This window comes from Phascolarctos cinereus, unplaced genomic scaffold, assembly GCF_003287225.1.
Source record: "Phascolarctos cinereus isolate Bilbo 61053 unplaced genomic scaffold, phaCin_HiC Scaffold_5;HRSCAF=322, whole genome shotgun sequence".
Lineage (NCBI taxonomy): Eukaryota > Metazoa > Chordata > Mammalia > Diprotodontia > Phascolarctidae > Phascolarctos > Phascolarctos cinereus.
In genome coordinates, this window is record NW_027555958.1 from 102,988,078 (window position 1) to 103,060,166 (window position 72,089).

Consider the following 72,089-nt stretch of genomic DNA (forward strand, 5'->3'; position numbering starts at 1 on the left):
CTGGAAGGGATTTTAGAGACCATCTAGTCTAATTTCTTTAATTCATAGATGAGGAAACTGAGACTCAGAAAGAGAAAATGACTTGCCCATCATCCCTAATCTAAATAGTGATCAAACTGAGATCGGAAACCAGGTTCCCCATGCATGCTGCTTCCAAACTATAAACAGGCCTATTTCCTAACCTTGGATGCTTCTGAGCTCAATTCAAGCCTGTCTAAACCCAATGAATTTGGTCATTGGCCCCTTCAGCTCCCAGGCACCAGTACTAAACTTCAGTGAAGCGTTGCCAGTCAACATTATTACATCACTGGAAGTAAGCAGAACCAAGAGAACATGGTATACAGTACAGCAATATTGTTTTGAGAACAACTTTGAGAGACGAAGTCATTTTGATTATTATAAATACACAAATTAAAAATAAGGGACCTATAAAGAGAGATGCTATCTGTATCCAGAGAAAGAACTGAAATAGAAGTTTGAATAGAGTAATTTTACATATACATAACTGTTTGTGTCTAATGGTTGTTATCTCTAGGACAGGGTGGGAGGAGGGAAGGAAAAAAAAGGAAAAAAGACATTTACATGAAAACTTTGTTATAAATTTGGAGGAAATAGCAAGTTGTACATGGTAGATTTGCAGTTTCATGTGCAATCATCTTTTTTATTGTACTGTGTTATGGAAATGCTTGTTTTGTTCCATGATTTGAAAATAAAATAAATTTAAAAAAAATTACTCCATCACTGGAAGAAATATTTTTTTGTCCATGGAATGAGGGACTAACCAAGGCCAGGCCTTGTGAGCATGCATAGCATTCTTGGCTTATGCAGTCCACATGTGGAAGAGGCTGGGGATCTTTCTTCAAGAAAGGCTTGATGAGATGGAACAGATGAGCTGTGTGACATGATTCAACCTATGCAAAGACATTCTGTAATGATGAAGAGATGGACTTTTGGCTGAGTGCTGAGCTGAAAATGGGTTGCATTCAAAAGACACTATCCAGCCAAAGGGAGTCTCTGGCTACTATTTGTGTGAGAGAGACAAGCAGTAAGCCTCTGGATGGGGAGAGACTTCAGGCCTTCCACACCTGGAGACAACAGGTAGATCATGAATGTGGGTTTGTGTTCTCAGTCTCTTTAAATTGGTTCTTTCCAGTTTATAAGGAAAGGAATATTGGAGACCAATACAATCTTATGAGCTTCAAAAAGTAAGAATAATAAATGTCAGAAGTATGGGATTTATGACCAAATACAATGGTTTAGAACAACATTGTGAGCAACTTGTTTGACCCAGCATAGATGTGGGATTCAGGGTATTTCACAACAGCAATTCATCCACTGTGTAATGACTTTAAACCAAATTTAGAAGTTGGCAAATGCTATAAAAACACCTTTAAGTGTGAGCCTACCGTCCCCAAAGACTGAGTTGTTATAGGGGAGAGAGTGCCCTAAGTGATAGAAGGAAACATTTGTACATAACTTCAAAGCAAATATACTTTTGTAAAAGCTAGTTTATGTCACTGTTAAATTAAATTAGGATGCTACTAACTGGTACCTGACATTTAGGATAACACACCAGAATGGAGCGGCTCAAACCAATAGCATTAGGGGGTCACCCAAACCCTTCAGGATTACACCTAAAACCCTGCAGTGTAAATAGCAATTGAGGGTCTTCCCCTCCCAGATTGATATCTTTGTGATAGTAAATTGAACCATCTTTTGTCTCAATCCTTACCCAGTCCTTAGTCATTGAATGGGTGTGGTCTCAGACAAACTGAGAACTGGGAAAGACCTTAATTTAGAAAAGCCAGGGTCAACCAGTGCATCCTGGGCCATCTCCAGTCACCTTGATCTTTGCTTTGCCACTGGACTTCAATGACTATGGAGGACAGAATGAGGCCTATGACTTTGCAGCAGCTCTGCCCCACTCCTATACAATTCATGTACAAGTCAAGACATCACCCTGTTGATCTCATTGGTCCTCTCACAGAAGGAAGGAGCCACAACAGCAGCAGCAGCAGCAATCTTGGTGCCTTCCCTCAGAGATCATCTCCAGTTTATCCTGTGTTTATGTACATAATTGTCGGAATGTCATTTCCACATTGGAATGTAAACTCCTTAAGGGCAGAGACTATGTTGTCTTTCTTTGCAGCCTAGCACTCAGTAGATTCTTAATAAATACTAGTTGACTTGATGAAGAAAGCATGACCCTCACCCTTTTCCCCAAATGAATTTGGGTACCTGCTTCTTGAGGGGACTGATGATGAGATTAGCTGAAGGGTTTCAGGAGATGATGAGATTAACATTTGCCCTCTGCGCTGGGCAAATGGTCCTGACAATGGAATCAAAACTCTGAGCTACCTCCCTTTTCCTGCGTCCCTGATCACCTCATCTCCCTGCCCATAGGGCACCTTTCCTTGGTCTCCCTTAAACAGGGGCTGATGGGGCATGTTACCCCATGTTACCCTTGATTTGGAGACAGCCTGAGCGAATTCTTTCGAGACAGCACCCAAGATACACACACCCTTTCACCTCAACAGATTGACTGCTACTTACTACCTGTATAACCTTTGAGAAGTCATTTCACTTATGGAGCTGGGCAGGCCTTCAGAGGCTATCTAGTTAAACCCCCTCATTTAACAGATGAGAAAACCTATGCCAGGAAAGGAAGTTAACTGACTTGCCCAGAGGCAGGAAACATATTTAAATGCAAGATCTCTGACTTAAGAGACAACACTTGTTTCTACTGTACCTGACTGGCACTTTAAGACTAGATGATCTCCAAGGTCCTGGTTAACTCAGTGGTGCCATGGATAAAGTGTAGGGCATAGAATTAGGAAGACCTGAGTTCAAATCTTGCTTTTCACACTAGCTGTTAGAACCTAGGCTACTCACTTAACCTCCGTCTGCTTCACTTTCCTCAGTTGTAAAATGAGGATAATAATAGCACCTATCTCTCATGGTTGCTGTGAGGATCAAATGAGATAATATTTTTAAAAGTGGACACTTAATAAATGATTGTTCCCTCCCTCTCCCCGCTGTCGAACTCCACATCTATGATCCCAACCACCCCCACCCCGATGCTAGCCAATGATAACGCATTTTGAAGTGGGGAACAAGCTGGGACAGTGTCCCTAATTGTGGCCCACAGAAGTGGCCCTGGAATAAGGGCACCCAGCAGGCAGGGTGGGAAGGGGGATTGCTGGATATTTCACTATATTTTGTTTGTGTGTACCCATGTCAGATCTAGAGGTTCCTATAAGCTGCTATAAAAGTCCCAGAAACACTATAAGCAGCCAGATCCCTCCACTCACCAATTCTGTTCCAAACCTTTTAACTTAACAGATGACTCACTTTGAGAACATGGAAAGCAATGGAGAAGCAGGAAAGATTTTTTCATGTTTTCCTACCATTTATATGATGTTCCAACTAGTAAAATATCTTATGCCAAAAATCTGAAAGTCAATTGTTTGGAATTCAAGGCGCATTTTCTATTCCATTTTATTCAAGAGGCAGTATAGAATAGTGGAAAGATCATAAGGGTCAGTTAAAAACCTGGGATTGAATCACATGGTATTTACTGTGTGATTTTTGAGCCAATCACTTAACCACCTAGGTCTCAGGTTTTTTTTTTTTATTTGTACAATGAGGCGACTGGGTTCCAAGATCTCCAAGAATTTTCTGGCTCTAAATCCTGTGATAATTCAACTTAAGAATTATTGAGTACCTAATTGTATTTAAGTGTTTTATATGAAGGTTAAGTTCCTATTAAAATGAGTAAAGCAAGATAGAATCTCATCTTGTATGTTTCTGTAATAAAAGACTACCAGTACAATACTGTTAATATCAATCAATCTGTGAGCTGCCTGAGGTGTGTGTTCCCTCCAAAGATGCAAATCACATCCCACCCACACCTTCTTACCATGTGCACTGCTTGTATCTTCCTATATATATTCCTCAAAGTGTCCAAAATGTTAGAGGAGCTGGAGGCTTTCTAGGGTTATTACCATTTCTTGGGTACCCACACAGCACTTGGACTAGCTATCTGTCATCCCTAGCTCTCAGTACATGCCAGGTCAATCTCCTTTTTCCAATCATACATTTCCTAGGTGACATCTTTATGTTACTTCTTGTACACAAATCATCACTGAGAATATGATCCAGCCTGCTTATGCCCACCATACCTCTTTCTATTGTCCTTTGGGTGACCCGCAATTTTGATTCATCGCAGATAGTGATGTTTCATGATTTGCAGCCAAGAGAATACTGGTATTAAAAATGTGGGCTTTTGTTTCATGAAGCAGCTTGGGATCCATGAAAGCACCATGCAGTTTCTCAAATACAATCCAACCTTCTCTCTTCTTTTTATTCATGTATGGATCAAGCTCCTTGCTCACTTACAATTCTTGTATAGAGTATGCATGGGGCAGCTAGGTGGTGCAGTGGATAGAGTGTCAGGCCTGGAGTCAGGAAGACTCATCTTCCTGAGTTCAAATACGATCTCAAACACTTGCTAGCTGTGTGACCTGGGTAAGTCACTTAACCTTGTTTGACTCAGTTTCCTCATCTGTAAAATGAGCTGGAGAATGAAATGGCAAACCACCCCAGTATCTTTGCCTTGAAAACCCCAAATGGGGTCACAAAGAGTCAGACGTGATTGAAAAATGACTGACAACATAAAATATGCATACTGATGGATAACTTGATGGTTGTCCATTTACCTTGAAATAGTCTTCACAGTAAGTATTCTTCATTGCCTTGGATTTTACCTGTGAGAATTGTTAGGCTAAAATTTTCTGAGTTGTTATAGAATTCATTAATGAGGCTTGAGGAACTGTAGAATTTTACATGCAAACAGTCACATCCTGAGGCCTTCCCCACCTATGGAGAATATCTCTTATATGTGGACTTCGAAGTGGACCTTCTCCATGATAGTAGTAAGTATTTTTTGTGGAAGACTGGATTTGGAGTCCATGTTTTATGCCTCACTCATTAGGGCGTCTTGGGGGCAGAGACTATTTCTGTTTTGTATCTCTAGCACTAAACAAAGTACCCGGCATGTGATAGGCCCTCAATAAAGGCTTGTTGATTATTGACAGTCTGATAATCATCCAACAAAATTTGTTTCTATTGTTGTCTCTACTAAGGAATCTTATATGATTGTAACACAAGCACGAGACATTTTGCTGAAGGAGAGCTTTTAAGCTTGCCTTTTACTCTATTATATCAAATACTTTTTTATAATCTGCAAGTACATAAACACAGAGGATGGAAGCTAGAAGGTTTGCAAAGCCCTAGATACATCTTCACATCTGATCCTCACAACCACCCTGTGAGGTAAATACTACAGGTATCCTCATTTTACAGATGAGGAAACTAAGGTTCAGAGAAGTGTCTCTGATCTCAGAGAGGTCAAGTAACTTGCCCATAGTCACCCAGCCAACAAATATCAAAGGTGGAATGCCAGCCCAGTTTTCCTAACTCAAAGTCCAGCATCTATTTCACTGTGACTAATGGGATGCCTAATGATGGTGGCACAGATGATTCTGAGCAACATGACTTGGGCAAACTATTCTGCCAGTATCTTATCTTTATTCTAGTTCCATTTCCTCATCTCCCAGCCCACACTCTGTGGGAGAGCAACAAGGATCTGCACTTAATGATGATGGTGATGGTAAATTGCTTATTATTAATAAGGGGATGTGTGTTGGTCATTGTCCTAATGGCTGACTGCTGTCTTACCTCATGGCTGAGGCCAGGAAGCTACTGATCATTAAGGGAAGGCTAAGGACGACAGAATCATGTGAGACTTGTTTCTACAAAGAAGGTTCCGTCATGAGGTGTCAACCAGTTTAAAGAAGAAAAGAGATGAGGGGAGAAGGTCTAAAGACAGAAAAATAGCTATTTTACTGGTCATAGAGAGTGGGCTGAAGATGACTGAGGGCTGGTGAAGGTTGACACTGTGGGACATGATTTGCTGGACAAGAGACACCAGTGTTGCAGCTTATACTCAACAAACCAGGCTTCTAGAGTAAGGAGAATTCCAGAAGATCAATACTACCTGGAGGTAGCTGCCAGAACCAGAGCAAATCCCTGTACTAAAAGGGCTCTGAAGAGGTGGTGTGTGCCAAATAATAGCTTTTGGCCTGGTAACCATTTCTAGATGGTCAAATACAGTGTCAGCAGGAACCTTTCCTCAAATTCTCCCAATGCCTTCCTAAATGCAATGAGATCATCCTAATATGCCAACACTTCCAAATGCTTCCCATGAGATGCTTAAAAGTGGCAAAGGCCATAAAAATCCCTTGGGTAGGGCTGAATTTGGTAGAATTCCACGAGATAGATGAAGCCCATCTTTTCCTTACCTTCCTCTGAGTTGGAGAGCTCATAGTACCCTCTATGCAAGTCCAACAACGAAAACCAATGGCTGTCCAGAACGTCTTGTATTTTTTGGGGGTGGGGTGGGGTGAGGCAATCAGGGTTAAGTGACTTGCCCGAGGTCACACAACTACTAAGTGTCAAGTGTCTGAGGCCAGATTGAACTCAGGTCCTCCTGACTCCAAGGCCAGAGCTTTATCCACTGCGCCACCTAGCTGCCCCTAGAACATCTCATACTTTTGCTTTGGAGAACTGATTTATTTCGATTTTCTTACTCAGAGTTCAATTGTCCCTACATATTAGGATCTGCCCAGTTTTCTCCTATTCTACCATAAAGTATAAGTCATAGAGACTATGAGACTCCACAATAACACCATTCATTTCCTTTGATTCCTAAGATCCTCCATTTCTGCAAGGGCAATTTTATGAGACCATCCTCAAAAATGACAGGCATTGCTTAAATGGATTTTGTGCATTTCTCCTTCTGTACATCCCACATCCCACCCATGCTGTGAGATCACTTGGCTCTTATGCTGAATTTCTTCCTCAGACAATCCTCCCACTCTTCAGTCTCTAGAAAGCCTCCAAAGCCAAACTTCTCATCATCCACTCTAGAGGTGGAGGGTTGGGTGTGTCTTTAATTCTTGCCAACACTCTCCTTCTTCTTCCCTAAACTTCTATGTGGAAGGCTTGGACTGTTAGGGTGTTCAGACATTGGGCTCTGACTCATTGCCTGCAATTCTCTTACCAGTGATTTGAACAGGCTAGAATTAGTCCCAATCAGAAATAAGACTTTGGAGATGTTTGCGGGGCTATGTTAAGGGTAGGTTATCTTGTCATACCTCTTCCCTGAGGCTGCCTTATTGATCCTGTGCCTGCTAATGAAATCTCTACATCCAGGAACAAGTTACGCTGAATTCTGAAATCCTGGGGTTTCCCTTATGAAAGGTAGACCCTTTGCTTCAGCCATTATGGACAACTGATATAGCACGTGGAAGGCATTTTTCTATTGTAAATCTGTACTGGACGGGTCTCCTTGGGGAAGTGATCATAAGCTACAAAGAATCTAAAGCTAGGAGAGATCTCAGAATCCATATAGTCCAACCCCTTCTTCTTATATTTGAGGAAACTGAGGCCAACTTGCCCAAGGTCACAGAGGAAGTGTCAGAAGAGAGATGTCCTCTGACTCCATGGTGAGTATTTGCTGTCTTGCACCACACAGATTCCCAAGAACATGGGCAAATACTCATGCCCAAGATCACAGATTTAGAGGTAGAAAAGACCGTAGAGGTCATCTAGCCCAACCCCTTTATTTTACAAATAAGGAAACTGAGGCCCAAGAAAGTTAAGTGACTTGCCCAAAGACATATAGGGAGTGTCAGAAGTGAGATTGCAACCAAAGTTCTCTGACTTCATGGTCACCGTTTGCTTGATTGTACCATATGGATTGGGCAGCTAAGTTGCACAGTAGATTGAGTGCCTGGCCTGGAGTCAGGAAGATGAGTCTTACTGAGTTCAAAGATGGCCTCAGACACTTATAGCTGTGTGACCCTGGGCAAGTCATTTAACCCTGATTGCCTCAGTGTCCTCATCTGTCAAAGGAACTGGAAAGGGAAATGGCAAACCACTCCAGCATCAGTGCCAAGAAAACCCCAAAAGGGGTCACAAAGAGTCAGACACAATCCAACAATAACAACAACAACAACAACAAGAGTTCCTTTCCAGCTCTAACTCCTGTGATCTCATTCTATCAAAGTACAAACTCCTTGGGAGCAAAGACTGTGTATTATTGTCTTTATAACACTCTAAGTACCTGCAACTATTTTTTTTTCACATAGTAGACAATTAAGAAATGTTAATGAACTGACCTGGACGTCATACAAGTGCAGTGTCCAGCCAGGTATCACAGTGAATATAGCACTGGGCCTGGAGTCAGGAAGACTTGAGATCCCATCTGGCCTTAGACACTTACTAGCTGTATGACCCTGGGCAAGTCATTTAATCCCCGTTTGCCTCCAATTCTTCGTGTATAAAACAGGAATAACAATAACACCTACTTTCCCCGCTGTTGTGAGGATTAAATGAGAAAATAGTCGTAAATCATTTAGCACAGTGCCTGGCACATACTAAGTGCTATATAAATGTTAGCTGTTCGCTATCATTGCTCGTTAAATAGATATTTCTACCTCACTGAATACCTGTGTGCAATCATCAAGAAAAGAATGGATGAAAAATGCTACCAGCTCCATAGAGCACGTTAAAAACTGTGCATCCCAGAGGTACCATTTCCTAATAGCAAAGCTCTGAATGGCACGTAGCAAGAAAAGAAAAGAAAAACGTCCACATAAATAAAAGCTATGGGAGTCTGAGGGGAAAGGCTGCGTGACTAGTCTGAATTTATTTCAGTTTGAAAGCTAAATTTCCTAGAAACTCATTGAATTATCTGATAATTCTTTGCTTCCTCTCTAGCCAACAAAACTGCTGATGATTTCATAAAATAAACAGGGGAACTTAAGGCATACTTGAATTCCATTCTGGAACAGGGATGGGAAATGTGACAGCCAACGAAAGGCTGTTTAAATGGAATGTTGTCTGTTCACCTCATCAGACTGCTCATTGCCTTAGGAGTCATCAGATCCAAAGTGCTGGGGAGATTAGGACCATTTATTAACCCTTGGGGCTGTCACCCCTGAGAAATGGAGTGCTAAAAGGCCTAACAGCATCTGTAGTGAGTGGCTGCTGAGTGTAGGGGAAAGGGAAGAAGGGAAGAACAAGAAAGATAGAGAGGCAAGGGAGAAACTCCCAGTCTACACAAGCACCATGATCTCCTCCAGGGGTTTTCTCTTCAAGTTGGGAACTGTGGCATCCTTCCTGGGATACCCAACAGGGAGGAGCACCAGCAACTTTTCATTGGCAGGGCGGTCCAGCAATGTCCTCAGGCGAGGCCCGCAGTTGAGAGGGGTAGTTGTGACAGTCACAAGGCCTGCATTCTAAAAGAAGAGAAGCCACATGCTCAAGTCAGCAGGGAAAGCCTCTCTTCTGGGGTCCTTTCAAATCTTGACTTTGGGGGGCAGTTAGGTGGTGCAGCGGACAAAGCACTGGCTCTGGATTCAGGGGACCTGAGTTCAAATCCGGCCTCAGACACATAACACTTACTAGCTGTGTGACCCTGGGCAAGTCACTTAACCCCCATTTCCCAACAACAACCAAAAAAAAAAATCTTGACTTGGGATCTTCAAGTCTTGGATTTTTTAATCTAGTGTCTATCATTCCCCAGAAGTTACAGGGCAAAAAAAAAAAAAGACTGAAGGTTGCCAGCTGTAGATAATTAGTTCCTTCTCTATCCCCAGACCCCAGCTACACACTTCCTACACATGACAGGCTCAAAAATGTAGAACTTTAGAGATGGAAGGGACCTTGGAAGACAATGAGTCTAATCCCTCATTTTACAGATAGGGAAACTGAGGTACAAAGAGGTTAAGTGACTTGCCCCTAGGATTACATGGTTAATAACTATCTGAGGTGGTATTTGAACCCAGCTGTTACCACTTTATATTTTGTAGGAATGGAAAAGCTAGTTTTATTTGATAATTTTACCTAAGAAAAAGAAAGGTATAATTTTCCAGAGATGGATGTTTGGTAAGTCCAGCTCAGATGAAAGAAATGATGACATTGCCATATGGCTAAAATCATATGTTTGTCTAAAATTATCTGGTCTTAACTATATATCCAACAGGATCAGACCGACCTCGTGGCCACCTGAAAATGCTGAAGTTCAATGACAGATGGAGTCACTGAGATGCTGTTATCCCATGCAGCTCCAAAGCCTATAGGCAGTTAATACACAGTTTGTCCAGGTGAGGGCTGTCTGGAACCATTTTTTCCTCTTTCGTTCCCTCATAAATCCTGGTTGCCATGTGTAGGAAAGGGTGAGAGTAGGACCATTCATAACTGGACTTGTTGAAAGCTAGAGGGCAGCAAATTCAACAGCAAAATGAAATGTGGAGAGGAAGAAAGTAGCTGTGGTCGCTGGATTCTAATGCAACTCTAGGTCAACAGAAGATATATTAAGGCTTGAGCCACCATGACCTTCAGGGGTCTGTGAAGGACTGATGATTGAAGGTCTACCTGTAGACCAAGGAAGCAGAATAACTCTTATATTGCTCTATTAGAGTCAGGCGTGGGGTGCAAAGCTGTGTTAGAAAACATGGAAATGGCTAATTTGGAACTTTTTTGAAAAGAATAAAATACACGAGTCTCTCTTATATTATCATGGCATGGTGGGAAGGGTCCTAGATTACAGTCTGAATCCCAGCTCGGAGATTCATTACCTGGATGACATTAAGAAAGGCACTTAATTCTCTGGGCCTCAGTTTTCTCATTTTTAAAATAAAGGGATTGGATTTGATGACCTTCATCCAAGGTCCATTATAGCTTGAAATGTTATGATGAAAAATTTTATGAACATATTTTTATTTCTAAATCATCTACATTTCACAATATATGTCCTCCCTGCCCTCCCAGAGAGCCAACTTAAGCTTATAACAAAGAATAAAAAAGAGGTTTCAAAAGCAGTTCAGCAAAACTAACCAGCATGTCAACCAAGTTTGGCATTAATACAATGTCAATGCAATAGTCCTCCTCCTCAAAGAACAGAGGAAGGTCCATTCTTATGTGTCTTCTTTGAGGCCATCCAGTTTGAAAGCTTTGATGATGATATTAGAGGAAATACTGGGGGCAGGATGAAGACAGAAATGGTAGATGGGCTCCTTGGGTTGGCTGGTATGACAAAGTACCATAGTGAGAAAATCCCAGCTAGATTTCTGATTCATTCTGTTCCAAGAATCACCAAGTTCGATTGTGCATATGATTTAAAAAACATCCTTCTAACTGCAATATAACTCCCACTAATCTCTCCAGCTATGATCTCTTACAGAACCCCTTTACTGTGATCACTTGAAAAGATCCATCCAATCATTTAGTCTGATCCAATGACAATAATGAATCCAGGTATGAGGGGAAGGAAGAACTTCAATTAAACTCCAGAGTTCTTCAGGCATGTCTACCAGAGAGGCTGAAGGATTTGTTTGGGTCTCCCTTGATGCTAGTGTGCCTCCTTCCTGAGATGACCACCAATTTACCCTGAATATACTTTGCATGTACACAGTCATTTGAATGTCATTTCCCCATCAAAACGTCCGCCCTGAGAACTGGAACCATATTGTTATCTTTCTTTGCATTCCCAGCTCAGGATAGTGGCCGGTATATACTAAGTACCTAATAGACATTTATTGACTGACACAAACTGCTATAATTTCTCTGATGTAGTAACTAATCTGGAAATGACTTGTTACCAAAAATTCCCAGCTATGTTTTTGGGTCATGACAATCACCAAAGCAATTTTTCTGAATATATTTTCTACTTGAGCTACCTTGCTTAGAAATGCAGAGACAGGATTTCTTTTTTTAATGAATAAAACACTGGCAAATCTCTATAGAGTCTGAAGTTCAGTAGGAATTTTTAAGTAAAGCCTTCAATTGTATCCCCAGAAGACCTCTTCTTTTCCACCACCAAATACTGTATCTCCCCTTTATTGGCCCACTGGGTTAATAACATACCTGCAGGGCAGCAAGGAGAATGCCACATGCAATGGAAACACTGATCTCATTGTAGTAATGAGTCTTTTTTCTGCCACTTGAAGTTATGCCATAGATTTTTTTGAAAATGAGAATCAGAAAAGGTGCTGTGTCCAGGTATTCTTTGATCCAGTTGGTTCTAAAAGGAAAAAGTGTTTTTTTTATTCTTTTATTATCCTCAAAAGATCATTCAATTAAAATTTTAGAAATAGATTTACTAGGGGCAGCAAGGTGGTACAGCAGATAGAGCACTGGCCTTGGAGTCAGGAGGACCTGAGTTCAGATTTGACCTCAGACACTTGACACTTACTAGCTGTGTAACCCTGGGCAAGTCACTTAGCCCCACTGCCTAGCCAAAAAAGCAAAAAAAAAAATTACTTTTTGTTTTGTCTGTTCAGGTACAAAAGGATAAAAGAAACAAAGGCCCTAGATGATTGTTTTTCTATTTCTCATATTATAATAATATAAAAACTCTACTTCTCAGATATTCCCTTCTTTGGTTACTGCCACCACTCTTTATGTTCTTTTACCTCTGCCCAATATTGATAATATAGCAGATTGTTCAAAGGAAAATTGTCCAGTGTAATCTTAGTGCCTTTGAGGATTTTCTGTTACAGCATATCTTATAGTCTCTGCCTGTTAAAACCTTATCCATCCTTCACGATCTAGCCCCCAAACCACCTCCTCCATAGAGCCTTAACTGATAATCTCAGCCAGAAACATTCCTTCCTAATCCCATTTTGCTAAGTCAGTTTCAATAGCAAGCAAGAGGCAAGCAAGCCTTATTTAGGACCAAACTCTAGTTTGGTCAGTCATTTTTCAGTGATGTCTGATTCTTTGTGACCCTATGTGGGGTATTTTCTTAGCAAAGTGCTTTGCCATTTCCTCCTCTGGCTCATTCTACAGATGAGGAAACTGAGGCAAACAGGGTTAAGTGACTTGCCCAGGGTCACACAGCTAGGAAATGTCTAAGACCAGATCTGAACTCAGGAATTGAGTCTTCCTGACTTCAAGACTGGCACTCTACCCATTTTGCCACCTAACTGCCCACTGTGCTAAATGCTTTACAAATAGTATCTTTTGATCCTTACAACAACCCTGAGAAGCAGGTGCTGTTATTATACCCATTTTATAGTTAAGGAAACCGATGCCAAAGAGGTTAAGTGACTTGGCCAGGATCATACAGTTAGTAAGTTGCTGCAGCTAGATTTTGTAGGTGCTGTTATCATACCCATTTATTATATTATTATGCACCCGTTATTATACTCAACAGGCTTCCTGACTCCAGGTCCAATAGTCTAAACACTGCACCACCTAGCTGCCAAGGTACAATTTTGTGTTCCTTGCATGGTTGCTTTGTAGACCAAGAAGGCAGCGGTGAGAGATAATGTGCTAGAAATGGAGAAGAGTCCAGTTGAATGCTCAGAGGTAAGAGAATTAGGAGACTAGCTAGTAGCCCAGATTGGCTAGAAGGTAGAGTGCATGAAAGGGAGAAATGGGAGGAAGTAAGGCTATTAAAGAGTCTGGATGTGGGATCTCTGCCTTTAGGAAGTTTATGGGTATCAGCAACTTATGTTAAAAACCACACTACTTCATTCAACTACGTCACTCAAAAGGTAGAAAACATGGGAAAAAATATGAGGTTTTTCTTTTGTGCCTATGCTAAACTTGGCCAGGATATCAGATCTCTTCAGTGGGACTGGAAAAAAAAAATATTACACTTGATTTTCAGCATGTTTTTCACAAATAGGCCAATAATGATGCACACTATTAGCAAGATCATTGACTCATTTCAGAATCTCATAACACAATACAATTTTGTAAGTCTTCTGTTTTTAGAGAGTGTTTTGATGTCTTTAGAGAATAAAGCAAAAGTAGACCCAATTGAGTCAACATGGGCCTCTGGCTTCTGCAGTCCTCTGAGAGCTGAGGGAGGAAAGGCCAGAAGTACTTTGTTTCTAAGCATGGAGAAAGTGAGAAGGTCCCAGTACTTCAAATACTTGTTTCTTGTTCTTATTTCTACTTTCCATTTGGGGAGAAGTAGTTCATTTAAGTCTGTGGTTAGGAATGTATATGGGCTCATTACTGGAGGAAACATACTTGTAAATGGGTAGGAATCGTAGTAACTTCTGGTATGAGGTCAATGTTTAAGGACCTCTGTGCAGAAGAACAAAGCAATTAATTCCCCTGCCAGACACTGTAGAGTGCTTCACATACTTCTGCTCTAGATCCAAAGAAAAGAGAAGTTTAATTGCCCTGAATCACATATGACCAGTTCAAAGGTAGGAAGGAAAATTCCCTAATTCCCTTCCTGACCTACAGGGAGGGAGCACACACTAATTACCACGAATGAAAAGGAAAAGTGAATAAGAATGGATCAACCAAAGAATTCTGAGGGGGACCTAAAGGAAGTGACTGAAAAATGATAATACTTTATGCATTGAAATTAATTTAAATGTAAACATTACTAAATAAGTTTAATTCTTTATATTGATATTTAATGTTAAGTTTTCCCCAAACTTTTAATTTTTAATTTTTATCATCTTTATTTTGATATCTCTCCCTTCTCCCACATCCAATGAATTATCTTCTGTTGCAATAAAAGAAGAAAGGTAGAAAAGAAGGAAGGAAGGAGGAGAGGGACAGAGGTAAGAAGTGAGGGAGAGAGGAGAGGAAGGGAGGGAATAAGGAAGGGAGGTAAGGAGGTGAAGGATGGATGGAAGGAAGGAAAGAAGGAAGGAAAGGAGGGGGAAGGAAGGAAGGGAAAAAGTTTGGAGAGGGAGAGAGGAGAGAAGAAAGAAAGGAAAGAAGGGAAGAAGGAAGGGAAGGAGGAAGGAAAAGGAGGGAGGGAAAGGGGAAAGGAAGCGAAGATAGAGGGAAGGAGAGAGAGAAAGAAAGAGAAAAGAAAGATAATTTAGTAAAACTAACCAACACACCAGTCAAACATACAGTATATAAAATGTCCCATATCCATTGACACCGACCACTAGAAAAAAGGGAAGGAGTTGCATTTTCTCACTTTACCTTCCATAACAGTCAATGTTAAGCTCGATCTATGTTAAATTTTCAGTAATACATTTGAAAGACAGACAGAGAGGGGCAGCTAGGTGGCACAGTGGATAGAGCAATGGCCCTGGATTCAGGAGGACCTGAGCTCAAATCCGGCCTCCGACACATAACACTTATTAGCTGTGTGACTCTGGGCAAGTCACTTAACCCCATTGCCTAGCCAAATAAAAAAAAAAAAAGACAGACAGACGAGAGAAATAAAGACAGAGAGACAGACAGAGACATAGAGACAGAGATGCACAGAAATGGACAGAAAGACCAAGGCAGAGAGACAGAGACCAATAGAGAGTTCCCTGACCTTATTCTCACAATTCTTTCCAAAATCAGACTCAAACTATTTTTATAAAGTAAATTGACTTTTACAAACTCACTCAGCATCCTCAGAAATCCTATGGTTACCATCATCTTAAGTTTTAAAAACCTAATGTTGATTCTACTGGATTTCTTACCTTAGTTTCTTTAGGTCATTAACCCATCTGTCTCCCATTCTTTTCTTGTAATTTACTTCCTCCTCATCCTCAATGATCACTCGAATCTTGTGTTTCACTTCTGCGTCTTGCACAACCACGAAGGACCAAGGCTCTGTGTGCGCCCCACTTGGTGCTGTTCCTTTGAACCAGCAAATTAAAATAAATTAATTAAAACCCAGAAGAGGAATGTGAAGGAAGATTAGAGAGGAATTTTGTTGTTCAGTCATTGCTGTTGTGTCCAACTCTTCATGACCCCGTTTGGGGTTTTCTTGGCAAAGATACTGGAGTGGTTTGCCATTTCCTTCTCCAGCTCATTTTATAGAAAAGGAAACTGAAGCAAACTTGCCCAAGGTTACACAGCCAGCAAGTGTCTGAGGCCAGATTTGAACTCAGGAAGATGAGTCTTCCTCACTTCAGGCCCAGTACTCTATCCATTTTACCACCTAGCTGCTCCAAATATACTTCCCTGACTAGGAATCAAACCTGGGCAGATGGAGTGAAAGTGCCAGATCCTAACCATTAGATCACCAGAGAGGAAAGGAGGTAATAAAATCATGTTCTGAACATCCAAACCAAGCATTATGATCTGAAATACAGAGTGACAGGACAAATTTATGCCTTTCCTTGCTTCTTCAGTCCATTTTACTCAGCACCATTTTCTTTCATTTAACTTCATGTTTAAAGTTTTATTGATGCTTTTTAAAATTTGATGCTTTATTTTTTTTATTGATGCATTTGCATCATGGTCATTTTTAGTTTTCTTCCTCCTCACTTCCACACCCACGTGAACGTGCCATTGGAACAAAGAAAGCACATTAAGCAGCACCCAACCGTTTGACAGCATATATTGACATTCCATACTCCCAGTTTCTCATCTTTCAAATGAATGGAGAGAGATGCAAATCCTCATCTCTTCTCTGGAGCTGATTTATCATTTTAATTACCCGAGTTTGTCTTCTTTTGGGGGTTCTTTTCACTTAACATTATCGAAGTCATTGTGTATATTGTTTTCCTGGTTCTGCTTACTTTACTCCTTATCAGTTCATAAGAGGCTTCCCATGTGTTCTGAATTTCTAAAATCAGCCTCATTTTAAGTGACTCTATGATAACCAGCTGGAAACAATACCACTGCTTCTGGAGATTGCAATGATTCACCACCACCTTTCTAATTATTTAGGGCAAGGTTGCCTGATTTGCTGACATTATCACAGCTCCAAAAGTTCCTTCATTTTGACAGCCAATAAAAAAATAATAAAGTTATAAAGTTCACTGGAGAGGTATAAATTCAATTCAAAGGCAAAGTCAAAAAAAGTGTGCCTCTAAGACTTTGAAGCACATGAAAATCAGATCAATAGCTCAGTAAATCTGTATAGATTTCCTCCTATGTGCAAAGCACTGTGCTATGTGCTGTATGGTATATGACCCCTTCCTTTAGGGAGATTATAATCTAGTTAGGGAGATGACATCAACACAGGAAAGATTAAATAACTGTTACTGCTTTGTACTGGTGCATGAGATACAGTAGGTTAGCTGTATGCAGTGCCTTAGTATCCAGCATTGATGGGCTTCAGTAGGTCACCGGCTCATGACTTTAACCAGCTTGGGAGTTCCCACAGTCACTCTGAAGACTGAAGGTCAGGCCAGAAGACTGCAGGGATGTCCCCATCTCCTCCTATTCCAAGAGTTAATAAGTAGTTGCAGAATGAATAAATACTAAAGAACAGCTAGGGACTAATGTTAAGAACCTGTCTCATAGATGTTCAGAATACCATGCTCAAATAGGAGGTAGGTAATTTTATTCTTGGCAAGACAGCTTAGTTTGAGCAAGAGTTTGCTTTGGAAATGCATATTAGTATAAATGCCATGAATTTCATGGTGTTTTGAATTCCCTTTGTTTCTAAAGTTCTTCACTTTTTTTGTATTCCCAAATATAAAAAGAAAACTATTTTTCTTTTTATTTCAGTAAGGCCCAGTTTCCCTCAAATTTGAAAGACAACTGCATCTGTAGCAAAGAGAAATTCAAGATGTGTCATTTCAAATAGATATATTTTATACTGTGGAGAAAAGCACACTTGGAGTCAAAAAATTAAGGTTTCAGCTCCTGGATCTGCTACTTCCTATGTGGCCACAGACAAGTTTCTGGGCCTTAGTTTCCTTAGCTATAAAATGGGCATAACAAGCCTGATACTACCTGCCTCAGAAGAATACCATGAAAATCAATAAGATAATGTAAGATAAAGTATTTTGAAAGTATAACAACCTCTGTGAATGTGTTTTATAACTTTTAGATCGAAAGATCATCAAGGGTAGGGATTATATTATTTCATCTTTTGCCTTGCACATAGTAGGTACTTAATACTCCTTTTTGAATTGAATTTAATTCAACCCAAGCGCATTTGGCTGGCAGGCCCAGCAGCCTGCAGTATAGCTAGGGTAAGGCATCTGTGTACCCTCAGTAAGGTTTGAAAATTACACCAGGTATCTATGGCCATCCAGAAAACACCTTGAGCCACTACACAATTTTTTTTTTTTGGTGAGGCAATTGGGGGTAAGTGATTTGCCCATAGTCACACAGTTAGTAAGCGTTATGTGTCTGAGGCCGGATTTGATCTCAGATCCTCCTGATTGCAGGGCTGAGGCTCTATCTACTGTGCCACCTAGCTGTCCCTACCACACAATTATATTGAAGGACTCTGACTCCATGCAAAATAAGAACCTATGTGAAAGATCCATCCATTTTAAACTGAAACTAAATTTATGCTTTCTTGTTTGTTTTTTCTTAGAGAGACAATGAATCCAGATATGTGCTAAATTAATCTCTCTAAATGAGAGGTTATATAGTATATATAATTATATCTATATCATTTATATAGGAACAAAACACCATCAGATGAAAAAATAAAAGAAGGACTTTATTAGTAATCTTCCTCTTTCTGTAACTCTCAAATCATTTTCTTTTTTGGACAGACTCTTACACAAAAAAATTAATTTTCTATTTTTAAAAATTATTATTTGTTCATTCATATATGCATATTAACTAATCAGTGTTTTTAATAGAGAATCATGGCATATAGCTGGATAACATTAGTTCCAGGAAGAGAAAAGAAGAAAAAATGACTTCCTGTGTCTCTGGGTCTTTTGGCATTTTTTTTTTAATGAGCACTTGTTGGCTAGGATACTTTGGATTTATCAGAAATCTATGAGTTGTTGCTCCGTCTACACCCAAGGCATGTGAAAGATGTGTGTCGCTTCTTTAGAGATAGTCAAATGGTTGACAATAGAAAGCACAGAATTCCAGAAACAGTGCTTCAGTGGCAGATAAGGATGTGTGCAGCCTTAAAGATGGAGCACTACACTTCATGAGCCAAGTTTGAAAATCACAAATTCTTCAATAAGTCGCATCAGTCATGCAGCCGACGGCCTCGAGAGACCCAGCTGCATAGTCTCATACCTGCCGTTTTGATGATATTGTCAATAACCTGCCTCGGGATGGGCTCATCACTTATGAACCTGACAGACCGCCTCTGATTGAGAAGTTCATAAAATTCCTGGGACCTCTTAATCATTTCATGCTCAGGAAAGCGTGGACTGGAGAATGGGATGTGTTCAAGGTTTTCTTCTGATTCACGGAACTCATCCACATCTGCAAATAAAGGTAGTGACAATAGTAATGAGAATTACATTTATATAATGTCTTACAGCTTACGGAGCTGGTTCGCTTATAGGATCTTATTTTATCCTCACAAAGGGAGAAAGGCAAGCATTATTTTTTCCCATATCACAGATGAGAAAACTGAAGCTGGGAAAAGTTAAATGACTTGTCCTAGGTCATATTGCTAGTGTTGGCCTAGGTGCTATTATCTGAACTTGGCATTCCATTTCCTGATTCTGGTTTTTAATTTTTTTAAATTTTGTTTTTGTTTTTGTTTATTTATTTATTCATTCATCCATTTATTTATTTGTTTGTTTGTTTGTCTGTCTGTTTATTTGCTTGAACTCATGTCTAGAATGTATTCTCTCAGTTCTTTTTCTTAGAGGCTTCCTTCAAGGCTCAACTCAAATGTTACCTCCTACAGGAAGCCTTCACTGAGGCTCCCTAGTTGCTAGTGCTTTTCTCCTCAAATTATGCAGTGCAAAGGATATTGGATTTGATGTCAAAAGACCTGCTATCCTGACAACCCTAACTCTCTTAGCAAGGCTAAAATTTGGAGTTCTTTCAACCAACCATACAATACGGACTTGTCTCTTCACCATCCTAGTGGTCTTCTCCCTCCACCCCATTTCTTTCTTTCTTTCTGTCTCTCTGACTCTGTGTCTCTGTCTCTCTCTTTCTGTCTCTCTTTCTCTGTCTGTCTCTCTGTCTGTCTCTCTCTTTGTTTCTCTCTTTCTCTCTCTCTCTCTCTCTCATCTTTCATTTTAAACTATTTTTATTACTCTTGCTGTCCCCCACAACTGGAATGGTCTCCCTCCTCATCTCGGCCTGCTGGCTTCCTTCAAGTTTCAGCTAAAAGCCCACCTTCTACAGAAAGCCTTTCCCAACCCCTCTTTAATTCTGATGCCTTCCCTCTGTTGTCCATTTCCAATTTATCCTGTCTACGGCTTGTTTGTACGTAACTGCCTGCATGTTGTCTCTTCCGTTACACTGTGGGCTCCTTGAGGGCAGGTACTGTCTTCTGTCCTTTCTTACATTCCCAGCACTTAACACAGCGCTTGGCACATAGTAGGTACTTAAATAATATTTATTAACTGAGTTATTGACTTAAACTGTGGTGTTCACAACTGAACACAACACTCCAGATATGGTCTGACCAGAGGAGAGTACAGAGAAACTAGTGCCTTATCACACCTAGAAGTTATGATTTCTAGGAATAATAATATTAGTAATATTAATACTAATACTAACATTATTTCTGCCTTCGCCATTCCTTGTCTAGGTTATCTCTGGAAGTTGAGACTTGGACCCCAAGTGTAAGACTCTATTTATCTCTATTGAAATTCCTTTTCTTGGATTTAGCTCAAAGTTATAGCCTGCCAAAGATTGCTTAGTTCCTGACTCTAATTTTTTTTAAAATTGTTTTTATTAATTTATTTTGATTTATCAATAATCACTTCCATATGCTTTTAAGTTTAAAATTTTTCTTCCCCTTCCTCCCCCCCAACCCTCCCCAAGACGGCGCACAATCTGATATATGCTATACATTTACATTCCTATTAAACATATTTTCCCATTAGTGAAGTTGTAAGTACAAATTGTCATTAGTATTTTGCTTTTGACCACCACCTCCCTCAGTCTCTCCCTCCCTTTCCCTTTTCTTCCCCTTTAGCCTTACTGCTTCTTCCCTCCCTTTTATTCCTGCCTCCCTTTTCTTTCCTCTTTTCCCTCCTACTGCCTATAGGGCAAGTTAGATTTCTATACCTGATTATGTTATTCCCTTCTTTTTTTTTTAAATATAAATTTATTTATTTTTAATTTTCAACATTTACTTCCACAACATTTTGAGTTCCAAATTTTCACCGGATCTCACCCCTCCCCCCACACCAAGATGGCATACATTCTGAATACCCTTTCCCCTAGTCTGCCTTCTCTTCTATCTCTCCCCCCTTCTCTTATCCCCTTCCCCTTCTATTTTCCTGTGGAGCAGGGTAGACTTCTGTACCCCATTTCCTCTATTTCTTATTTCCCAGTTGGACATGAAAACATTTTTTTTAAACATGTGTTTTTAAAACTTTGGGTTCCAAATTTTCTCTTCCTCCCTCCCCACCCACGCTCATTGAAAAGGCAAGCAACTCAGTATAGGTTATACATGTGCAGTTATGCAAAACACTTCCATAGTAGACATGTTGTGAAAAACTGACTCTATTTCCCTTAATCCTATCCTGACACCACCATTTATTCTATTCTTTCTTTTGACCCTGTCCCTCCTCAGAAGTATTTGCTTCTGATTACCCCTTTCCCAATCTGCCCTCCTCTCTATCATTCCCCTGCTCTCTTCCCCTTCCCCCCTCCCATTTTCCTGTAGGGTAAGACAGATTTCCATACCCAATTCAATGTGTATGTTATTCCTCCTTAAGCCAAATCCTATGAGAATAAGATTCACTCATTCCCTCTCACCTTCCCCTGTTTCCCTCCACTGTAAGAGATTTCTTTTCTTTTTTTTGTGAGTAATTTACCCCATTCTACCTCTCCTTTCTTCTTCTCCTAGTATAATCCTCTCTCATCCCTTAATTTTATTCTCCAGATATGCCCCTTAATCTTCAACTCACCCTGTGCCCTCTATCTATCTATCTATATCTACATATAATTTTTTCCTCCAACTACCCTAATACTGACAAAGGTCTCATGAGTTATAAATATCATCTTTCCATGCAGGAATGTAAACAGTTCAACCTTAATAAGTCTCTTATGATTTCTCTTTCCTGTTTACCTCTTCATGTTCCACTTGAGTCTGTATTTGAAAGTCAAATTTTCTATTCAGCTCTGGTCTTTTCATCAAGAATGCTTGAAAGTCCTCTATTTCACTGAATGATCATTTTTTCCCCTGAAGGATTATACTCAGTTTTGCTGGGTAGGTGATTCTTGGTTGTAATCCTATCTCCTTTGCCCTCTGGAATATTATATTCCATGCCCTGCGGTCCTTTAATGTAGAAGCTGCTAAATCTCATGTTATCCTGATTGTGTTTCCACAATACTTGAATTGTTTCTTTCTGGCAGCTTGTAATATTTTCTCCTTGACCTGGGAACTCTGGAATTTGGCTACAATATTCCTAGGAGTTTTCCTTTGGGATCTCTTTCAGGAGGAGATTGTGGATTCTTTCAATTTCTATTTTGCCCTCTGGTTCTAAAATATCAGGGCAGTTTTCCTTGATAATTTCTTGAAAGATGATGTCTAGGCTCTTTTTTTGATCATGGCTTTCAGATAGTCCAATAATTTTTAAATTCTCTCTCCTGGATCTATTTTCCAATGAGATATTTCACATTGTCTTCTATTTTCTCATTCTTTTGGATTTGTTTTACAGTGTCTTGATTTCTCATGAAGTCAGTAGCTTCCAATTGCTCTATTCTAATTTTTAAGGAAGTATTTTCTTCAGTAATCTTTTGGACTTCCTTTTCCATTTGGCCAATTTTTCTTTTTAGGGCATTCTTCTCCTCATTGGCTTTTTGGACCTCTTTTGCCATTTGGGTTAGGCTATTTTTTAAGGTGTTATTTTCTTCAGTATTTTTTTGGGTCTCCTTTAGCAAGCTGTTGACTTGTTTTTCATGATTTTCTTGCATCACTCTCATTTCTCTTCCCAGTTTTTCCTCTACTTCTCTTACTTGCTTCTCAAAATCCCTTTTGAGCTCTTCCAAGGCCCGGGACTGATTCATATTATTCTTGGAGGCTTTGGATGTAGGAGCTTTGACTGTGTTGTCTCCTTCTGATTGTATGTTTTGATCTTCTTTGTCACCAAAGTAAGATAATGTAGTGTGACTCTTTTTGTGCTGCTTGCTCATGATCCCAGCCAATTACTTGAGTTTTAAACTCTTTGTTAAGGTAAGAGTCTGCTTCCAATGTGGAGAATGTACTGTCCCAAGCTGTTTATACAGCTGTTTTCAGAGATACTTGTAGGGACCTGTAAATTTTTAGTTCTTGCAAGGTGGTATGATAAGGGGTGAGGTGTTTTCTCCTTTCCTGGCCTGTGCTCTGGTCTGTTAGTGACCACAAGTACTCCTTTCTGTCCTGGACCTGTGAGGAAGGTTTTTTCTCCACACCCACTAGAAGCTCCACCATGCCAGCACTCCTTCTTGTCCTAGGACCGCCATCCAGAACTGTGACCCAGATCCAAGCACGGGCAAAGCAAAAGATTCCTGCCTTAGCACTGGCAAAGAGATCCCTGCAATCCCCCTCTGATCAGCCACTCGATTCCCCCTCAGTCTGTGGGCCGGAAGCTTAGGACGCACCTACCACCGCAGGGCAGCTCTGCGCTCTGGAACTGGCTCTGAGACATAGCTCCTCTCTCACTGCAGAAATAGACTTTTCCCACTGACCTTCTAAGTTGTCTTTGGCGTTCATGGATTAAGAAGTCTGGAAACCACCACAGCTGCCCACAATTCAGTTCTCTGAGGCCTGCTCTAGGTTTGCTGTGGCTTGCGCCCCCATACCTCACTGCGCTCTACTCCCTTACTGGCGCAGTATACCTTTCCAATCAGTCATCCAGATTGTCTTGGGCTGGAAATTTGCTTCACTCTGTCTTTTTGTGGGTTCTGCTGCTTTAGAATTTGTTTAGAGCCATTTTTATAGGTATTTGGAGGGGTTTGGGGGAGAGCTCAAGCAAGTCACTGCTTTCACTCTGCCATCTGGGCTCCACCCCCTGACTCTAATTTAGAGCCAGTATATTAACCATCCCTCCCAGCTTTGTGTCATCTGCAAATTTGATAAACATGCCATCTCTGCCTTATGCCAACCCTTTGCCACCAAGCCAAAGGAGGTGATTTTTAACTATAAGACATTCAAATCTGTAGTACTAGGGGAAAAAAAAAACTCCTGAAAGAGTTGATGAGACCCTTAGTTTTGATAAGACAAGCAAACAAAAGAAAGCAAAAATACAAACAAAATCAGTCATATTATAACATTTCCAAGAAGCAATTAACTGACTTCTGTGATAAAATGGAAGCCAAGCCAGTCAAATACAGGCAGTCTGGCAATTGTAAGTATTTTTAAAATATAATAAAGTTTCTAATAAGCAAAGTCCAAATGGAATGGGACTTTAATCCCTTAGAGATCAGTGACTACCTTGTTTTCCATCTCTCTCAATTTTGATTGCAAAATCAATTAAAAAACAGTACTGTTTCTTCCTAATCAGTAATCCATACAGTGGTAAGCATAATAATTCAAAATACCTGTGGATAAAATGAGATTGAATTAGTTGGACTCACATGGACACCTAATAATTTCAGGAAAGAGATTTACTATTGGAAAAAAAAGAGACAAATTACTTGTTTCATGCATTACATATTAACCAGGGAAAAAATAAGGAAAAAGTCTTAAATTATCTCTTATTTTGGAGAGACATTGTACAATAGCTACAAACACTCCATTTTAAAGATTCCTCTATGGGATAAACAACACGTATAGGTTTCCCTTTCTTAGGCTTCTACTCTCTAGTAAAGGAACCTAAAATGTTATCAGGGCAGCATACTCTGCTAACTTATATGAAAAAGAAAGCACTTATTTTATATCTGGATGCCAACAGAAGCCTTGACATGGACCCTTCCCATTCAATTTGAAGACAGAGTTACTAAGTTACAAGGGTATATAGGTGTGATAGGGGAATGCTAATGAGAACCTATCCCCTTTCCAGCTACTAATTTTGAGTCAACCTTGGGTCAATAACAGGCTTGGAAACAGAAAAACCCTGACCCTCATCAGCTGTGTAAACAGATTTTCAGTAGAGAAAGCAACACCAGAGATCTTCCTTATTTTTTCAGGGTTAAAGGACTGTCTGAAAATCAAATGTATGTAACAAGAGATACATTAACAAACCCACCAAATATTTTCTTAAGTGAGATATGTATAGAGTGCTGGACCTGGAATCAAGCAGATCTGAGTTCAAATCCGGCCTCAGACACTTACTAGCTGTAAGACCTTGGGCAAGTCACTTAACTTTTGTTTGCCTTAATCCTCTGGAGAAGGAAATGGCAAACGACTCCAGTATCTTTGCCAAGAAAACCCCACAGATATTATGGTCCAAGGGTCACAAAGAGTCAGACACAACTGAACAACAACATACAAGCAGCAAGAAGCAGTCAGAATTTGAACCCAGGTCCTCTGACTCCAAATCTAACACTGTCCCTTTTCTTTTTTTGCATGACTAGGACAAGGTAGTGCCAAAAGCTTGCAGTTTTAGGAGTCATACATTACTAAGATATTCCCAAAGGGGAGTGTAAAGACAGCGAGTAGATTTATAGACATTTTTGATTGACAAATTTGAGCCTTTGTCTGAAGTGATAGCTCAAGTTTATATAATGTTTTAGAGTTCATAAACTTGACATCAACCTGAGTTCATTTCCTTGACAAGAGGCAGCCTGATGTAGTGGCTACAGTGCTGGGCTAGAAGTAAAGAGACCTAGATGCAAATCACAATGGGACGCTTATGAGCTGTGATTAAAGGCAAGTGGCTTAATCAGTCAAGAAGCATTGATGAAGTTGTTGCTATGTGCCAGTCACCTCACCGTGCTAAGCACTAGAAATACAAAGAAAGTCAAAATAAAACAAAATAAGGACATGGTCCCTGACCTCAAAGAGCTCACATTCTCATGGTGAAGACAACATGCTAACAATGATGTACATACAAGATATATACTGTGTAAATGTGATGAAATCTCAGAGGTAGGACTGGGGGGGGGGGAAACCTAGAAAGTCCACCAGCAGAAAGCGGGATTTTAGGTGAGGTAGAGTTGAAGAGAAAGAGCATTTCAGGAGGCAAAGGGGAGAACAACCATTCCCAGAGCCTGTTTCCTTATTGTAAAACAAAGATCAATAATATTTGTATGACTGCCTTGAAGGTTTGCTGTGACAAAAATGCTTTGCAAGTCTTAAAATTCAATGTCAATGTAAAACATTATCCCTATTTTACAGTTGAAGGAAGAAGGCTCACAGGGGTTAAGGTACTTGCCGATGGCCACATGGTAAGTTTCCAAGGAAGGGAGTGAACCACGGTCTCTGGTTTCAAGACCAATCCTCTTTCTACTTACTGCTCCTTGCTGCAAAAATCCTTTGGGTAGAGGTTGCCCTCTTAGAGTCTGCCTACCCAGCGCGTTGCCTGGGGACTCATCATTGCTGCCTGAAGAATGGCATTCGGGTTTCAAATAGCAATGCAACTGGAGCAAAGAAGGCAGCTCCCAGACAAGAACTGCAGGGCAGGGGGAACTAATATAAAAGATGTCAGGCTCTTGGGCTCCTGAGAGCAGCAAAGCACAGCTATTTTTGGAGGAAAGAAAGGTAATCCCCAAAAGCTCGGGAATTTTATTGTTTCCCAGTCTTCAAGTCCCATTGGTTATGCCACTGGGATGGGGGGGTGGGGTAGAGGTGGGGGAAATCATTAAGGCAGCAAAGACTATTCATTCCAACCTAGTTGTGTGTACTCATGCCTCTTTTTCCCTAAGTGTGATACCACTACTGTACATGCCAAACATGGCAGCTTGCTTTTAATATAAAGAGCAAATCTCTTTTCATCAAGTTTTTAATTCCAAGGGATCCTAAATTCTCTGTTTCCAGGGGTGGTTGGTGTTCAGCCACACCTACTCAAATGCTTCTACTTCAGTAATTCAAGGATCCGTGATTCCATTGATGTGGAACGTCCCATCCTGATCATCAGCCAGAATTAAGTTATTCTGATTAAGGTAGTTTTCTCATTTTTTGGCTTTCGCCCATCCCCCACTTCTACTCCAAGGATTCCACACATAGACTGATACTACTGTAAATGTCTAAAGGAAGGCCTCATTGTGCTCTTGGAGTAATAAAGTACTTCTCCCCACTCCCATCTCCTTTATAGCAGCAACTTTTGACTAAGACAGAGGGACGATCTTCCTCCCTTCAAAGCTAGCAGCACAGATCTGGAACCAGAAAAGACTTCAGAAACAAACTAATACAATTCCCTTCAATTTACAGATGAGAAAGCTGAGGTGAAGGGAAATTAAGTGACTTTCCCAAAGTCACACATATAACAAGCATCAAAGGCAGGTATGAACCTAGGTCCTCTGGCAATAAAGAGAAGGCTATTTCAACTGCATCAAATTACTTCACCCAAAGCCTATTTGTTGTTATTCAGTCATTTTAGTCATGTCCATTTGGGGTTTTCTTGGCAAAGATACTGGAGTGGTTTGTCATTTCCTTCTCCAGCTCATTTTACAGATGAGGAAAAACTGAGGCAATAGCACCTGGTATTCCCTAGCATTCTCCTGCTTAGATCAGATGAGTTCAGTCATATTCAGGGTGGTATTGCTTAAACATGAACAAAACCCAGCCCCTTCTAGTGCCCCATGAACATATATACAAACATACATACATACACATATACATATACACATGCATACACACACCACTCATATAATACTCACTGACCACACACAATGCATGCATAATACATATAGCAATACACTTGAGATTCATACTCATTCCTTTGCCTCATTCTGCAGTCAAGTCCTAAGATAAGTTGCTGACTCCCTTTTCTCCCTCCTCATTTCTCTTTAATCCCTGTGACTCCTGCACCAGAGGCTCAAAAAGTACTTTATTTCACATTGTTAGATTGCACCTTGAGCTCCCCTCCCCCCCTCCCATATTTGCACAGATATTGAGAACTTTTTTGACTCAGCCAGAGCCTCTTAGTTAGTCTACAAGAGAAACAGCTCAGATCCTTGATACTTTGCCTCAGAGGCTACTTTTCTGATTGCTGTAGACCTTGACTTCATTATTCTGAAGCCTCAGTGCTTCCCCCCCACCACTTCCCGATGATCTGTCAAGGCCAGACTCCTCAATCTGGTATTCAAAGACTGCTACATTCTAGGTTCAGTCCAGGTTTTCTAACCTTATCTCACCTAACATTGCTTCATCTACTCTTTTGTATCAAAGTTATTTACTTATCTATCATATCTAATTCAAGCCTTCAATGCATCAATTCAACAAACATTAAGTACCTACTTTTTATAAATTACTGTGCCTAGTTGCAGGGTTACAACTCTAAAAGTGAATCTTCCTTCACTCAAGGAGGTTACATTCTATGGGGAGATACAACAGGAACACAGAAAAGTAAACTGAGGCAACTTCAAGAAGGAGGAAGCACTCACTGGTGGGAAACAGGAAAGACTTCACATAGAAGATGGCACCCTGCCTCCTTTAGAGCAGAGTGCCAAATCTATCTCTCTCAGTACCTAGTAGATTGCAGTGCCTATAGTAAGCATTGAATAGCTGTTGGCTGAATACATTGCAACCAAACTAAATTATTCACTCACTTTGGAATATGCCCTCCACTTTGTCCTCCATACCTTCATTCACATATTTCACTGTACCTGGAATGTCCTCTCCTGCCAGGTCTACCTGTTGAAATCCCATCTAGACTTGGAGGTAGTATACAATACCAACTTGAACAGCTTCTCCTTCAGAGATTGTAGATAGCATTGTTGCATCTTAAAGAGCCAGTGAAATCTTGGGGTACACCCATCCTTCTTTGAAGAGTCTGTGAGGAGACTAAGTTTAATCGTTGTGTACGAGAAGCTGTCAACTATGATTGCGGAAGAGAGGACAGAGAAAAAAGAAAAAAGTAATTTCCTAAGAGAACTAGGTTTGAATCTTATCTTGCAAAGCAACGTGAAACAAATTCTCGAGGAAAGATTTTAATTAGTACCCTGAGAAAAGTGAAACTGTGCTTCCAGAATGGAGAAATCAATGGTTATATTAAAATTTAATGATTTAGGCTATACTCTAAATCATCCCATCTGGCTTATTGTAAATGGCTTTCTTTTATTACTGATTGCACTGTCAATAGATAGTATACCTATAGCTTTGATATTTATTTACACCTAGAAGATTAGAGAGGTTGACAGAGAGATAGAGAGATGAAAAAAAGCTTATGGGAAAAGAGGCTTCACCAGTTTGTTAAATAAGTAGTATTTAATAGAATGGGCTGGGAGTTGAGTGCTAATTAAAAGAGAGATGTTGAAATTTTAGTAACTTATAAGGAAATAGTAAAATATATCCCTTGAATGCCTTGGATCTGGGATGAGACTAAAGGAAAATGAGCTAGCAGCAGGTGGAAAAAGAGGTGATCACTTCTTCCCCTGCCCCCCATCATGCACACAAAAACAGAGGCTACAAACCAGGACGATTGGCTTCAAAATATTCTTTAGCTGAAAGATCTTGGGACTTGTAGCTAAGCGACCTAAGTTCAAATCACAGCCATGACACTTTCCTCCTGTATAACTAATGGTAATTGCTTGTTATTTCCTCATCTATGAAATAGAGATAATAACACTTACACTGCTACCCCACAGGTTTTTTATGAGAAAAATGCTTTGTAAGCTTAAAGCACCATAAAGACATGAGTTATAATTAACTTCTCTGAGCCTCAATTTACTCATAACATCTCAGGAGCTCAGTTTTCTCATCTGGATAAGATAAAGTCTCTACCAGTTTTAAGTTCTAAGATCCTCTGATTATCCCCTTTCCTCAACCCTCATCTTTTTCAGGACTGGTGCTAATCACCAAGAGTGATGCTTATGTGTAGCATCTTGCATTAGACAGCAAATTTTACGGGCCAACAGAGCTTCAAAGTCCCCACATAGCTGAGGATCTGGCTTAATAACTCACTCATTTTCCAGTGATGTCCCACAATGCTATGCCTCAAATTCTTGTCAGGGTCTGTTTCCAGCTCTCCCTAGGGTGACCTCCCCTTGTCACACTAATTGTGCCATTTTAAGCAAATGAAAACAGAAGGGAAGAGGACAATCCTGTTTGAGAAAGGGACCTTCCCATCCACTTTTAGCACACTCTTTCTTGGCCATGTTGTCCCTAGCTTTCTCAAGCCATCTTCTGGTCTGAGAAAACCAATGGACTTAACACTAATTTAATTGATAAACTGTGCGAAAAGATTAACTTAACGAAAAACATAGGATCATAGAAATAGAGATATGTGGGACCTTAGAAACTATCTATAACTACCCCCTCATTTTATAGATGAGGAATCTTAGTACCAAGATCACATAGGTAGTAAAGGCCCTCTACTGTGGCACCCTACCCATGCCTTTTATACCTAGGTAGTATTCCATATTTTATGCTTCATCAAGTTTGGACTAAATGATGCCTAATGTCTCTTTAAACTCTTCAATTCTATTGTGACTCCGCTGAACTTCTTACCTTCTTTATAAATTTACTTTTCCATTGTCCTGTACCTAGGGAACCAGCTAGCTAATCTGATAAAACTCATTGGGCTATTTGCTCTATAGAGCAAATGGATGGCAATAGCTTAAATGTTACTCCTACCAGGTAGCATAGGTGACATTTAGCAAGAACTCTCATTGGCATAGGTTGTGTAACTGTCCATGGAACAGGGACTTCAAGGCTGTGGTTACTTCCTGGAATAGAACACAACCTCTCCATGCCTTTCATCCTTCCATGCCTTTCTGTAAATACACCACAAGGGATCCATCCAACATCCTGGAAGCCTTACTCTATACCTCTTGAAATGTCATAGATACCAGTGGAATCCTCAGTCTATCCAATGGTTATCCCTCATTCTCCCCACAAGACTGACCCACTTCCATTTTCATTTGATTGTCTCTCTGATGACATCCTTTACACCATTTCTCCTGCAAAATTTCTTCTTGGCAATGAGTTTCAGAATACATGCATTCAGAGTGCACTTCTCCATTGACCTTTGAGTGACCTGCAATTTTAATTCTTTGGAGATTGTAGTATCCTATGACTCATAACCATACATCATCACGGGAAGAATATTGATGCTAGAAAAATGATCCTTTGTTTCAAGAAGATTGGGATCATTAAAAGCCTGGCACAGTTTCCAAAAAGTAAGTCAACCCTATCCAACTCTAAGCCCAGCTCATTGTCCATTCACAGTATTTATCCAACATATATGTAGTGATGGACTATTTCTATGGGTTGACCACCCAACTGTATATTATAGTCTGGGCAATAGGCATTCTTCATTGTCTTTATTTTTTCCTGAATGTATAGTTAGAGCAACCTCTTTGGGGTGATTTTGGATCTCAACTAGGAGGCTCTGCAATGTTCTGAGTCTTATTGCAATCAGCACAGTGCCACAAAGAGGAGAATCTAGGGGACATCAAATATTGAGAACTCCATCATCCATAGGAAATTCCTTCTTCCGTTTGGACTCGGAGATGAACATCTTTGGTGATAATGAATAATATCTTTGGCAAAATTATCTCTCACTGTTTTATGGCTTCTTTTATATTAATAAACCATCATCTAACAAAATTATTCCTGTTGCTACAACTTTCAAGGAATTATATGATTTTCATATACAGGAAACACTGGATGAGATTAAGGAAATCTTTGCTATAATGGATCAAATTTTTTATCCTCGTCAACAAATTAGCACAGTGGGATTTTGTATTCACAGAAACATAAATACAGTCAATCGTATAACTATAAATGTGTTATCTGCTGCAGAGTATCATTTGCAAAAGCCTATCTGTTCCCTTCTTCAATACCTCACCATCAAATATTCCATTAATACATATTTAGATTATTCTAAAAAAGATTTTATAGTGATGAGAAAATAGTTACATGGAATATCATTTAGTCAACAAGTATTTATTAAGCATTTTGCTACATGCCAGGTATTGTGCAGGGTTCTGGTGACACAAGGAAAAACAAAACTGCTCCTGCCCTCAAGGAGTTTACATTCTATAGGGCAATATACAATATATAAATATAAAAAGAATTTTATGCAAATTAATACAAAGTAATTTGGAGACCAAGGCACTAGTAACTAAGGGAATCAGGAAAGACTCATTTAGGGGTGACATTTGACCTGAGCTTTGGAAAAAACTAAGGCGTCTAAGAGATGAGGGAGTATATCCAAGTATGGGAGACAGCTTGCACAAGGGTGAGAGATTATGAAATGGTATGTGTGAAGAGCTGCAAAAAAGTCCAGTTTGGTTGGATTCAAGAGTATGTGAAGAAGAATAACACATTGTAAGGCTGGAAATCAAGCTATAAAGGACTTTAAATGCCAAAGACAGGAGATGGCATTTGACCTGTGGTCAATAGGGAGCCACTGGAGTTTATTGAGCAGAGAGATTACCTGGTCAGACATTGACTTCAGGTATATCACTTTGGCATCTTGTTTGGAGGATGGTTTAGAGAGGGGAGGCTGGAACCAGATTTTATGAAGGCCTTTAAATTGGAAACTGAAGAATTTGTATTTGATCCTAGAAGCAAATGGAAATTCACTGGAGCTTTTAGGACAAGGTGTAAAATCGTTAGGCCTGTGCTTTAAGAATATCAGTTTGTCAGCTCTATGGAAGATGGATTGGAGGGGAGAATCAGGGACACCAATTAGAATTCTATTACAATAGTCCAGGTGAGAGTTAATGAGAACATTAAATAGGGATAATGACGATTGTGACTGGAGAGAAGGTCCAGGGAACATTGGGGAGGTAGAATCAATAAGACTTAGCAACTGACTGGATATGTGGGTTGAGAGAAAGTAAAGAGTTAAAAATCCCTCTGAGGAAAAGAATCTGCATTAATAGACTGAAAGTGGTTCCTTCTATAGGAATAGGGAATTTTGGAGGAAAAGTGAGTTTTGAGGGAAAAGATAATGAGTTTTGTTTGAGACATGTTATGTTTGAGATGCCTGTGAGACATCATAGGAAACATCCAATAGGCAATTGGAGATAGATAACCGGAGCTTAGGAGAGAGACTAGGGTTAAATATATGGATCTGGGAGTCGTCCAAATAGAGACGACAACAGAACCCACCAGAGCTGTATCTAAAGAGAGATAACACAGAGAGAGAATAAAAAGGGGCCCAGGACTGGGCTTTGGAATAAACTCACCTTTAGAATGCAGGAATGAAAGCAAAGAAGCCAGTAGGAGGGAAGTGACAGAGAGCATTCCAGGTATGGAGCATAGCCATGGTCCAGACTCAGGAGTGTTGGTAGGTGTTGCCTGGATCATAAAGCCCATGGAAGTAAAGTGTAAGAAAACTGGAAAGACAGGAATGGGACATATTGTGAAGGACTTTAAAGACCAAAAATACCATCTTATATTTGATCCTGGAGGTGATAGGAAGCTGGTGGAATTTGAGTGGTGGGTGGTGTGACACGTTCAGATCTTGCTTTAGGAAGTTAATTTTGGCAGCTGAGTAGAGGATATACTGCAGTGGAGAAGCACTAGAGGCAAGGAGACCATCCAGAAAGCTACTGTAATAGTCCAGACAAGAGGTAATGAGAGCCTGAATCAGGGTGATGACTGTGTAAGTGGAAAGAAAGGGATGCATATGAGAAAGGCTGTAAAAATCCAAACGATTCTGGGAAAAAAGAACCACCATGCCACACCCAACAGATCCAAACTTCGTTCCATATGTCCAATAAAGGGAATCCCAAGGCAGTCCATTCTACTTTAAGAGAGCTCTGGTAGACAAGTTTCCCTGATGTCAAGCCTAAATCGTCCTTCTTGCAAACTCCATCCATTGCTTCTGGTTCTACCCACTAGGGCCAGATAGAACAAATCAAGTATCACCGACAGTCCTTCAAATATTTTAACATAGCCTTCATGTCCTCCCATGAGGCTTTTCTTCTCTAGGCTAGAGCACCCTCAATTCTTTCTACCTATGCTCATATGGCAAGGACTCATGGATCTTCATCCTCCTGTTTGCCTGTGAAAAAATCTCTATTTTGTCAATGTTCTTCCCCAATTCTGGCACTCAGAACCAGGAATGATCAGAGCTGGAGTCTATGAAAATATCTTATCTTTTATCCAATTCCTATTATTCAAGACTATTGTTTAAATAGGTCAAGTAGGAGTTGGCTCATTTGTTTTCCATATTTTTTTAAAACTTTTCTTTCTTCCACTTTGCTCCTGATTTTGACCTTTCTTCAAGCTAATCACCACTCTGACTTTTCACAGACAGCTGAATTGGAAATAGTTCCCACATCAGTAAACAATCATTCCTGTTGATTAATTTCACTTTCATAAAGGTATTTAATGCTCACCATATCAGCACCTCTGTCTGACTTTCTTCTTAAGGAAGATATGTGTGATGTATAATCACGAATCTTATCCATATTCTGCAAACCTTTGGTATCTCTTGTTTCTTACTCATAAACTGTGTTTCTTAACATATTTTTACATCCCCTGCTATGCCCATTTTGGTATTGAAGGAGCTAAGTACTGAAGTGTATCTTAATTCTGTTTGGGGGCCTCTTAAGTTCACTGCAGAATTTCTACATCCCTGCCCCATCTTCTGCAACAGATGTTGGTGCATAAGCTGCAGTTATTTCATGGTCGTCTTCTTGTGGATGGTCTTCATGAGAATTGAACATGCAATGGCCAAGAGTCCTATGATGTGGTATTTCTTATCCCCTTTGTATGCACTGGAAAACGAACACCTACAATTCCTTTATTTGCTTCTCCAAAGAGAGCCTATGAGCCATCTTTCCATTTAGCTGCAATATCCTTCTGTTTTCACTTAAGAATGTCAAGGTAGATATAATTCAGTTCCTCCAATAGTGTGCCAACTTGTTGGTCACTGGTCAAAGATCTCACACTTCAAGTACCAACGTGCAAGGTAATGTCTTGAAACTGTGTGAATCTTTAGTACCCTTGCTCTCCATTTTAACCACCCTGCCAGGATCACTGTGGGAAAAGGAGCACATACAAGACTCAAGGCCATTTTGTGCTTTTCTTTGTTTCACTGGTTGCCATAGGCAAAGAATTGATTACCAAGTCTCTGACATCCTGATTCTGAGCATCTTTGTACTTACTGTTTTGCATTGTTATTTAGCTTTAGACAGTATGATCATATCCTAAGACTCTCCATCATGGTAGAGCCTGCCAAAGACTATGCTTACCTGCCGCAAGCTCAGAGAACACAGGATCACCTCCATTCCATGATGAAACATAATGATGCATCAAAGTGGAAATTTGTTGAGGATATGTATATCCGTGTGTGTATATCTATCTATGCATCTGTCTAACTATATACATTGATACAGGAATATACATGTACATACATACACACACACACACACACACACACACACCCCCCACACACACATATATATATATATATTTATATTTCTCCCAGACTTATGATCTCACTGGTATAGGCAGCTCCCAATGAGGAACTTCCTGTATCAATGCAGGTTAGTTAGCACCTTCTTTAAAACTTTTAATCTTAAAGAATTTCCCAGAACACTGAAAGATTAAGTGAGTTGCTCAGGATCACTTCGCCAGGATATGTCAGAGCTGGGACTTGAATCTAGTAAATTGCTTTCCATCTACGATGTCATATTTTTCCTTATACATGTGTACATATGAATATGTGTATATGTGTATATATTCTGATAGATATACTATTATATCAAATAAGATTCCCCCCAAAAGCATTTATCAAGCACCTATGATGTTCCAGGCACTGTGCTAAGCACTGGGGATACAAAGAAAGGCAAAAAACAAACCCCACGCTTAAGCTCACAGTCTAATGGGAAATACAAGCAGATTAGCATGTACCAGCAAGCTAGATACAGGACATATTAGAGATAACCTTAGAGGGACGGCCCTAAAGGGATCAGGAACATCTTCTTGTAGAAGATGGGATTTTAGCTGGAACTTGAGGGAAACTAGGAAATAGAGATGAGAAGAGAGACAAATCCAGGCATGTGGAATAGCCAGTGAAAACACACAATCTGGAGACAGGGCATCATATCTAAAGAACAAGGAGACTGATATCACTGTATCAATGAGTACATGGAAGAGAGTAATATGGAAGAGCACTGGAGAGGTAGGAAGGGGGCCAGGTTGTGAAGGGCTTTAAAAGTGAGGGAGTTGAATGGTGGAGGAGTGAAGGAAGGGGTGATACAGTCAGACTTGTGCTTTAGGAAAATCACTTTGCTGGCTGAATGGAAGATTGCCTGGAATGAGATTTGAGGCAGAGAGACCCACTGGAAGGTTATGCAACAGTCCAGGTGAGAGGTGATTAGGGCCTGAACCAGGATAGCAGCAGTATCAGAGAAGAGAAGGGGACATATTAAAGAGACGTTGCAAAGGTAAAATCAAAAAGACTTGGCAACTGACTGTATGTGGAGTATGACAAAGAGTCAGGAGTTGAAGATGGCACCTAGATTATGAGCCTGGGTGACTGGGGAGATGCTAGTGTTCTCGATAGTAACAGGGAAGTTAGGAAGAGGGGGAAGGTTTGGGGAAAACCGTACTAAGTTTTCTAGACCAATGATAAAAAATATTTTACATGACAGGAGAGAAGTTTCTTAAAGCTGCCTCCTGTACCCTAAATCAATCCACAAAGATATGCCTCACCCATCTCAGTCTATTTATTCCAAGTCCATCTTCATCATGGTACAATGAGCATTGGTACAGGTTGGAAAATCGTCTCATACTGACATATCCGGTAAATGTAAAGTTGCATATGAACTAGGGATCTTTAGGCTATCTAATATTGCCTACATTTCTAGGGCAGGAAGGTACCAGAGAATATCCAGGAGATCTGTAGTAGCGCTGCTCTCAAAGTTTGTTCTAACCACCTTCTCTTAAATAAAGTTTAGTTATACAGGAATCAGTGGCTATCTGATCATTTGTGGCCCTGAGTACTAGAGGTTTCCACTTCACTACATCCTTCTAATTACAAGCATTGGGAAGCTATAAATGAGAGGCAATGTGGCTTAGTGGAAAGATCAATGAACTAAGATTACAAAGACATTGATTTCAAGTCCTGGTTTTCCCACTTATCACATACATGACCCTGGGCAAATCACTAAATCTCAAAAAGCCTGAAATTCTTTATCTGTAAAATATGAATAATAATATTTGTCCTTGGGTGGTGAGGAGATAATGTGTGTGAAAGTGCTTAGCAAAAATTATACCCACACAAGCCAGCTATAGTAAATGGTTAAATAATAACTTTCCCAGCAACTATTTTGTAACTCAATAAAAGTAATTTTGAAATTAACTATGACTATTTGGTCCTCTTTTAAAGTTTTCTGGTTCCTAACTCACAGTCCTCAGCTGCCAAACAGTCTCATGTAAATAAAAAAAAAACTAGAGACATCAGTGGGCTTGGAAACCTAATTATCACTTCAGTTAAAACTGGAGTTGAAGTGGTGGGGCTGGGAGGCAGAGTTCATTCATTCCCATGTAAACAATGAGAACTCTATGAGGGGATTGTGAAACTTCTGACTTTCAAAACAAACATGCCTTTGGCTGTCGAGACTATTCAGTTTTGACTGCCAGGTGATGAGAGAGGTGGGGCATATGGAGGGTGGGAGAGAGAGACAGGGAGGTGGGAGAGAGAGAGAGAGAGAGAGAGAGAGAGAGAGAGAGAGAGAGAGAGAGAGAGAGAGAGACAGACAGACAGACAGACAGACAGACAGACAGAAAAAGACAGAGACAGACAAAGACACAGAAAGATAAAGACAGAATCAGAGAGAGACAGAGGGATAAAGCCAGAGGAAGAAAGCCAGAGACAGAGAGAAACAGAGTGACAGAGACAAAGGCAAGAAGAGATAGACAGACACTGACAAAATTAGGGAAAGAAATAGAAAGAGAAGATAGGGACAGAGAGTCAGAGAGAAGAGGCAAAGATGCTCTGTAAAAATGGTTGAAAGTGTAAAGAGCCAGGGAAAAGACAAAGGTCCAGAAGAAAACTAATTGACATTGAAGGAAACATAAATCACCTCATGGATTAATTTTTCCCTGCCTTAGTTTCATTCTTAATCCCCAAAGTAAATCTCTCTACCTCCCTGGACCTCCCTCCTTACTATTTCCTCATCCATACCACAAAAACAAGTATTTCTAAATCCAATGAGCTTTTCTTATCTTTTATTACTCTTAACCACTTTTCAGCTTTTGATACCATTGATCAACTTTTTAAAGTTTCAATAGTGGAAGCTTCTTCCATCCACTAAAATTGAATGGGGAACTGCAAGCCTACTGAGTCCATAGTGTGATGCTTCAGCCAAAGAAACATGCAATTTTGGGCTCTATTAAGAGAATCATAATGTCTAGGGTTGGAGAGCTGGTGGTCCTGCTGTCCTACTCCCTAGCCAGGCTGAATCTGAAGTACTGGGCTGAGCCCTTGGTGCCAAATCTTAGGAAGGATCTTCATAGGCTGGAAAGTATTCAAAGGAGGGTGACTGGTGTGGTGAAGGGCCTTGAGTTCACGTGGTATAAGATACAAGATACATTTTTAGGAGGAGAGAGACACCATTTAGGACGTAGTATTTAAACTGATCTGGATAGGAAGCTAGGTATTCCAAGAGGCAGTGGTGAGGAGGGAATGAATCCCAGGCATGAAGGGGAGCCTGTGCACAGGTACAAAGACAGAAGAGTGTAATGGGTAAGGAAGAGCAAGAACACAAGCTTATCCGCAGCGCAGAGTGTGTGAAGATGAGTGGTGTGAAATCAGACTGGAAAAGTAGATACGTAGCTAGACTGGGAAAGGATAATTAAGGAAGAGAACAGGAAACTAGTCCCATTTGACTGGAACATACTGTAATGTACACAGTGCTGTTGGGAGCCATAATGTATAAAGTCATGAATGCAAGGATAAAAAGTTTATATTTTGTTCTCAAGGCAATAGGGAGCCACTGAAGGTTTTTGCAAAGACACATGACATGGTCAGATCTGCTCTTTATTTAGGCTTCACTACATAAAAAAAATTCACTACATACTTGCACTGATTTGTGTACTCCTACCACCTAGGAATATCACCATCCTTCCACAGTTTAGTAAAAATCAACCTGGTGATGAACTTAGCTGGACTAATTTTTTTGGAAAAAAGACTTGGAGTCTTTCATTGAACTGGTATCCAAAGTCTTTCCTGCTTGATAGGACCCTCCAAACACCTATGCACCTCAAAGAGACCTCCAGGTAGGAGCTAAATTGGGGAGCTGTGTCAAGAGTGGATTAGGGGAGAGAAGAGACTGAAGAGAAAGAGAATAAAAGACTATGACAAACAGGCAAGAGGTAACAAAGGCTTAAACTAACATGGTGAAGAAGTGGGGAGGGACGTGAAGAAAGTGTGGAGTTAGGAACACATTGGTGGTAAGGGTGGTAAGGGAGAGGTAAGAGTCAAAGATGACTGTGATTCTGAGTCCGAGTGATCTGGACCTTCAACAGAAACTGGAGAATTTGGAAGAGGCACAGGTTTATTGGAGAAAATGAGTTCAGTTTTACATATGCTGAGTTTGCAATGCTAATAGGATATCAACATGCAAATAACCAATAAGAAGTTTTAAATGTGGGACTGACATGCAGGGAAAGAAAAGAGGAAGATCATAGTTAGGCGGTTTCAGTGGATAGAGTGCCGAGCCTGGAGTCAAGAATATTCATCTCCGTCAATTCAAATTTGGCATCAGATATTTAGTAGCTGTGTGACCTTAGAGAAGTCACTTAACCCTGTTTGCCTCAGTTTTCTCATCTGTAAAATGAGCTAGAGAAGGAAATGGCAAACCAGTCTGGTATCTTTGCCAAGAAAACTCCAAATGGGGTCACAAAGAGTCAGACACAACTGAAATGACCAAACAACAACAAAAGAGGAGGATACATAGATTTGGGAGTTGTATACAAAAGACCATTGAAACCAGGGACATGGACCAGATCACCAGGGGAGAGAACATAGGGATAAGAGAAAAGAGAGCTAAGAACAGGGACTTTTGAGAGAAAGTCCTATTCTCTATCCTCCACCCTCTGTCATATCCTCTAGTCCTATCCTCTCACCTGTTCTCTAATCCAAAATTTCGACTACCTTCAGGGCACATATACTTATATATCTCATTCTTCCAGTTACCCTGGTTCACAGCCCAGGAGTCATCTTATACTCTTGATTCTCACTTATGCCTCTACATCCAATAGTCTTATTAATTCTTCCTCTCATCCCCCTCCTCTCCATTTATACAGACACCACCCTAGTTCAGGCTCTGATTATCTTTCTCCAATGCATCCTAATCGTACAACCTACATCTAGTCTCTTCTCTCTTCAACCCATTCCCTACAAATTGACATTACTAAAACTCAGATCATGTCATGTCACTCTCCTCTTTCAGTGTTTTCCTACTGCCTCCTGGATAAAATACAAATTCTTCTGTTTGGCATTTGAATGCCAAATTTTTCCAATCTGGCTTCCCAGGACATTACTCATATTCACTTATTTTGGTTGTTCAATCTTTTTTCAGTCACGTCTGTTTCTTCGTGACTCCATTTGGAGTTTTCTTGGCAAAGAACAGGAGTGGTTTGCAATTTCCTTCTCCAGCTCATTTTGATGAGGAAACTGAGGCAAACAAGGCTAAGTGACTTGCCCAGGGTCACACAGGCAATAAGTGTCTGAAGCCAGATTTGAACTCAGGAACAAGAGTTTTCCTGACTTCAGGCCCAGCACTCTATCCACTAAGCCACCCAGCTGCTCTACTCATGGACTTTACCTTCTAGTTAAATTGGTCTCTTTGCTCTTTGCTAGGATATACAATATCCCATCTCCTTCCCCTATACCTTTTTACTGTTTCTCTTCATACCTCTCCCTCTTGAAAGACCTACTTCCCTTCAAGGCTCAGTTCAAGTCTCATTTCCTTCAAGAAGTTGTTTCTGATCCCCCCTCTCCAGCCTTAACACTCTCCACTTCCCAAAACCACTTTATAGTAATTCTGTAATATGCCCTTTTAATGCATTTGAAGCCATGTTGCATCCATCTAGGAGAATTTAAGCTCCTTGAGTGAAAAGACTGCCTCACGCTTGTATTTGTATCCCTTGTACAGTGATGGACACATAGTAGGTGCTTAAATAAAGACTTGTAAATTGACTGTTAACTACTCCAAACTCAACAAGTCTGAACTTATCATACTTTCTCCTCAATTATATCTCCTTCCCAACTAAAGGGCCTATTAGGGGGAGGAGAAGTAGAACCAGCAGGAATAGAGACATCTGTTTATAGGAAGAACAAACCTATTGATACACATGGTCTATTCTGACTGTACATGATCTTAGATTTTAGGTGTACATCTGGAAGAAACCTTAGAGATCTCGATTCTCACTCATGCCTCCACATCCAATAAGATGCTGAGTTGTATTGATTCTTCCTCTCATCCCCCTCCTCTTCATTTATGCAGACGCCACCCTAGTTCAGGCGCTGATTGTCTTTCTCCAATACATCCTAATTGTACACCCTATGGCTACGCTCTCCTCTCTCCAATCCATTCCCTACAAATTGACATTACTAAAACTTAGATCTGATCATGTTGCTCCCCTCTTCTACTCCTCCCTCACCCTACAGGTGAAGAAACAGTCCTAGTAAAGTTAATTGACTTGGCCAAAGTTGAGGGCAGCTAGGCAGTGCAGTGGGTAGAGTTCTGGGCTTGGAATCAAGAAGATTCATCTTCTTGAGTTCAAAATTGGTCACAGATACTTACTAGCTGTGTGATCCAAGGCAGTTCACTTAACCCTGTTTGTTTCAGTTTCTCATCTGTAAAACAAGCTAGAGAAGGAAATGTCAAACCAGTCTGGCATCTTTGCCAAGAAAACACCCAAAATGGGGTCACAGAGAGTCAGACACAGCCAAAATGATTGAACAATAACCCAAATCAAACAAACAGCAGTGCTAGGAGTCCGACCTAGGTCCTTTGACTACAATAAAACAATTGCTTGAAATTCATTTGAACAAGAAAGAAAACTAATTAATGTCTATTAATTTGTGTCATCATCCTAGATCAATATGATTAAAACTGCTAAATGCTAAAGCTAATCAATGTTCCTGTTTTCTTTACCTTCTGTTTGGTGGTCCTCTGCGCTGTCTTTTAAGTCTTCATCTACCCACGGCTGGTACTCTGGCTTGGTTTTAGACTGATCGTCTGTTTTCTTGCCAGGGTGTTCATTTTTAAAGATCCACCCGAGCAAGACCAAGATAAATGCTATCAAGATTGGAGTCAGGAAGAAAGACATGACTCTAAAGCTTGGCACAGAACAGTGCCCAGCTGTCCTCCCTCCGCTGCTGCCTTTAAATGAGAGTGGTAAGAACAGGGAGGGAGAGAGAGAGGGAGAAGGAGGAGGAAGAAAAAGCACAGGCAAGAATATGCCCAAGTGAGTGAGTGAGTGTAAGAGGTTTCAGAACTTTCAAGGTCTGTCTCCTAAGGGCAAAGATCACTGGTGTGTGCTTGTGAGCGAGTGTGTGTGTGTGTGTGTGTGTGTGTGTGTGTGTGTGTGTGTGTGTGTATACACTTATTTAAACCTTTGCTGTAGCTCAGCAATAAACAGGCAGCATATTGTTGCCAAGATCTGAGTGAGCGAGCATTTTTACTGCACTGGAATTTGACAGGAGCAAAAGAAAGCATTTAATTTTCTTTATAAGCATATACATTTCCCTCTGGGGCTTTGTGTTTTGTTCAATTGTTTAAAAAAAAAACACCGAGCTTTAACTAACCCTTGGAAACAGTAAATACACCCTCCTATAATTGACACCAGAGGATATATTTTTTGTTCTGTTTTCACAGATAAACCACAGTATGGCAAAGAAGTTAACAAGATAGTAAGATTAATTAGCTAACTAATACCTTTAAATAGTACTTCTGCATGGGCAGGTCAAAGAAAATTTAATTAAATTGAAGAAATGTTTATTTTTTTAATTTCTTTTTTAATTAACAAAAATTTATTTTCTCTGTTTCCTGTATCCCCTCAGTGACAATGAACAAAAGAAAGAAAGAAAAGAAAAGAAAAGGAAAAGAAAGGAAAAGAAAAGAAAAGAAAAACAAAACCCTTGTAACAAATATGCATGGTCAAGCAAAACTAATTCCTGGATTGACTATAACTAAAAATGTATGTTTCATTCTTCACTTTGTGCCTTTTTGTCAGGAGGTGGGTAGTCTGCTTCATTACTAATCCTCTACAATCCAAAGATTATATAAGGATGGTTCTCTGCCCCATGTTCTTTTTTTTCTTTTTTTAAAATTTTATTAATTTATTTTGATTTATCAATAATCACTTCTATATGCTTTTAAGTTTAAAATTTTTCTCCCTTTTCCTCCTCACCACGCTCCCCAAGACAGCACACAATCTGATATAGGATATATATTTACATTCCTATTAAACATATTTTCACATCATTGGTATTGTAAGTAAAAATTAAAACCAATAGGAGGAACCATCAGAAAGAGGAAATAAAACTCAATAGAAGAGAAAAAAATAGCAATTCAACTTTCATATTTCTTTCTTTGGATGTGGATAGCATTTTCCATCACAAGGTCTCTGGAGATGTCTTAGATTCTTGTATTGCTGGGAAGGGTTAAGTTTATCAATATTAGTCATCGCACAACATGGCTGTTATTGTGTACAATGTTCTCTTGGTTCTTCTCATTTCACTCAGCATCAGACCATACAAGTCTTTCCAGGTTTTTCTGAAGTCAGCCTGTTCATCATTTCTTATAGCACAATAGTATTCCATTATATTCATATATTGATGGGCATCCTCTCAATTTCCAATTCTTTGCCACCACAAAAAGAGCTGCTATGAATATTTTTGTACCTGTGGGTCCTTTTCCCATTTGTGTGATCTCTTTGGGATACAGACCTAGAAGCGCTATTGCTGGGTCAAAGGGTATGCATATTTTTATAGCCCTTTGGGCATAGTGGCAAATTGTTCTCCAAAATGGTTGGATCATTTCACAACTCCACCAACAATGCATTAGTGTTCCGATTTTCCCACATCTACTCCAACATTTATCATTTTCCTGTTTTGTTATGTTGGCTAATCTGATAGGTATGATGCATTACATTAGAGTTGTTTTTGATTTGCATTTCTCTAATCAATAATGATTTAGAGCATTTTTTCATATGACTACAGATGTCTGCCCCTATATTCTTGTAGAGGGATATGACACATACAAAAATGATAACAATGCAAAGTAATATAGGATAAATACATCAGAAAGTATAAGTGGAAAAACATCATAACTGATGGGGGGGGAATAGGGAAAGCTTCCTGAAGAAGGTAGTATTAGAAGGTAGGCTTTAAAAGAAGGCTAGGAAATCAATAAGCAGAGCAATGGGGAAATAATTTAGGCATAAAAAAACCAGCTTGAGCAAAGGTATGGAAGTAGCAAAGCATGAGATGTATAAAGGGACACAGTGAGTGGTCCATTTTGCCTGGAATTTGCCACTGGAGACAAGTAGCATGGTTAATAGCAAAGCCAGCAGTAGGAATCAAAGAACCATAAAATCTTAGAAGGGACTTTAGAGATAGTCTAGTTCTATCATTTTACAGATAAGGAAACAGGCTCAAAGAGAATAAGTGACTTGTACAAGAAGAGCAGATCTCTTCCTAAGGATTCTACCAGTTCCATCCAATATTTTGACTAAACTGGCTCTCATTGGTGCAGGCACTCCCTTCAACAGTGCAGCCCAAAATCCATCCCTGTCTTCTCATTCTGTGCCACTCTTGACAACATCATCTCATAAACCCTTCACAGGGCTTCTAGTCAAGATTCTGGGGACCCTCCCTCTAGATCTTTTGACATTTCTAGGATAAGAAGATGAGACTCCAAAGCAAAGGTTTAATGGTTAATTATTGTGGAGACGTCACAAATTAGGTTCCTGTTGGAGGTGGAGTTTGGACCTCAGAGGTCCCATCTATTTCTGAGGTCCTGTGAATTTCAACCCATTGGCTTTCTCAATTCTCTACAGTATTTCCTTCACTTTCACTCCATCAGTCATCTGTCTTATTTCTAATTTGACAAGGAAGACCAAAACAACTTCCTCTTAAATCCTCCTAAACAAAGCATTTGAGTGCTTTATCTCAATACATAAAATACTCTAATCTGTTACAATTCTGTAATTTCAAGTGTATTTGATAAAGATTTCCCTCACTTAAGAATGCCACAGTTTGAGGGAAGCACTAGAGAACATGTTATAAGCAAGGGAGACAAAAGTATAACTGAATCTTTACTCTGAGTGGTCCATATCGAGGTTTTAGTCAACACCCAAGTCTTTAACTTTACTGTCTTTCACCTGGGAACGAAGTTCTTGATTACTCGTGATTTTCCATTCCTGACAACATGGTCCCTGGAGCATGAAGCTCTTAGGTAGAGAGCCCTTAAATCAAAACCTTGAGGGGAAGTGTTGGATAGGGTGCATTTGAGTTTGCTTAAGTATGTGACTCATCAAGTGAGGTTCACTTTGCTCTACTGAACCATGAGAAATTGGATTTTAAGGATTTCTTAGGTTGGCCTTGTCCCTTAGCTGTGGAGCTCCCCCAAAATGCTACTTAGTTCAGTGGTTTGGTGACCAAAAAAAGAAAAGGAAGTGATTATTCAATTGATGTGTCACATTTTGAAAGTAATATAATTCTATGAAAAAGTTAAGTTATAGGCCAAATCTATTCAAAGTTCCTCTTAATTTGGAAAGAAGGAAGGAAGGAAGGAAGGAGGGAAGGAAGGAAGGAGGGAAGGAAGGAAGGAAGGAAGGAAGGAAGGAAGGAAGGAAGGAAGGAAGGAAGGAAGGAAGGAAGGAAGGAAGGAAGAGGAGGGAAGGAAGGAGGGAAGGAGGGAAGGGAAGGAGGGAAGGGAAGGAAGGAAGGAAGGAAGAAGGAAGGAAGGAAGGAAGGAAGGAAGGAAGGAAGGAAGGAAGGAGGAGGAAGGAAGGAGGAAGGAAGGAAGGAAGGAGGGAAGGAAGGAAGGAAGGAAGGAAGGAAGGAGGAAGGAAGGAAGGAAGGAAGGAAGGAAAGGAAAGGAAGGAAGGAAAGGAAAGGAAAGCATTTCTTATTTTGTTGATTGCCTAGATATAAGAAAGTGATAAAGGGTAATGTAGATCAAACTTTAAAACATGTTTTGCATGCCTTTTTTTTTCAAGAGAATCAGTTATTAAACATTTACCAGCACATGCCTGGTTATGTTTGTTCACATGAGTCTGTCTAGATGTGGTTAGAAAGGAGGCACGGATAGATATCTCTACAGTGTCTTCTGCCCACCATTCTCCAAGGGAGATTTCGGTTCTTTCTAGGAGGGGAGCAGGAGATTGGGGCCACTAGACCAGCCACTCTGCTCTCCTCAGACAGTGGTATTAGGCTAGAATTATATCTGCCTTCCCCTAAATATTGTTACGCTAGGAGAAATAATTGTTTAGGTTCAAGCTGCACTCCTGATTGTTATTCTTCATGAGGAAGGAATGTCCCAAGCTATATATCCAAGATTTGACTCATTTCCCACTAAATGCCAGTTATACAAAAACCATACCCAACAAAATAGTAAATAAACCCACTTATCCAAATTGATGGCAAACAGAAATCAGGGAAATTACACAGATGAGAAGCTATCAGACAATACATGGAATGATCTCTTCCACTAGAAGCCAGATATCCCAGCTCAAGAGAGAAAGAGAGAAAGTCCCAGATCTCTCCCAAGGGGAAATTTCCTAAAGTTTCTATCTAGTATGGTAAACTAGGATTAATGACATGAGTGAGGTGCTGGCTTTTCTAAATGTCACCTTTTTTCCAGAGACTTTCTCTCGCTTTGGGAATCTTTCCCTGAATAGAATGTAGAACCTGCTATCTTCTCTCTTAAAGCTTTACTAAGATCTCTCTTCTCCCAATCTCTTACCCAGGGATGAAAGCATTGAGTAATCTATCTCCACCAATGAAAGAGTCTTATAAAAATGGTTTTTGAACCCCTGGTTACAGATATTTATCATAAATTGCCCAGCTCAATCACTTAGTAGCTGCCTAGGCAAGTCGTTTAAGTTGTCTGAGCCTCATTTATTTTCATCTTTTAAATGGGGATAATAATCTATTTATCTCATAGGATTCTTATGAAGAGACCTTTGTAAAACTTACATGCATATGAAGGTGTTTTTTTTTATTGTTGTTCACTGTCCTTTTATGTTTTATATTCTTCAAAATTCTTAGCCCAATACTTTTACATTACCAGTTCATGCTCCTTCCAATTTTATTGTCTGTATATCTAGCACTGGGAAGCACAATGGATAGACTCATCATCCTCAGTTCAAATCTGGCCTCAGACACTTACTAGCTGTGTGACTCTGGGCAAGTCATTTAACCCTGATTGCCTCAATGTCCTCATCTGTCAAATGAACTGGAAAAGGAAATGGCAAACTACTCCATTATCTTTGCCAAAAAACCTCAAATGGGGTCACAAAAAGCCAGACATGACTGAAAACCAACTAAATAACAACAAATATCTAGTACTTATCATACGGAAACTTGTAGTGCTATTTTTTCTCTTAAGTATATATCCTACCACCTCAACTAGACTGTAAGCTCACCACCACCCTTGTAGTATCTAGTAGCATAATACCATATAGCAGATTTTGAAAAATATTTGTCATTCATTCTAAGGATAGTAAAAAATAAATAAATACCTCTTCACTGATTTATTGATTTTTTAATAACCAATAATAACCAATAACCAATGGGTTACTTCCCATTAAGATTTATACCAACATTATCACTTTACAGGTAGGTCAGACAGGTTCTAGTCAGGTGTTCCAATTTGGCTCTGTGATTTTGGCCAAGTCACTCATCTATAAAATAAGAGGTCTGGGCTAGACAACATCTGAAGTCCTTTCCAGTGCTTGCGCTCTCTCTCTCTCTCTCTCTCTCTCTCTCTCTCTCTCTCTCTCTCTCTCTCTCTCTCTCTCTCTCTCTCTCTCTCTCTCTCTCTTTCTCTCTCTGTCTCTCTGTCTCTCTGTCTCTCTTTCTCTCACTCTCTCTCCCTAGATAGAGAGATACATTTATTACTAATTAGGTGATCCAAAGGTCATAGAGTCAGTGAATTGAGCACAAGAGGACCTAAAAGACCATCTGGTCCAATCCCTCCTTTTTACAGATGAAAAAGAAAAAGAGAGATAAGGAGTCCTGCCCAAGGTCATATAGATAGTAAATGGCAGAACTATGGTCCAAACCCAAGTATTCTGACTCCAAATCCAACTTTATTCCCACTGCAGCAAAGGCATAGAGACTCTTAGTAGCCAGGAAATCTGATAGGCCATCAGCCAAAGGTTTTTTTAATTTTTTCAGCACTCAACTATTAATACTTTTAATTTTCATGTGCTACTATAAATATGCACTATTATACCAGGCCCACTATTGAGCACTGACTCACCCTTTATATACTGTCTTCCCTTGGAAAGATTAGCATTAGAAAGTATTTCTGGAGGCAAAGAAAAGTGATTTGTGCTTTCCTGCTAAAATGGCTTTTTTAAAAGTTCTCTTTAATAATACATGCTACAGATGAGTGTGTGTAGATATCACTCTACCTACTTCATATGCTAAATGAATTATGATGCTCCTTTTTATGAATAATTAATCTAATCATTTTTACCAAATAAACCTCAAGCTGACTGCATGCAATTCTTCAAATACTGGCAGACAAAGATGCCTTCTGGGAGAAAGGCAAAACCCCCAGGGTTTGAGCTAGATCATAAGATGAGATATTGCTGAATAAAAATGTGAAGTGTTCAACATAAGTAAATGGTTTACCTGAGAGTTGGGTTATTTAAAATTAATATCCCAATACCCTTCAAATCCTGATATTCCTTTACCAACATCTTAACTTTTTAAAAAAATTTTCCCCAGAATACATTTGCATTATGTATATTTTTCTGTCAGGTTAGAAACCAAACTTGAATTAATGTCAGAAAACAGGGCACAAATGTTAACCAATTCATTCATTAAGTCTCTGTTTTAAGCTTGAAAGACTTAAGAATTCTGATAAATGCTATGACCAACCATTATTCCAGAGAATCCATGAAGAAATTACTTCCTGAATAACTAGTGACGGCTCAGAGAAAAAAATTAGGTATACACACACACACACACACACACACACACACATACACACATGCATATGTATATATACACATACATATAAAATATACGTATATATTTATATGTATGTAATATATTATGCATATGTATATATTGTGAACATACATCTATAAATATTTATAAATCTATTTCCTATCATATTTATAAACACATAGTATAATGTAAGAATTTTATATAAAATATTTATGTATTTATGAATACATACATATATATTTAGAAATTGACAATGTGGGAATTCATTTTCCCTAAAGATGAATATCTGTTTCAAGGGTTTCTTTGTCTTTTTTCCCCAATTGGAGGAGGTAGGATAGAAAGAAAATAAGTTTTTGTTCATTGAAATAATTAAATTTAAAATAAAAAAAAATCTATGGTGAAGAAGAATTCTTACCATCAGTATGTTTTCTGAAGAATTGTCGTCAGACCAAACTATTGATGAGACCAGGAAAAGTAAGGCAGGAGTAGTTCTTAGGCATTTTTATAATTTAGTACTGATTATAATAAATTGAGTATTAACAAAGAATCTTGAATTTACTAAATCTTGGACTTGGAAAGTATCTTTAAGGTCACCTTAGGCTTGCCTCTTAATCACTCAGAAATCCCTTTATTGACATCCCCAACTAAAGTTAGCTATCCCTTCTTCAAATACTTCCCAGGAAAGAGAGCTCACTGATCATGAAGGCTGTCTGTTCCATTGTTGGATAAATCAGATTGCTAAAAGTTTCTTTCTTAAGCCAAAAGCTGCCTGGCTATTCCTTACATCCACTTCCTCTAATTTGGCCCCCTGAAACACGTAAAGCAAGTAAAACCTTTGATCCACCACATCACAAGACAACCAACATGTTATCCAGTCTTTGGACCAAATATTCCTAATTCATTCGACCTTTCCTCATATGACAAGGTTTCCAGGACCTCCATTAACCAGAGTCCACCTACTCTAAACCGAGGCAGCTGGTGGCACAGTGGATTGAACACTAGGCCTGGTGTCAGGAAAACCTGAGGTCAAAATCTGGCTTAAGACACTATTAGCTATGTGATCCTGGTCATTTAACCTGTTTGTCTCAATTTCTTCAACTATTAAATGGGGATAATAATAGCACCTACCTCTCAGGATTGTTGTCAGGATCAAATGAGATGATATTTGGGAGTTTTTGTTTGTTTTTCGTAAGTGCTTAGCACAGTGTCTGGTACATAACAGGCACTATATAAAGGCTTCTTCTCTTCCCTTCCCCTTTAAAGACACTCCAGCTTGCTAATATCCTTTCTAAACTCTGCCTCCCAAGATTGAACACATTACTCTAAGTGTGATCTAATTAGCAAAGAATACAGAGGAATTCTTATCTCCCTCATTCTGAACACTACATTATAACATATTTCTTTTAATGGAGCTTAAGATAATATAACCTTTCTTCTTGGAAGCCATATTACACTGTTAATTCATATTGTGTTTACAGTCAACTAAAATTTCTAAATCTCTTTTCACATGAACTATTCTTGAGTTTGACTCTCTCATCAAATGTGATAATATTTATAAAGCCCTTAGTACAGTGCCTGACACGTGGTAGGCACTATGCAAATGCTTATTTCTTCTTTCCCTCAATCTGTACTTTCAGAATAATTATTGCTTAACCCAGGGGCAGGATTTTACAGTTATCCCTATTAAATTACAATTTGCTAAATTCTGGTCTTTATTTTATTCTGTCAAGACCTTTTTTGGAGCTCACTTCAGTCCTCCAAATGTAGGATATTGATCAGGGAGCTCATTGCTGAACTTGATGAGCTTACAAGGTAGTGAGGAGGACTTTGAATGGATGGTATGGACATGCCCATTGGCATCTCATTGAGAGAGCGAAGAACATTTCCTGATTAAATGCCATTGACTGGGGATGACTTAGACTTAGTTGGCTTAGACTAGTGTGTTACAGATGTTGCAGGATGGGCTATTAAAGGGAGATTTTCCCTGGGGATTTGGGCTTTTTTATTTTACCTTTTTGTCTGAATAGATCTTGAAAGAGGAGCGATATATGAGTCATTAATGGGTACCTAGGGTCAAAGACACACATGAATGAATGAATGAATGAATGAATGAATGAATGAATGAATGAAGAACCATTTTTTAAGTTCTTAGCATATACCAAGCACTGGGCAAAGAATGTTGGGGGAAGGGGGAGAGGATACAAATACAAAAGAAAAACAATAGTAATTCTCAAAGAGCTTACATTTTAATAATGACAATACATTTAAGGAAATGGACCCAGGGAAGGGGGTTCAGTCTTGGAAGTCATAGGGATAGTGAATGTACCTATAGGCTAATCAATTGACGTGGTCTTTTTCAGAAGCAATGACAGCATTGATTTGATTACTGTTCCCAAAAGAGGAGATAGAACAGGAGTGGGCAAAGTATCGGGTAGAACATAGTAACGCACCGTTAGGTGGTACCAGATACAATAAGGTCTTTCCAGCCAGGAGTGTATAATGCCAAGGTAGTTCCCAGAAGGCCACTTTGAATAGTGCATTTCTAGTGCGGCATGCCAGGAAGATGGTGGTGAAACAGGGATGGATGTCTGTGTGGGCCTGCAAATGGAGGCTAAATAGATTCCTGATCATGACTCAAGAGGAGAGTTACTTGACCGTGAGTTCTTGATCGCAACTTTAGAGAAACAGTAGCATAAGCCCTCATCCCTAGACATGACAGTGATGGAGAGATAAATCCTGTGGTCTGAGAAGAAAGATCCTTTGCCTCCAAAACAAAGGAAAGGGAGATTTTCCAGGCAGCATAGTCCCAGAATTCAATAGACTAGTGAAAGAAAGGGATTTACTAATCAATGCCAGCCTCAGGCGTTACCTCACTAGCAGCCCCAGGTTTAAAAGTTCTAGAATCCAGCTTCCTATCGAGAAAAAAGGGAGTTCCTGGGCATTACCATCTTCTTGGGGAAAAGAGGATTGAGCATGAGGCCCCAGAAGCTGGAATGCCAGCAAAGGACTAAAGGCATTGATTGAGGGAGTAAGTTAGTCAGATGTATCCCTACAGAAGAAATAAGTTACCAGAATGTCAGGGTGCTGTCCGGCCAGCAATACACAATTAATTTCTCTTCCAAGGATAATCCAAACCACAGGGTGGTACTATGAGTCTAAGGAAACTGCATGAGTCCCTGTGGAAAGTAAGATTCCCTGATGGTAAAGAATTATATCAATTAGGCTTAGATTCTTATGATCTAGCCAAGGCTCTGATTCTTAAAATCTAGCCAGGGCTTAGATTCTTATAATCCAGCCGCTACTTACCCATGTTCAGACTCCTTAAGAGTCTGCCCAATATGACGGATGTTCTAATAAACCTTGTCTTTAGCTTAAAAAAAAAAGAATTATATCAATTACATTTGTTGCTGTTGTTTAGTCATAACAGCCATATCCAACTCTCTTCATAACCCCATTTGGGATTTTCCTGGAGTAGTTTGCCATTTCCTGCTCTAGATCATTTTACAGATGAGGAAACTGAGGCAAACAGGGTTAAATGACTTGTCCAGGGTCACATAGATAGTAAGTGTCTGAGCTAGGTTTGAAACCAGGTCTTTCTGTCTCCAGACCTGGCTCTCTATCCACTTTGCCACCTAGTTGCCATCAATTATATGGGGCCTACTATAAGTACGTAAAGTACATTCTTACTGTTTATGGTCTCTTGTAATTACTTTTATGTGTTTTTGCATTTTTCAAGGATGAAATAAAAGCTGTCCTATGCCTCCTATATGCATTGCTACATTGAGTCCCAGCAAAAGTTCTGAAGACCTAATTTGCCCACATCTGTAGAGACCCAGATAATTTGTGTTAGGTGATTGGATTGGATTTATGTAGGCTCAGAGACCAGAGCCACAGCTTTTACAAGCTAATCCTCCCAGCTGTGTCATTCACAAATTTCATCAATATTTTATGCTTAAAGCTTCATCTTAATTAAAAATCCAAGCCATTTAAAAAAACACTAAACAGGGAAGGGATGATTCATACCACTGGAGTCCTCTTTCCAGATTCACATTAATCCATTAATCAATATTCTTTGGATAAAATCAATCAGACACTCATATTGCATATATCAGATTGGCAAAAATGACAAAAAAGCATATGATAAGTGTTGGAGGGACTATAGGAAAACAGGTTAATTAATGAACATATTGGTGAACGTGTGAATATGTACAACCATTGTGAAAAACAACAACTTGGAATTATGTATATAAAGTTACTAAATAGTGCATGTCCTTTGATCCAGCCATATACTGCTGCTACTCCAATACCCAAAGGATATTAAAAAAATAGAGCGGGAAGTCCTATATGTACAAAAATATGTATAGCACCTTTTTTTGGTCATATCCCCCCAAAAAAATTGTAAACTAAAGAGATGCATATCAATTGAGGAATGGCTGAATAACTGGTACATGAGTAGAATGGAATATTATTTTGCTACACAAAATAAGGAAATAGAATATTTCAAACAAATATGGAGAGACTTATATGAATTGATGCAGATCAAAGTAAGCAGAATCAGAAGATCAATTTATATCATAGCATCCACATTCTAAAAACGAGCTATTTTAAAGACATACAAACTGAGCAAGAATAGAATGAGCAAAATGAGGAGAAAAAGTAATAACAACACTATAAAGACAACTTTTAAAGCTGTAAGAACTAAGATGACCAATCATGATTCTAGATGAGGAAACATGCTATCCGCTGCCTGACAGAAAGGTAATAGATTAAAATGCACAGAATGAGACATATATTCTTGTATACAGTCAATGAGAGAATTTGTTTTCCTCAAATGTGCATACTTATTATAGGGAATTTGTTTCTCTTTTCTCTTCCAGTGGGATGGGAAATGGGAGGGAGAGAAATAGTTTTCCATTAATTAAAAAAAAATAGAGGCAGGGCAGCTAGGTGTCATAGTGGATAGAGTACTGGCCCCGGAGTCGGAGGAGCTGTGTTCAAATCCAGCCTTAGACACATAACACTTATTAGCTGTGTGAGTCTAGGAAAGTCACTTAACCCCAATTGCCTCACCAAAAAACAACAAAAAAAAAGATGGGAGGGGTGCTACAGATGTGGAATATTGCATGCATTTTCAGATGAAGCCACTGTACTGTTAATTTTGCTTAATTGTTTTACTTTGTTATAAGAGTATTCTCATGGAGTTGGGAGTGGTCTGGAATGTTTGTAATATAAAAACAAAGCCTGTCAATAAACTCTTTTTAAAGAAAGAGGAAAAGAAGAGTGGAAAAAAGAATTAAAAGGGGTATATAATTAAAGTGAGAGGTAGTTTGCAATAGTGAATAGAGAGTTACCTTCAGAACTCAGGAAGACCTGAGCCCAAAGCTCATCTTTTACGTACCAGCCATGAGACTCCGGGAAAGTCACTTAACTTCTCAGCCTTCTAGTTAATAATCTAAGACTATGTTCTAGAGAAAATGCTGACCTGCATTGGATGAAGAAGTTTCTTTATTGGGTAACTCTCCATAACACAGAAATCACAGGTCTAGTCTCTATATAACTAAAAAGGATATTGTGAATAAAGAAAATACAAGACAATAAGGGGAAGAGATCAGAAGAGGGTAGATTAATCCCAAGGTGAAACTCCTTTCTTTGACAAGGAAAGGATGGGGAAAGGCAAAATATAAGAGGGAGGATCAAATTGTAATGATTCTTATAAGGTCAATAATATAAAATATAATTTTGTATAGTATTAAAAGTTTGGTTAAAGAATAAATGTAGCAAAATAAGGAAAATAATGATCATTCAACCAGCTTTAAATACACCTAATTATATTACTATCCAATCCACATTTCTCCATCTTGTCCTTAAGCATACCATGAAAGAATTTGTCAGATGCCTTACTGAGATACTAATATGTTGTACCTACGCTATTTCCTTGGTCCATAAGTCTAGTGACCCAGTTTTAAAAAAAGTAAATAAGAAAATTTCGCATGATTTGTTTTTAGTGAGGCCATTTTGGCTCCTTAGTTCTCATTACTTCCGTTTCTATGGAGCCAGAAAACATATGCTTAACAATCTACTTAAGATAGCAAATGCATGATTATATAGTATCTGAAAAATGGAGAAAATGGAGAAAATTCTGTCGATCTTCAGTTTTTCAATATCTTTTTCACTTTCCTTTAGGGAAGATGGAACATATCTCCCACAAATAGGCTTTTATTGTTCCATCGATTCTGCCGAAAGAAGCCAGGGGATATTCACTGTCTTCTGTAGATTCATATCCATGCCCACTCTAAACACTAGAGATGGAAAACACACACAGGATTATACTCATTTGAGCCAACTTAAAAGTGACATTCCTCTATTCTACTTTAATAATTTCACTAGCTATAAGATACCAATGAAATAAATTCCTATTTTCATTGCTTTCCTTAAAAATATCCTTCTCATACCTTTACCCTAAGATTCACAGTGCCATCTGCTGGCAATAAGAGATTTGAACAGGAAATTGTTCATGGGATCATAGCTTTAGAACTAGAAGGGGTCATAAAGAGTCTAACAATTTCACTATGCAGTTAAGGAAACTGAGGCCCAAAAGAAAAAAGTGTGGCTAACCTAAGTTTATGTAAGTAGTAACTGGCAGAGCTGAGATTCGACCTACTGCCTCTTATTCCAAATCACTACCATCACCATCTGATTTTATACATGAAAAATAGAGTCCTAGAAATGTGTGATTTTCCCAAGGTCACACAGAAAATTAGTGGGAGACCCAGTACCAGGTTATAAGAGCATGGAATTTAGAGATTAAACTGACAATAGAAGGTCCTATTCCAACCCTTTCATCTTACAGATGAGGACACTAAAAACCAAGACATAGAAGTGATTTGTCCAAAGTCTGCTAGTAAGTATTAGAGCCAAGATTAAGACCCATATCCTCTGACTAAATCCAATGCTCTTTCTTCTGCTCTATGCTGTAATGGAAGTCCAACTCTAGTCAAGTTAAAGGCCATCCACTGCATCCCAGGTCATCGTCAGTCATCTTGACTTTTGTCTTGCCACTAGACTTTGATGACTCTGGAGGAGAGAGTGAGGCTGACTATTTTACACAACTCAGCCTCACTTCAGTCCAATTCACATGCAAGTCAAGACATCAGACTCATGATGTCATTAGTCCTCCTCAAGAATGAAGGACTAAGGAGCAGCTAAATGGCACAGTGGATAGAGAACCGGCCCTGAAGTCAGGAGGATCTGAGTTCAAATCTGTTAGACTCTGGGCAAGTCACTTAACCCCAATTGCCTAAAAAAAAAAAAGAATGAAGGACTAACAACATAATCACACCCAAACAAGACCAATTCAATTCATCTTAGTAAAGTCATCCTAATATGGGCAAACATTCCAAAGGGTACAGGACACTTACTAGGAATTCTTCTAAGGAAAAAAAATTACAATCACTACCTTTCTTTCCTTGGCCCCAAGTGCAGAAATTCTTGGGAGTTTTATTTCAGGCTGGATCCCATGGAGCCATCAAATGGCTGAGAGAGAGAGAGACTCAAATCTCAGCTGGATGAGCCAATGATCCATCTGTTTGGAAAGAAATATAAATAGTACGCTTAGAGGAGTAGTCTCCAAAGTGGGGCCGGGGCCCTCAGAGATGGTGACTTGACCCCCCAGTGACTTTATAATCAACTAATTGGAAGATGGAAAGATAAGTCACAACCCACCTTCCTAGCAGTAGTTAATTGTGGGGCTTGTCTCCTACACAACAGCTACCCTTATTCCTAGAAAGATTACTCACTCCTCTCTCTCACTCTGCAAGCTCCTAATCTTTCTCCTCCTGAGCCTTGTACAGGTCTCTCAATTATAACCTAAATCCTACTGGAATCCTCATACCAGAAACTGTACAGATACCAATGGAAAATACCTCTCCTGCCTACCAGCATGACTATTCTTTGTCCTTCAGAGGGTTAGCTCTGCGTTCTGAGGCAGTCACTCGTAAGTCACTCTCTTTTCATTTTTGGCAGCTAGGTAGCACAGTGCTGGACTTGGGAGGCAGGAAGACCTGAGTTCAAATCTAGCCTCAGACACTAATTGTGTGACCCTGAAGAAGTCACTTTATCTATGTGAGCCTCATTTTCCTCATCTGTAAAATGGGGATGATAATAATAGCACACATCTCACAGAGTTGTTGTGAGGATAAAATGAGATAAAATTTGCAAAGATTTTTGCAAACCTTAGAGTGGAATATAAATGCTACCTACTTATTATCATCATCATCATTATTAGGAGAGTGAGTAACTTAAGAGGGGTAGGAATGAATGGCTTGTGATCTTCATCAAGGATCTCATTACATTCTCTTCTACCCTCCCCATCCCCAAACTTATCCATCTTCCAAACTCCATTATGGTCAAGGGCACCACCATCCTACCAGCTACCTGGTTCATGAATTCATGTTCCTTACTCTCCCTCACCCCATATATCCAATAACTTGCCAAGTCTTGCCATTCCCATCTCCACATTATCTTTCCCACCTCTTCCTCCCCACCCCCACCCCACCCACCCCCGTTCACATAGCCACCATCCTAAATCAGGTCCTCAACCCCATATCCTGAGGTAGCCTCTTATTGAGCTCTCTGCTTCAAGTCTCTCCCCCTCCTTAATCCTTCCTCCATAGAGTTGAAAAAGCAATTTTTTGAAAGTACTGATGTTATCATGTCACTTCCCTACTCAATAAACTCCAGTGGATTCATACTGACTCTAGATTGAATGTTATTTCATCTTGATCTCAACTTTTAAAAATTATTGCCTTTTGTTTTATAGTGAACATAATAATTAGTACAATATTACATTATATGATTTATTAATAAATAAATATACACATACGGGGGATACGTTCAAAATTTTTTTTGTTGATGAGGTATACAAACAAAACAGTTTGAAGACCTCTGCTTTAACTGGGGCCTTCATTTACTTTAGTGGACTGGCTCATCTCATTTACTTGAGATGGTTCCAAATCAATTGAGTTCATCATTATTCTGTTTTTCCACTAGAAAGGAGATAAAGTATGCCAGGGAAATCTATTTATTTGAGGGAAAATGTTATAAATCAGAAATGTTCAGAGTTACTACACCATATAAAACTTCCATCTTATTCTGAGGTAGATAGTGTTATACCAAGAAATGAGCGAGTTGACCACCCAAGCTAATTTTAAATTGTGGACTTTATTAGCGCGCAGCTGCCAGGGATATTCACATCCAAAATCAAGCAGTCCTCATCAGGGGTCGAGCCAGGGTTTATATAGGGAGTATACAGGACAGGGAGGGGGATGGATCTTTGAAGTCTGGCAAGAGGAAGAGTTTTTTTCAAGGACACCCCTCTCCCTCTATCTAGATATGATAATGCTCTGCAAACTTTCTCACAATGGAGGCTTCCAGAGATATGATCTGAGGGCTATGGCCTGAGCAGCCAGATAAGGGTCTTGCTAAGGAATTTGGAGTTTTCCATGGCCTAAAGGGTTCTACTACCTAAATGGTAAAATAATGTTCTGCATTACAATAGGATCAAAGACTTGGAGCAGACAGGGCCCTCAAAAGCCATTCAGTCTAAATCCTTCATTTTACAGAAGAGTAAACTGAGGCCCAAAGAGGTTAAATGACTAGCTAAAGATCACACAGAGAACAAATGTCAGAGTCAGAATTCAAATTCAGGAAGGTCCTTTGGATCCAAAACCTGTGCTCTAACCACCATACCCACTCAAAGTGGTTGTGAAAATCGTAAAGAAGTGGGGAAAACAGCAAGAGAAGGATAAGAAGGTTACTCTGCTGGTGTCATGCATGCCTTAAACTTATAGTTACTCAAAGTAGGGAAAGTGTTTGTCTCTTTTCAGGAGAATAACCTCAAGAAGTCTAGATGTGAGAAATCCATGAGAGTTCACCCATGAGAGATCATGGAGATTAAAATTCTAACACATGACAACATTCACTAACAAGCTTCAGAGATTCAAGTTTTTTATGAAGTCACTCCAAACTCTCCCCTCTGTCTAAAAAGGACACTAACTCTTCTCACTCTTATGCTGTGCTAAAAGAAGAAACAGAAATGAAGAGGGAGGCAGGTCAGTCCCAAGATAGAAGAAGAGTGTTACTCAACACCGAAGGAGACATTGGGGCCCCAGTGACTGGAAGGCATAGCTTACTCACTTAAATCAAGCTACTTTCTGACAGTGCATGTGATAATTAGCTTATATTTCTTTGGGGCTCTCTTTCCTTACCACAGAAATCACGTAAACATAGGGGAAGATGAGATCCCATTTCAGATTAGGAAAAGATAAATTTTCAAGAGCATAATCATGGACAGGGAGACTACTTAGAAGAGGAGGTGACATAGAATAGGTGCCACTTATAGTCACAGTTTCAAGGTTTCATGTTCCATTGCTTTTTTCCCAGCTCACACAATAATACAGTTTCTCAAAGACAGGATTGTAGGAAAGATTAATTGTTATTTCTGCAAGAAAAAACAGAGAATTTTTACTATTTTGTAATTAAATAGGCAGCCTGCCAGAAACTTTTCTCTTTATGTCAAAGGAAGAAGTTTACTTTTGCCTTTTGGGCAGTTTAAGAAATATAATTAAGATCATCCTGATTTTCTACTTAAAAGTTAAAATACACCAAGAGAACTTATCCAAGGAGAAATCTGATTAAGCAGACAGGTTTAGAGGTGCTAGACTGGGAGTCGGGATGCCTAGCTCTAGCATTTAATAGTTGTGTGGCACTAGACAATTCACTTAAATTCTGAGCCTCAGTTTCCTCATCAATCAAAAAGAAAGAATAATTATTTATCTCTCCTACCTCATAGGACTGTTGTGAGAAAAGTACTTTGTTAGCCATAAAGTGTTATTTGTAACATAGTCAATATCATCATCACTGCCATCTTACAGGATTGTACTAACTGTCCAGGGTTTGGTTTTTTGTTTTTTGTTTTTGTTTTTTAATTACCATCATGGCCAGACTGTATAGGTAAAAGTGATGATTTTGGAAATTACCAATCTATATTTGCTAAGATACTGGCAAATACTTCCATAAGACAAGGAAAAAGATGGTCCTATTACCTACCCTTCCTGCATTGACAAGCCTGCTTTCTTTCCCTTACCTTCTCTAACTTCCAGTTAGTGTTCTGAACTACCTTCAATCCAATTCTCAATAAGTATTTATTAAATGCTAACTATTGCCAGGCATTGTGTTAGGTACTGAAGTCACAGACACTGAAACAAAGCAATCCCTGCTCTCAAGGAGCTTACATTCTACTGGGGGTGAGGGTAAGGGAGAGAGGAGCATATATATAAAAAGAAGTACAAATATATACAAAGCAATTTCAGGAGTAAGAAGAGCAGTAACAACTGGGGTATCGTGCAGGATGTGGAATTTGAGCTGAAGTTTGAAGAGAGCTAAGGATTCCGAGAGGTGGAGGTGAGGAAGGAAAACATTCCAGGAATGGGAGACAGTCTGCGCAATAGTGATGAGGCGGGAGACAGAACGTGGTGTACAGAGAAATGCAATTAAGCCAATTCAGCTGGAACAGAGAATATGAGAGGGGAAAGTAATACGAAATCAGCTTGAAAGGAGTTGGAGCCCAATTGCAAAGGTCTTTAAATACAAAATAGAAGACTTGGTACTGGATCCTGAGCAGAAAAGATACATGGTCAGGTCACTGCTTTGAAGAATTAGAGAAGGCAGAAACTGGAGGCACAAGGCCAATTACGAGGCTATTGAAAAGATTCAGGAAGAGGTGATGAAAGATTGAACTGAGTGGGGACTGTGTGGGTAAGGAAAGGTGACAGAAAAGTTGGCAAAACTTAGGAATAACAATAATTGGCATTTATAAAGCGCTTTAAGGTTTGTAAAGCACTTCACACCCATTACCTCTTTTGATACTCACAAACCTGTGAGATAAATACTACAGTTGTGATTATCCCCATTTTACAAATGAGGAAACTGAGACTAAGAAAGGCCAATTGACTTGCCCAAGATTACAGAGGTAGTAGCATGTAACTGAGGCAGAAATCAAATTCAGGTCCTTCTTACCTAAAATCCAGCATTCTATCCACTATTTTAACCAGATTGATTAGCTATAGGAGATGAGAGAGAGTAAAAAGTTGAAGATAACACTGAAGTGATGAATGGAAATGACTAGGAAAATGGTGATGCCCCTAAAAGAAATAGGTCAGTTAGGAAATGGGGGGAATTGGGGGGATTTGGAGTAGCTGGATGGTACAGTGGACAGAGTGCCAGGCTTGAAGTCAGGACGACTTATCTTTGTGAATTTAAATCTGGCCTCAGACACTTAAAAGCTGTGTTGTGTGGCCCTGGGCAAGTCAGTTAATCTCTGTTTGCCTCAGTTTCCTCATCTATAAAATGGGAATTATGATAGCACCTGCCTCCCAGGGTTGTTGTGAGGATTAAATAGAGCAATAATTGTAAAGCACTTAGCATAGCACCTGGCACATAGTAAGTGCTATATACATGTTAACTATTATTAGTTATTATTAACGATAATTTGTATGTCATGGTAGCCATCTCTATAGGGAGAGGGAAGAAAAAAATTAGAAATTTACATGATCATTATATATTTAAAAGGAATAGCAAGTTGTACATAATAGATTTGCAGTTTCTTGTACAATCATCTCTTTAAAAAAATCATACTGTGTTATGGAAGTACTTGCTTAATTCCATATATTAAAAATAAGAAAAATTTAAAAAATTAAAAGAGCAAAAAATAATAATAAATACTTTTTTCAGATATGTTGAGATTGAGATGCCTGTGATATGAGATGCCAAAGTCCATGAGGCTATTGGTGAGTAGGGATACATCCACAAATAGGGAACAAGACTTGGATTATGGTCCAGCAAAGGAGACTGAGAGTCATTTACAAGTAGGAGAAGATACAGGAGAGAAAAGGATCATGAAACCCAAGGAAGAAAGTATATATGAAGAGGCTGTCCTCAGTAGCAAGAAGTGTTTCAGAGAGGTTAAGGATGACAAGTGAGAAAAAAAACTTTGCTTGAGTCAGTTACCTCCTGGTCTCTCCCCACATGAGTACACACCATCCCATTGATATTACTTTTCACTGCTAGTGAGTGATAAGACAGTAGGCTCTCAGCATGTCCCTGGTCATGCCCAGTAGACAAATGATGATACAGCTAAACCAAAAAAGTGGGGGAGGGGAATTATTCTGTACCTACAGTGAAACTGGGAATGTCAGTTCATTCACAGTGGTGAACAATCTAGGATGGCTTTAGTCCATTAGGAGATGTTGTCAGGGTCTCCTGCAGAGAGTCAAGATGTTATCTCATTCATCTTTTCCTAACTTAAAGACTGTTGCCAGTACCTCCCATTGCCCCATTACCACTAGCACCTGAAGCCACAGCAGAACGGTCAATAGTAACGAAAGAATGATAACCCATTAAAGTGACAAACAAACATTAGGCATTATTATAACCCCATTTATTACATGGCTATTCCATCAATTGACAATCCCATCCTAGCCCTATTGGGTCAAAGGGAAGACACTCTATTATGGGCTATTCCATAACTTCCTCTCCGATCTCAACTATTCTGGTTTTAAAATGGGGTTGCAGCAGTTTTGTAGGATCCCAAAGATGTCATGGGAAAATAAACTCTTATTATTTATGGTATTTCTTTATGCTTCTGAGTCTGTAGTTATTTGTGATGATAAGTAGCTTAATTATGTAAGTTAGCTAACATGCTTTTGGTTCCTTTAAAATTTTTAGTACCATCATCATTGAGATTCCTAGTCTTGTAAATACTCTCCTTTGCATTGAGTGCTCTGGTTTTTTTCCTAAAGAATTGAAAACCCATAAATGTAGTATGGTGAGTTTTATTTTATTCAAATCCCCCATGCACCTTCATGCAATTATCTTCTTCTTCTAAGTCCCCTAATAAGAATTACCATCCAATTATACACATATCACATCTTCTGCCTAACATTCCTTAAAGCATCCATTATGTTTATTGGAACTGCTCTTTGGGAGTGATTGCCAGCAAAGACAGAAAGCAAAAGGCTCTTGGGACATATGGCTTCACCCAAAATTCTGCTGTATTAGAATGGCTCATATTAGTACCAATTATACTTTTCTTTTTTAATATGGCTTCTAGCCACAACTGGAACTCTCAAGAGGAAAAAGCACTGAAGTGGGCCAAGCCAAAAGAATTGCATTCTTGTTGTGACTTCACCACTAACTAGCTACATAACCTAGGGCAAGTCACTACATCTCTAGGTCTTGGTTTTTTCAGCAGCTGGGCTATGATCCATGTTATCTAGTGGAAATAAAGCTATATATGGAGTTCAAGTATGAACTGGATTTGAAACCTAGCTCTTCTGCTTACTCTCTTGTGTGACCTTAACCTTATGCATAAAATGAAGGGATTAGACTAGAAGGCTTCCAAAGTCTTTTCCAGAATTCATTCGATGCTCTTGAGTTCCACAGTGATATAGACACATATGTTTGGAGTTGGAGTTCTTGGGTTTGAGCTGGGAACTCTACTGTTCATTTTTCATGTAACCTTGAATAAACCACTTAACTTCCCTAACATTCAGTTTCCTCATGTCTAAAACGAGGGGATTGGACCCAATGATGTCTAAGATCCTTTCCATTCTATATCTATGACCCCATGATTGCTAAGATCTCTTCTAGCTCTGACATTCCATTCTTAATAGGGTTTCTTAGATGGGCTGAAAAGACTTGAATCTTTTTTATGCTAAGGTAAAAAACTTTCAGAAGTGTCCTAGTTGTTCTTTACAAAAGCATAGCTGTTCAGGATTCTGAACAATGAAGCAAGAGTACCTCTAGAACAAAAATGCAATATTCATTGCCAAGTAGAATTCATGGAATTCTAGAGTCTCAAAGTTGAAAAAGATCTTAGAGGTCATTGAGTACAGTCTTCCAGTCAATTCAGTGAGAATATTAGAAACAGAAGCACAAACATTTGAAAGGTGGGAAGGAAAGAAAATAGATTTCTGTTAATTAAAGAAAAAATACAGAGGTGGGAGGGGTGCTACAGATATGGAATATTCCATGCACTTTTAAATGAGGTCACTGCTTTGCTAGTTTTGTTTAATTGTTTTACTTTGTTACTAGAGACCTTTTACAAAGTAAGGGTAATCTGTAAATGTAAAGCAAAAACAAAACACCTCAATAAAATTTTTTAAACTAAAAAAAAAGGAAGTAAAAGGTGGTTTAAACATTACCTATGGTTATAGAAATGCTTGTTTTATTCCATAAATTAAAAATAAAATTAATCAAAATTTTTTTTAATTACCTACATAATGAGGGGGCTGGACAACAAAGGCCCAGTCCTCAGACGAACTCAGTATGCTCCACCTTGTACCAACCCACAGGGAGGCTTGGTAAGTCTACTCCTAGAAATTCATGATGAAATAGCTCTTTCCATATCTGCTTTAGAGGACTAAGAAGGTATGCTCACTTTGCTGTCAGCTTAAGGTATGGTTTTAATTGACTGATAAGGTGGAACTGAATGTGCTTTCAGAGGTTTGGAGTGATGAAATCTCTTCCCTGGAAGCCTTTGAGCAAAGAGGAAGAAGAAATGCTTTGACATTAATGGTGGGGGGAGGGGTGGTGGCTATGGTAGCAGAGACCTGCTTCTATCTCTCCTCACTAGACCACCATGTGGTCACGAATGCTTGTTGCTATCTCTGTCTCTGTCACTGATGTATTTATTGTTTCTTACCTTAGAGGAAAGAGTATCAGAAACAGAAGACCAAGTTATGAGCTTCTGAGCTTTGAAAAGTTGGAAGAACCATGCAAGGTCCAGTAGCTACAGTAATTAAGCCTGGCAAACAGCCAGTCTTGATCCAGTTCAACAGTTTATTGACGCAGTAGCTGAGTCACTATGTCCTGCAAAGAAGGAACTCATCCATCAGCTACACCACATACAGAAATGAACTTGGTGAAGGGAATGTTTGGTTGTCACCACTTTAAATTGGAGTTTTAAGGGACCAAGGGGGTGGATGAGAGTTAGCTTCCAGTTTTGTAAGTCTGGTCATTGCTATACCATCTCAAAAGTTAATTGATTTTGAATGGTTAACTGATATTGAAAAGAGAATAACTGATTATAGGTTATATTGGGGACATGTTAAATGGTAATTGATAGTGAGAGAAACACATTGGATGGTTGTATATTGGAAAGACCCAAACTACAACCCATGGAACTCAAAGGAGAAGTGTAGCCAGTCTTGCTTTACAGAGCCAACCTGATAGTACAAATGTGAGTTAGCAAAATGATCTCAGGGCTTCTGTATTATATCTAATCCAAACCCTTCATTTTATTTTTTCCACTTAATAGTATTCTATTTTTTCCAATTACATGTAAAGACAGTTTTCAACATTCACTCAACCTTCATTTTACAAATGAAGAAACTGAGACCCACAGAGTTCATTGACTTGTTCAATGTCACAGGGATAACAAGCAGCAAATCTGGGTTCCTGACTCCTAAACTTTGAGGTAAGGTAAGCTAGCTGGTTTTTTGTTCTTTTCAAGGGAGAATTTGTTATTAAGGTAAGGAAATCACCTAATCACAAATACCACCGACATTCATGAAATGTAAAGGTTCTTAACCCAGGGTCTATAAACCTTTTACATATATTTTGACAATTATTTCAATATAACTACTTTCCTTTTTAATTCTATGCATTGTATCTCATGCATTAAAAAAAAAACATTATTCTGAGAAGAGGTCAATAGACTACATCAGATTACCAAAGAGGTCTATGATACAAAAAAGGTGAAGAACCCTTGGTGTGGTTGCTTCAAGTTTACAAAAGGTTTTCAAAGTGGGGTATGGGGTGTCTTATTTACATCATCAAATTCCTCAGGACCCTAAATAGTGATAAACATTTTCTATGGAAAATGGGTACTTTTTCCTTGCTTTGTGAATACATTTAAAATTGTCACTTAACCAATTAAGAAGATTAACATTGATTCCATATCATTTTCTTACTGATCCTATTTACAATTAATTGATTTTGGCCTGTAACTGCTTTGTTTCCCTCTGGAGGCAATCAGGTTAAGTGACTTGCTCAGAGTCATACAGTTATTAAGTGTCTGAAGCCAGATTTAAACTCAGGTCTTCCTGACTCCAAGACTGGTATTCTATCCCCTGCACCACCTAGCTACCCCAAACCTGTAACTGCTTTTGTCCTGTAATTGCTTAAGTCATGTTTCTTTGTCTCTGAACTTAGTTCAGAGTTCAGCTGGTCTCTAAGGGGTTAAGTTTAAAAATCTACCTTTCTTGCCTCAAGGAATTTTGCTAACCTTGGGAAATGTGTGTGAACAGAAAGGGATTGGGCTTGCTATCTTTACACAACCAAGTTATCCTTCAAAGATGTCTGGTTTGCTGTCCAAACATCTGGGCTATTACCTTGAACCCGGACTCAAACAAAGGGCACTTTTTAAAAAAACTATTTATTTACTTTTAGTTTTCCACATTCACTTCCATGAAATTTTGAGTTTTAAATTTTCTCCCCCTTTCTCTCTTCCCCCCTCCAAAGACGGCATGCAATCTGATATAGGCTCTACTTATACATTCATATTAAGCATATTTTCACATTAGTCATGGTGTAAAAAAGAATTAGAACTAATCACAAGAAAGAAGAAACAACAAAACAACAAAAGAAAAGGAGAGTAAATAGGATGTTTCCCTCTGCATTCAGACTCCATAGTTCTTTCTCTAGATGTGGATAGCATTTTCCATTATGTGTCTTTTGGAGTTGTCTTAAATCCTTGCACTGCTGAGAAGAGCTAAGTCTATCAAAGTCAGTCATCACACAATGTAGCTGTTACTGTGTACATTGTTTTCCTGGTTCTGCTCATTTCACTCAGTATCAGTTCATATAAGTCTTTCCAGGTTTTTCTAAAGTCTGCCTGCTCATTATTTCTTATAGCACAATAGTATTCCATTACATTCATATACCACAACTTGTTCAGCCATTCCCCAGTTGATGAGCATCCCCTCAATTTCCAATTCTTTGCCACCACAAAAAGAGCTGCTATAAATATTTTTGTACATGTGGGTCCTTTTCCCATTTTTATCATCTCTTTAGGATAGAGACCTAGAAGTGGCATTGCTGGATCAAAGGGTATGCACAATTTTATAGCCCACAAAGAGCAGTTCTACGCCTCATGAGAGAAGAAGGGGGGGGGTTATTGCTAGCCCCCATTACCAAACTTCCAACCAATAATTTTGTTCCCTGAGCCTCAGCTCTGTGACCAATCATGTTGCTCTTAATCCCATGATGTCATATACTTTGTTTTGTTCTTTATTCTGTACTCTCTAAAACCTATATAAAGGGAACTGTCCTTTTGATCAAAGTCTTTGGCATTAATGGAGGCAAACCATCAACCCATTTATTGACAGGTAGCATGCCCCTGCTAATAAATGTTATATTGTGCAGAGATCTGTCTCAGTTTACTCTTTTGTTAAAACCTCAATAGCAATACTTTCTGAGCTTCAGTTTCCTCTTCTGTAAATTGAGGATAAGATAACCCCTACCTCACAAGGTTGTAGTTAGATTCAAATAAGGCAACATAAATAAAGCACTTTGAAAACCTTAAGGAGCTACATAACTATGAGTTAGTTATTATTATACATAGAAAGAGATGTTAATAAAATGCCATCACAATTTAGTGCAATGGATAAAGCACTGGACTGAGAGTCATGAAGAATCGAATTAAAATCTTACCCTAGATACTAGTTGTATGACCTTAGGCAAGTCACTTAACTCTCTCTGTGCCTCCTTACTGTTCCTTGCACCTGATGCTCCATTTCCCAACTCTGTACATTTTCACTGGCTGTCCCCCATGTCTGGAAGCCTCTCCTTTCTCATCTCCATCTCCAGATAAACCCCTTTTTTGACAAGTCACATTTCCATCTCAAGGCTAGTGCTTTCCCTCTGTGATTATCCCTAACTCATCTGGTATATCAAGTGTCTAAACAGTCCTGCCCTCAAGGAGCTAGCAGTCCAAGTCTGCATGTTCTCCCCCCACTGGACTGGACTCCAATGTCCCTTCCAATTCAAAGTCGAGCATCCTATGATGACGTGAACCCCTTGAGAAGGGAATTTAGGCAACGAACTTCAATCCTCCAATTTGGCTATGTTTGCAGCATCAATCAAAATACAGATATAATTACGGTAATAGTTCAGGCTGGATTCACTGACTTGCAGTGACAGAACCAATTTCCCAACCTCTGTGGCTCCAAAATTTACAAGAAATGAAAAAGATTCTCCTTGGAAAGCTTGAGCTGTGGTGTTCATTGAACAAAATCCAACCTTTAATTGATGCCTCAAGGTCTTCATTATGAATATCAATTATAGTGTTATGATGTAGACATAGCTGTGGGAAGAGAGAGACACTGGGATTTCCTGTTGAATTTGTATTGGTAAATGCCCTCAGAACTTTTAAAGAGTATTTGGCTCACCTGCCACTAACAATGCCCCTGCATCTCCTTCTCTCTCTCTCTCTCTCTCTCTCTCTCTCTCTCTCTCTCTCTCTCTCTCTCTCTCTCTCTCTCTCTCTCTCTCTCTCTCTCTCTCTCTCTCTCTCTCTCTCTCTCTCTCTCTCTCTCTCTCTCTCCCTCCCTCCCTCCCTCTTCTCTCTCTCTCTCTCTCTCTCTCTCTCTCTCTCTCTCACACACACACACACACACACACACACACACACACACACTCTTTCTATTCTTTTTCTCTACCTCTCTCTCATTCTTTGTCTCTCTCATTCTCTCCCTCTTTCCCTCCCTTCCCCTTCTCCTTCTCTTCCTCCTTTTCCCTCCCTCTCTGTCTTCATCTCTGTCTCTGTGTCTCTTTCTTTCTGTACAACTGTTCCTCCCCTCTTCTCTCCCCTCCCTTTCACTCCTCTCCCCTCCTCTCTTCTCCCCTTTCTCTCACCTCACTCTCCTCCCCCAACCCCTACTCCCCACAGCTCTTTCTGCTACCTAGAGTGGCCCTGCTGATTTTCCTCCTTACTATAACATGGATCATAGGTTGCTGGAAAAGATCTGAAAGATCACCTATCTCGACTTCCTCATTTTACAGATGAGAAAATTGAGACCCAGGAAAGTTGAGTGACTTGCCCAAGATTATACGTGGAAAGGACAGCCAGGTCTTCTGATCTAAATCCAGAATGTATGTTTCATTTCCCATAACCAGTTTCTACCTCCTACTCTCACCATTTCTGATCTCCATTGTCTCATTCTTTACTTTTCTTCCTTCCATTTTGTCCTGCTTGTCTTTGTTTTGGCATGCACAGACTTGACTTCTATGGTCGTTGCCAATTAATAAGAGCAGTCCTGGCTTCTGGCCAACAAACTTGCTGATAATATCACATCTGTAAAATCCATGTCTTTAGCTCTTTCCAGCAGGGCCACACTCTGAGGCTTCTTTGTTAATAATAATAGCTAGTGTTTATGTAGCATTTTAAGGTTTGCAAACTACAAATATGATCTCATTTGATCCTCACAACAACCCTGGGAGACAGGTGTTATTATTTTCCCATTTTACAAATGAGGAGGCTGAGACAGATAGCAGCTGAGTGACTTGCCTAGAGTCAAACAGCTAGTAAATGTCTGAGGCTAGATTTGAATTCAGGTCTTCCTGACTCTAGGTCCAGTGCTAAATCCACTCTACCAACTGCTAGATGCCTTTCGTTGCCTTCTGAATTTATTACTAGACTTGTCCAGGCCTAATGTCGACCACCCCAGGTTCAGTAGGTCAACAGAACTGGGGAGGGGGTAGGAGGAGGAAGAGATGGTACCTGGTCAAAAGAATGGACCAAATACCAATTAATATGGAAGAAATTCAAGGTAGTGAAATAGGAGGTAAACTAGATATACTCCTTCACCTCCTGCTTACCACTTCAAATCAACAAGAAAGGTGCCCAATGATGCAATTAAAAGAACAGCAATAAGGAGAAGAGAAATAAAACAAGGCATCATCACACCATAATTCTTAATGAAAAAAACATGCTAAAGGATCACCTGACCAACCTGCAGATCTTGGCATTCTCCTCACACTACTCTCTGCCTGCATGCTTGCCTAGCATTTGGAGCTCTGAATCCTTGTCAGCTGTTATAGGGCAAAGTTTGAGCTTTTGGAATTAACCTTTAGAGTACCCAGCCCAGTTGAACTCTGTGAGTGGAGCTAATCCTTTAGGGGTCAGTACATAAGAAAGGCAGCGGCTGGAGACGAGAGGAAAGTCCACAAGTACGCAGGCTTTTCAAACGCCATCTAGTCATCTTGACTCCTGTTTTGCTACTGGATTTCAAGGACTCTGGAGAAGACAGTGAGGTGCCAACTTTGTGCATCTCTGCCTCACTTAAATCCAATTCACTCAAAAGTCAAGACATGACCCTTGTGATGTCATTCATCCTTTTTGGGGAACCAAGGACAAACAACCACAAAAATATAGGAGGCAAGAGCTGCCAATAAGAAGGTCAAACAAAAGATGGAGAAGAAGGCCCAGGCGCAGAGGTTTTCCAGATTTTGCCCTTGGTGGCATCCAAACCAGACCCTCCCTATATCCATGACGCCAGGGGTTCTTAACCTGCGGTCCTTAAACTTGGATGGGAAAGTATTTATTTCAATATAATTTATTTCCTTTGTAATCTTATATATTTATTACATGCATTTAAAAAGGGGTTTATCAGATTACCAAAGGAGTCTAAGACACACAAAAATTAAGAACCCATTCATGACAAGATTGGGACATCTGAAGCTAACCAGCCCTCAGGATTGGGAGGGGGGACAGGGCCCGCCCTCCACCCTCTAATAAAGTTGTGGTGAAAGTAACAGCGATAAGGCAATAGCTGTAGAACATTAATTTGTAGGCGAAGAGAGCTAAAGAAGGATTTGATCAATGTTGTGCTTGGAGAATGAGGAACTGGGAAGCCAGAATGTTTAAAAGGAAGTAGTGAATGATAGGGATCAGGTTAAGGTGAAAAAGAATATTGTGAGCCAGATATTAATTTGTTGGAAAAGAGGGAGACTAAACTGAACACTTATATGTGACCTCCTACACAGAATGGAGTGGATATTTTTAAAAAATTATTATTTCTTTATTTTTAACATTCTTTGTAAAAAAATTTTTGAGTTCCAAATTCTCTTCTTCCCTCCAGCCCCTCCCTCACTCACTGATAAGGCAAGAAATATACCAGTTATATATGTGAAATCATGCAAAAAACATTTCCATATGAGCCATGTCACATAAAAGCAAGAAAAATTAAGAAAGTGAGAAAATTATTCTTTAATTTTTACTCAAAGTTCATCTATAGCATTTTTCATCCTGCGATCTTCAGAATTGTCTTGGATCATCGTATTGATCACAGTAGCTAAGTCTTTCACAGTTGATCTTCAGTGTTACTGTTATGGTGTACTCTTGATTCTGCTCACTTCACTTTGCATCAGTTCATATAAATCTTCCCAGGTTTTTCTGGAACCATTCTGTTCATCATTTCTTATACTGCAGTGGTACTCCATTACATTATATACCACAAAACTTGTTTATCCATTCCCCTGTCAATGAGCATCCTCTCAATTTGATGGAGTGGATTTTAAAGAAGAATTAGTGAATGATCAAAGGCAAAGGGAGGTATTAAAGTAGCAGGGAAGAACAGGGATTATGCTAACTCCTCCTTTTAGAACTGAGTCTGAGGGTGAAAGAGAGCCAGCCTTGGAGGAAGATTCAAGAAATGCAGTGTCTTCAGGAGAAAGCAATGTGTCGGTTAAGCAATGAAAAGCAAAACAAAGGAGAGAGAAAAGAGATCTAGGACCAAGGGATATTTCTTAACAGCCTGGAAGTATTACAGAGGGCAGAGCATAAGGCTCATGTGAAGTATCAGAATGAGGGCAGGGGCAGTGCTGGTAAATGTTTAACAATCAGTTCTCCAGAAAACCCATGATTTCAGT

At 39.4% G+C, this 72,089-nt stretch overlaps 1 protein-coding gene across 1 annotated transcript; it reads right to left on the bottom strand.

Annotated features, from left to right (window-relative positions):
- Nucleotides 1–9,021: 9,021 nt before the first annotated feature.
- On the bottom strand, nt 9,022–42,398 carry IYD (iodotyrosine deiodinase). Its single transcript, XM_020986771.2, has 5 exons — nt 42,064–42,398; nt 19,003–19,194; nt 15,531–15,690; nt 11,995–12,151; nt 9,022–9,365 (listed from the first exon to the last, which is right to left on the bottom strand). Exons 1-5 carry the CDS (start codon nt 42,236–42,238, stop codon nt 9,183–9,185), a joined length of 867 nt encoding a protein of 288 aa, XP_020842430.1. The 5' UTR covers nt 42,239–42,398; the 3' UTR covers nt 9,022–9,182.
- Between the last annotated feature and the right edge of the window lie 29,691 nt (nt 42,399–72,089).

Bases quoted from the DNA above. Each gene is read 5' to 3' on its own strand.
- IYD (XM_020986771.2), bottom strand. From the start codon at position 42,238: ATGTCTTTCTTCCTGACTCCAATCTTGATAGCATTTATCTTGGTCTTG. The intron at 19,195-42,063 runs GTAAAGAAAACA...CTTTATTTGCAG, and splicing joins AGAGGACCACCAAACAGAAG to ATGTGGATGAGTTCCGTGAA. The intron at 9,366-11,994 runs GTATGTTATTAA...CTCTTCTTTTAG, and splicing joins TTCTCCTTGCTGCCCTGCAG to AATGCAGGCCTTGTGACTGT.